The following is a 72,089-nucleotide window of genomic DNA, read 5'->3' on the forward strand; positions in this document are numbered from 1 at the left end:
TTTTTTTCAGAAAAAAACACAGTCCATCTTTAACATATACCTTTTAAACTTGGCCTGTTAGATTACAGATCGCTTCAAACTATGATATCGTTTGTTTCATCACTCTCATGATGTTTTTGCTTAGAAAAGAAATGCCAAGTTTTGGTCAAACCAGATACTTTTAATGTGATTTATGGCTCTGAATATTATATCTGTGGATGCAGCTATGGTCTTGGAAATAGAACAACAATAAAGCAGTGAAAGGATAAAAGTGAGGAGAAAGAAACACAAAGAGACAGAGAAGGAAAACAGAGAAGATCATCAGGGTCTCATCACTCTCAACTGCAAAGACTGACATGTGTGAGCTATTAGACTCTGGTTTCCTTGACAGGAAAAGTGTTGCTCAAGTGGTTTGGAGGGAGGGCTCACCACCACCACCACCACCACCACCACCACACCAACTGCAGCAGAGCAGGCCGCACACATTGCCCAGACATCCTCCATAACAGAAGGGGAAGTTGGCCGATTCTCCCCCAAGGCCACGATCGATGCTTCAGCCCCTCAGATTTTAGAATCTCCAAAATCAGTCACCAAAGGAATGTTTCCCGATTGATAGCCTGAAGCAAAACACTTAACGCAGCCCGATCCTGTGCTGCAAATCATCCACAGAATATGACTTAGTCCTGGGATCACAGGGTCACCATGAGGTATTTTTTTTCTTTTATTAAGGGATATAAATCACAAGGTGGAAAACAGGGATGAGAAGGAATAGCAACTGTTCTGTTTAAAATACAGATTTTGTCCAACAAAATGAATGTCACGAAAAACTCTGTGACCCTTTATGTTCCTGGCGTTGCCTTTCCACTGCACGAGGAAGTGATTGGAAAGAGAAATGAGTTTAATAAAAATTTGTTTGCTAATTCATTCCCTGCTGTCACTGAGGAATCACAAGACACTTGGGATTTATAATAATCACAGAAGCGACAGGGTTATGCTTATGTCACTTCTTTGTTAACCCAGAAAATGTATTCAAGGACACTTTCATGGCGTGTAAACCAAGGTTCAGACACCCTGCTAAAATGAGAATACTCACATTTTCAATGACATTTCATGTTAATTTGCAGTGACGCAGTAATGATATTACATTTTCCAGTAAAGAGTAGTGTAACTAATTACTAATAATAATAATAATAATAATAAGGTTAAAAAAGGTAAAAAGAAAGTTAAAAAATGCAACAAAAAAAAAAAATAGGTTAAAAAGAGTAAAAAAAGAAAAAAAGAAAAGAAAAGGTTAAAAAAAGAACGTTACTTAGCGGCAGAAAAAACAATACCGAAGATAAATGTGTTAGCAGGCAAAAACTACACAGTGGTAAAATAATAATAAAAAAACAACAGATTGCAGTGGAGAGCCCCATATACTGAGGCGAAAAAAGGGAAATGCAGTACTCAGCATGAGTGGGTTGAAAGTTATGGAGATAGAGACGGAGATGGAACAACTTTGTTTGACATTTTAAGTTGCACAAAGAATGTAAGTCAAGGCTAGTATCAACATAGATAGCGAGTTAATGCTTAGCTACATTAGCTTAACAACTAAGTATCTTTAACAAAAGCATTCATGTTTTTTGTATATTTAATAAATCATCACTCTGTTGTTAAAATGGCATTACATTTGGTGATGAGTGCTTGAAGTTTAGGACTCAAGGGATTTGAGTGCAAAGACTTCCCACCTCTGACTGGTTGTCCTGTTCCTTAAAAAAGGACAAATATACAACTTCAATTGATTGTAACAAACAAAACATTTACTGGAAACAAGCCTTCTCATGTTTAGGGGGAACTAATAGAGCCCATTTTCATTCAGATAACTTGTGGTGAGAGTTCAAGGGACCGCTTTTTAAATGTCCATGCCTGTTGTTGCCAAACTTAATTAGAGCTCATTCCCAACATGCTTTGCTAACATCGTCAGTATCAATGGCTGTCTTTGCCCTAGCTTTAAAAACTTTTTTTGTTGTTTCAGACAACAGCAGCATATTTAATGTTCAGACATAAAAAATAGTATCCTATACCTGAGCAGGACTTAAATAATTCCAGGTCAATTGTTTTGAGGAATGCCCAGCTGACTCTTTTATACGTTACTTTGTTTAAATTTTAAGACATTATCTCCATTTTTGACAGCACAAGCCTTGCCCCCACTTATGTCAGATTACCTTAAGCTGTAAAGTGTGTGTCAGCATCAAACCTGACAAGCACACATATTTTTCTTACATGAACCTCGGCAGCAGTCTTGAGTAGCAGCCCTGTCAAAAATAAATCCTCTCACTGTCCTCTGCTGTTTTAATGCCTTGAGGACAGCGATCTTCAAACCTCTTGTTGGGGTAAGCGCTCTGAGCAGAAACTATTTTCCAGTGTAAACACCACCTCCCAAAACCCTGGCTGCGAGGCAAGAAGATAAGCAGCAGTAATGATAAAATGTCCTAAAGCTCTTTGTTCTTGCTGGGAATGCAAGCGCACAGGTCACAGCATGGAATTTACAGAAGGCTCGCTCTTAATGAGAAAAAAAGACTTGTTGTAAATCCTTTGGCAAACTTAGTCATGAAACAGATTAGGGTGTTAATCAGCCATTATCACTATAAAGACAGATTATTAAGCTCCAACAAAAATCACCAAAGGCTCTTATGGCGTTAATGACAGTTGGAACAAACCGGTTATTGTTTCATATTTAGCAAGCCGCAGCTTTTAAGTGTAAAATGAGGGGGTATATTTTGAATGTACACTTCAAAAGCACAGCACAGCGTGCAGGACACGCTCACTCAACACTTTTTAAATTAAACTTCAGATAAAGTGACTATTAAGCACCATTACCCAAAGGTACTGGGTAATTACCACTTTCACTTCCCCCTTCAGGCCTCCTACAACTTGTCCCACTCGTGGCCCCTTGCTCTGCTTTGAAGAGAAAAAAAGAGATGACATACAGCTGGATCCACAGCTGTACGTCCCCTCCCCTTCAGTTTCTATAGCGGGGCTGCAGTGCGTGGTTTCCCCCAGAGCCTTCCGTCCCTGACCCCAGTAGGGAGCTTATGCACTGCTGGTAGGATTGGGCATGAAGGGGGATTTAACAGCCACAGGCCTGGAAGGCACAGAGGTGTTTCATATAAAATCGTCCCACATGGCCGTTATAACATCTCCCCCCCTGTGAGTGCTGGGAACTCAGGGGAGCTGTCAGCCTGGCAGGGAGGCCCGAAAAGTGCGTGCTGACAAAATTCACTCCTCCACAATAGCTCCCAATGTTTGCTCAGACTGGAAGCTATATCGCATGGCTTATACGAACAACAGGGGGGAGGGTGATTGAGATTTTACAAAGAAGCCTACTGTACTGTATTTAGTGGACCCGGTGCCATGCAGCTCCTACACGTGCTCTATACAGACATGAGCACACTTCCTCCATGCGTCAATAACAAACCATCCAGCTAAATGAGAGCCTGGTACTTTCCCCCAAGATCTATTGACATTTTCCACGATTAAAGCCCCTAAGTCTCTGTAATGTAATCACATTACTGCCCAAAGGTCTGTACTTGATTGCACTGAACATTTTCCCAAACATACTAATGTCAGCTGGCTATTTTTCCTTTCCTGAGCTTCTCAGAATTGCGTCTGCTTTACACAGAAATGCTTTGCCCACTAAGTGCTGGACCTTTAAGAGAAGTCCTCCGGTATTTCAAATGATCAAATTACCTTTTCTCTCTGAGCTCATACATACTAAAGGTAAAGTGGTGATCCACTATATATTGAATCATTCCCATCAGTCTAGATGTGTGCAAACGTCTCTTGTGAAGCAGTGGACTCCATCTATACTCACTCAAAGCGAAAAGGAGGGTTTAAACTTTGTCCAGTCACTTAAAGGACAACTTCGGTATTTTTCAACCTGGGCCCTATTTCCCCATGTGTATGTGTGCGTATGATTCATAGGTACAACTCGTTTTAAAATTGGTTCAGTATTGAGGGAGGCGGATGCAGCCGGCAGCCGCGACATATATATGAGGGCAAATGCGTCCTGTATAACTTTGCGCATTAAAAGTGCTTTTTTCGCCACTGACCGGTTCAGATCGCCAGTGCTATCTCTGTAAATAGCATACTAAGCGTTTCAAACATTGTTTATATAACATTACCTCCACTGTGTCTGTAGCTCTCTCTACTCGTGGGACAGCTGTTTTCTTGAGGAAAGAGGTGTTTCGGGATTGGATGTCTTCTCTTCTTCGGCTGGCAGTAGTCATCTTGGGAGAAGTGAGCACTGCAGACCCAATGGTCTGCAAGGCGCAGTGTCTGGACAGGAGTGTTAGCATCCATTTGTAGCACAACTAGCCACAACTTCAGCATCTCACCATCCGACAAAGGCAGTCTATGAAAGCTGTACGTGGTGTTGCGCGACATCCTGCTCTTGCAATTCGGATAAGCACAAACACGAACCATTGTTTTCAATCGATGCAGTAAAACTCTCAACTGTACTCCGGGACAACCAGCTCCACTCTGAGCACGCTCTGCATGGCTCTGTTTTCTTCCGGAAACAAGCAAAGCTCTTGCGAGATGACGTCACAGCCCAGAGCAAGTGAAGGGTCAGGGAAACGTTTACTATGCTATTTACAGAGATAGCACTGGCGATCTGAACCGGTCAGTGGTGAAAAAAAGCACTTTTAATGCGCAAACTTATACGGGACGTATTTGCCCCCATATCTACCTCGCGGCTGCCGGCTGCATCCACCTCCCTCAATACTGAACCAGTTTTAAAACGAGTTGTACCTATGAATCATATGCACAGTTGTCCTTTAAGGTGATGAATTCCTCCACTGTGATAATTCTTTCAGTGGTCTCAGACATGTGTTATCCATACCCTGCTGTCAGCACCTGTCTGCCCTTCTTTTTCACCAAATCCAGCCTGCCGTGATGGCATACGGAAACACCTTCTTCGCTCTGACGTCTACTGTTATTTCACATGGAGCCCGAAATGTGTTCGGAAAAAAAAAAAAAAAAAAGCTAGGAAGAAATGGAGGCAGCGTCACAAAGGCCTCATTGTTTGAGCAGTGTAATTGTCTTCTCAAATATTGCCACGGTGAATCTCAGAGACGGATGGCTCACCTGTTCTTTCCATTCAGGCGCTCTTCTTGGATCTTCCCGGAGACACCGCATCCTACAGCAGCTCCGCTGGGTGGGTTAAGGACATGGAAAGAGAAAATCCAGGAAGGTCACTCAGTTTTTTAACCATTCCACACTTCGCCATTTAAAACTTTTAGATGCTGTCTTCAGTATGAATCCAGATTTTTGCATTCGTCAGTCAAACATGAACGGATCCTCGAGCTGTGAGAAAAAATAACTTTATTGAAGATGCTTCAATACATTTGAATAAAAAATACTGAGAATACACTCATACATTGTCATGAATGCCAAAAAACACACACACACACACGCACACAAATTCCACTAAGTGAAGTTATGGTTTTCCAATAAGGAATTGAATTCTATGGAAACAAAACTCTTCAAAATCAACCTTTGCTGATCCCAATTTTTTAAAAAGACAGGTTCGCATTTTTTCAAGGCTGTCTTAAAACAACACTCACATGCGTAAAAATGTTCAAGCAGGTTTCTTCCTTCTTCTTTTTTAGTACAAAATCACTCCTTGAGTTTCCACTGACAGTACTCTGACTGTATGTTGTATAGAAGGTTGTAACTTAAAGATACAAACTTGAATCTGAATTTTTTAAAACCAAACTTTAGTCTCCCTGCAGTTAATCCTTGAGTGAACAAGAGAGACACAATCTTGCGATGGTATCATTCACTCTGGCTGTGATGCAGCAATCCGCACTTAAAACAAATGGGGACCAGGGGTGTAAAGTGGGGGTTACCTCCTTGATTTCCTTACTCTCAACTCAACTTACATCTCAACTACATACCTTTAAAGTTTCATGAGCCCAGAGCACAAAGTGGAGGAGGGCAATGGCCCCTTCTCTGCTTCTCAGTCCCGTACTTCTACCTTCATTGCTCCGACCACATCAATCTTCAAACTCGACCGTCATTTTGATGTCAACTACACACCTGAAACGTTTTGTGACTGCATCTTGCAGCACTGTGACGCTATCGCTTTGACTAAATCTTTCCACAGAAAGACACACAGACAGCCAGACAGACATATAAACACCTGGCAAAATATTTTAAACAGCTTCTGTGGTAGTTTCTGCTACAGTTGGTGTCACCATGACCACATTTTACCATAAAGACACACACACAGACTCATGAGGTGAAAACAATACCAGTCATTGCGACGTTGTCCCAGCTGGTAATTAATGCAGTCTCATTTGGCAGAGGATCTGAAGTGCACAAAATGCTTTGTTAAAAAGGATCCACAGCTATTGTGCAGATGGGAGTCGGTTTCATAAGGACTAAAGCTCAGCCTGTGAAAACAGCTGTATGAGGTGTTTTGTGGCTCTGCAGGAGCTTCAGCAAAAAAAAATCTTCATTTTAAAAGAAAGCTTGTGTTACAATTTACTATGATTTGAATAATAACTCAACATATTTTTACAGGTTTAAAGCCTTTGAGCCCTTCGTTACTATTTTACCTTTACCAGAATTTTTTTTTATGGGTATAATTACTATACTATATATGAAATATTCTGCTATTGAGACAGTGACAGTAAAGCAATCTGATTCTCCTGATTATGAAAGTGCTTCACAAATTATTACTGTCTTTAGATTATTTTGGAGACAATGTGGCAAACCACAGGACCAGGGTAGTTTTCTAAATAATATCCATATTGGACTTTTAATCTAAAGCAGCATAGGACAATGACATTTTGACTGTTAATCCCAGAGGAAATGAAATTGGGACACACTTCCTTTGGAATGCTACAACTGAAGTGGTTTTTATTTTTTTATTTTAGTTGTACATTTTTCTTATCAAACTTGTTAAAACTTTCCATAACTCCCATTAGCGATGTGCTCTTGACGTTCCCACAGAGCGCCTGACACGAGACAGGGAAAAATGATTAAAAGTGTGCGAAGCAAATGAGGACTTCAGCTCCAAGACTGGAGGGCCTTCCAGCTATCTTTAAAAGAGTAACAACAATCACAGTTATAATTTGGTAGAGATGGAAGCTGTTTGACGCTGGGCTCCAGTCTTAATCTGTAATGCTGTTTAAATGTTTGGTTTATTCTTTTTAGAAGAAACCCAAGTTCAATAGCCTTTGGTACAGAAAAATAAACCAAAAAGAATGGCTGCTGATCACTGCCTCATCAGTTTCCTTCAAAGCATTAAGCATGTGGAGTACATTGCAATTGCATGGTATGTGTCCTCACTGTCAAAGTCCTTTGCACACCAAGTCCGTATTTTTTATCTGACATTGTCTTGCACTTAAAAAAAAAAAACGACCTCATGTTATGTCAATCACATTTATACACTAAGTCCGAAACTGGAGATCAGAGCCCTGTAATGGGTAAAAATATGTGTATATAAATTCATGGGTATGAGCATGGGTAAAAATAACATATTGACATTTGGTCATGGACTTTCCACGTCCAGATACAACGCAAGTGTGTTGGTTGTTGATGTTCTGGGATGCCGTGTCAACTTCAGCCTGTTAATTGTCTTCTTTCAAAAAACAGTTCCATACAGTCTCTTCCAAAATAAATGCACTACATTGGTACAACACCATGACTTGACGTTTTTTTCCTTCAACTAACACAAGGTTGGGTTTAGGAAAAAAGACCTGGGTTTGGCTTTATAATCTTACAGGACACGAACTCCACTGTCCTGGGTAAAAGTTGGTGTTTGTTGGACCTATGCACCACCCCTCTCACCCGCCCCACTCGGACTTTCAGCGCCTTAACTTTTGATCTTATCCAACCACGTCTCCCCCGATGCAGCTGGGCGCTGCGTATCATGTCACCGTTAAAGGGTGGCTTTATTCGTTATTAGCCCCTTTTACACTGCCAGACTTTCGGTGAATGTTGGGCCATTTTGCCGGCAAGCTGCGAGCGTTTAGACACACAGCGCCGGTATCAGCGAGTTGGTCCGAGGTGCCCAATTTAGTACCCTTTTAGTTTAAACAGACCGAGGGGGCCCTCCGCAACGGGAGGGGCTGTTGATGACTTGTGGGAGGAGCTGTTGATGACGCTGCACGTGCGAGCCACTGGCGGTGGATAAACAGGANGCATTTTGCCGCACTCCCCGATTTTGTTTTTATACTGCCAATGCTGGAAGAAGACTGATTGGGCTTTCCTGCAAATTTGCACAACTCCTGTTTAAAAAGATCTTGTGTCTGATGCTGCAAGAGACCGGGCTGTGCAGGCGGGTGCGTCTTTGATTTAGACATAGTGATGGTAAATGGGTCAGTTCTGGTACTGAGCTTTACGTGCATGGGCAATTGCTTTTGCCTTTTCAAAAGTGGAGTTCTCTCCAGAGAGAACCAGAGGAAATGTGTCTTTCCATTTTTTCTCGTCTCAGGAACTTTGGAAGGTAGTGAAAGACAGATACATTATTGGTGATGGGCTTTTCATCTGATTTCAGGTCAATAATAATAAAAAAGAATGTCAGTTTTCCTTTAATGTTGCTATAAGGGTCAGATTACCTCAGCAGAGTTCTGGTGGGTGTGATGGCTGAGGAACACCTGTAATGTTACAGGTGTAAACCCTGACGAGGATCTTTAATAATGTCAGTATTGACCTACAGATTGCTTCCAAAGTTTTCTTGATAATCCTTGAAATTTGGCTCCTTTTGATTAAATCTTCTTCAAAATTAAAAAGTTCCTTTTGAGCTTAGGCACTTAGATTTAAAATGTGGAACACTGGAACCACTCAAACTGGTTTTCTGCTGTCTATATTTGTAACCTGTACTCTACAGACTGCCAAGGAATGTACCAGTATCAACATGTTTAAATTCCACTAAAGATTCCACCTAAATGGTCCATTCACAAACAAATCCAGCCTGTCCTGGCCTGATGTGAGCCTCCACTCCGGCGCTGGAGCTAATGCAGCGGCATGCTGTGTCACCGTTACTCTGCACCCTGGACTCAGGTGGCCTTACACCTTGTTTGGTAACTGTATCTACTTGGCGGCTGGTATTGCGTCTTGTGGTGTCCTGTGAGCCACGGTGCCATAAAGGAGCTTGTTTCCCAGTAGCACTCTGACTGAGTGGGACAATGGAGAAGCCTGGGAACTGAAACACAGTAGGCAGCCACTAGTGGAAACCCTAGAGCTGCGATTTGCTCCCGAGTCACTGCCTTGTGTTTGTCATTATAGTACCCTATAATGTAGATGAGCGTTCCCACTTAGAGTACTGTATGATCTAGCTGTGTCTGTGGAGGGTAGAAGCAGGACACAGCGTTTTCTCAATGGTTTGCCTGGACACGACCGACTGACTGACAAACTGACTGACAATATGCAGCTTCATGGAGGTGCAAGCCAGAGTTTAGATATGTAAAAGTGTTTATTCTTTTGCCAGAAAGAGATAAAGCATAGTTTTATTTTCGCAGATTTAACAGAGAGGGTTTTTATTTTTTTAGTTGTCAGTTCAAAGGCGCTTCAACTGGAGCATGCCTGTTTCCATGTGTGTTCATTTATACAGGTCTCCCCTCATCGAAAACAACTCAAGGGAATCAACCCCACACAACAGATAGTCTGAGCTCACCATGCAGCCTAACAATGAGTTCATAGTGTTTCAAGATTTGTCATTTTAAAGTACAATTCTGCCTTTTTTTTTTTTTTTACAACTAAGGCCCTTTTGTTTTAGTTCTATTATGTTAACTGTTTTTTTTTTTTTTACAACTAAGGCCCTTTTGTTTTAGTTCTATTATGTTAACTGGTCTGGGGAATGAGGGGAGGAATGAACAAGATAACAGTCCCAAAGTACATCTGTCTTTTTGTCTGTATCAAGACTTTAGGTGTTTGTTGATGCTGCTTAGCGATGCTAGCCGGTTACGATACGATACGATACAATGTGATACAATATGATAAAATACGATGTGATACGATACAGTACAATACGATACGATACAATGCGATGAGATATGATACAATACGATACGATGCAATGCCATACGGTATTGATGTGCAATACAGTAGGCTAGCATGTTTAGCATGTTGCTAGCTTGTTTGCAACATGTTTGATCATGTTTTTTGCCCAATCCAAGCTTTGTCATAGAGATGTCACTGTGTTCCCAGATCTCAGCAACCGATTGAAGTGATGGCTAAACTATTAAATAAGTTGTAATAAATCAGAGTTACCCTTTAATAATATCTTCAGTAGAAATAATACCTGGTCTTTATTGATAAAGACCTAATTTATTCCAGCCTATTCTCATTCCCAGTTTGTCAAATACGGATGCATGGTCAGGCCCATGGTGTGTGACATCGATACCTCTCTTTAGCGTCTTTATGAGACACACAGGGTTTTCAGTTAACTCGTAAACCCATCCTTGACAATATTTGACGCTGAGAGCAACTGACAAAGTTTGCGAAGGGCGAAAGGGAGCAGAATGGATGGAGCTCAGTCCTTAATGACTTGGCTTGGGAACCACAGGGTCGCAGGCTCTTGAGCAAGGCACTGAACCCCCAACTGCTCGGAGCACCTGTCCAAGGCAGCACCTTCGCTCTGACATCTCTCCATTTAATGCATGCACAGGTCCTGTTTGTACATGTGTGTGCATTACGGGCCAGTGTGCAGATGATAACAGAGTGGAAAAAGTGAACTTCCCCTCAGGGATTAATAAAGTATATCTTCTTCTCCTGCTTCTTAAAGACTTTCACCCAGGAAACTGCAGTGTGTGTCCCGTGTGATGCCAAAAGTCAGTGTTGTTTTAAGGTTTTGTCATTTATGTACGGTTGCCACACACGTCAAGTAACCAAACTGTGGGGTGCCCTGTGCGTCAGTGTCAGATGCCGAGGGGTGTGACAAAGTGTTGGTATTTGACAACCTATGAATGCCAAACGATTGTTTATTCTTTCAACTTTGCAAACCAGCTATGAGCTAAAATAATTTTTTTTTTTTTTTTTGTAAATATTTGCCTGGATGACAGGGCCTACCCGGTGCTCCGGTCCTCATCATGCAGCTGCTGCACAGAGAGGAATCCCTGGTATGATACAGTGGCACTCGTGTTTGGCTGTGCAGCTCTCTATCTCTCCAAGCTGTCTGTCATCTGTGATATTACTGATTTTGGCATGAGAAAAAACAGTTGCTCATAGCGCTGTGAACCAGACTTTCCTCAAGTGTAAATCACTCTGACTCGTCTGAGGATAACAAACATACACACACACACACACGCATGTATACGCATGAAAAAGACATAAAGGAGCTGGGTGATTGAGGATCTGGGGCTGAGACCGGGGTATTTCCTGAGGCTGTGATGGAGGAGTGGCCTGGCATGTCACTGCTTGGCAGCTCCCTGTCCGTTTGTCTCAGTCCATCTGCTAAACCATCATCAGCACTTCTCTTTTCTATGGCCCATGACACCTTTCCAAAATGACAGAGACTAGATCTCTGGGGAGATTAAGCCCAAATGCCTCATGCATTAGCATTTCTCTTCTTTGTTAATTCTCAGTGTCAGTCTTGGCTTTCTTTCCTTCCCATCACCACCACCTCTCTGTCTCTTTTTCTCTCTCACTGTCTGTCTTTCGGCTCCATCTGAACGAGTGCCACACTCCCACACAGTGAATGCTGTGAGCCACACATACCCTGTGACCCCGCCCGGCCACTGTGCTATAAAAAGCCAGTTAGTTTTCATCCAAACCCATGGAAATCAGTAGCAGCGCCAGCCGCCACCCTTACTTAACCCTCCAGTCTACTTCCTGCCAAAGACCTGCCATTTGTGCCACTGTGCGAGCTCTACAGAGTACAGAGTGTTGTGAAACTTCAACTTGTGAAGCATCTATTATGATTTTATGCAGTGTTGTTTTTAGCCAAGGCTGTACTCTAGATAGCTGTGCAAACAGTCTATGTAGTCATTTTTTTCTTGCAAAGTAAACAGGCCGCAGTCTTCATCGAGCCATGGTTACTTCTGTTGTTTAAAGGAATCCATTATGTAAAAACAGATCAGATTGTGTACTGTACCTTTCTCTTTTTGTTCTTTGGTATGTGTACAGTCCATCAGCTCTGGACAGCTTGATGTCACGTTGAGTATTTGCAGGATTTTTTTTTCCAGTGGTGTAGGAAGCACTCATATTTGTTTCATGGGTAAAAGTAGCATTACCACTCAGTAAAAATACTAAGCTTCAAAAGTAAAAGTAGCTACTCAGTGGAAGAAAGGTCCCTTTCAGAGTGTTGTATCATTATATAATATTAGAATAGTATTGCGTAATTGTGGAAAAAATAGATTTTGGAAAATACGCTTGTTCCATGTGGCACTACAACAAAAAATAAATGTTTAATTTCTGCAAACCACAGAGATGTAACATTTGTATTTTTTTATGTAGTGAATAGGTTGAAACTTAAAGACGCAAGAATGTGGCCACAGCGGTTACTGCACTCAAATTCAAAATACTGCCGCGAGTCCGGCTTCTCTGCTGCTAACGCTGCTGCCGGGATACAGCGGAGGAGGAGCTGGCTGCTAATGCTATGTACCGGGCCACTGCTAATGCTGCTTGCTGTGCTGCTAACGTTTGTTTCTCAAAAAAATCAGTCGGGTCAATGACCCACCTGCACATGGGCTACAATGTATGATCGAAAATGAATAACAGTTGAAAGTATTCGAAATGTCCATCCCCATCTAGCTGTGATGCTAGTTAGCCAACTTTGGCTAAAGCTTACCTGTCGAGGAGAAGAGTAGCCACTTTGACATCCGATTTCATATTCTTTTCCGCTTTCAACCGTCTCCACCGTTCAAAAGCATCTCCTATATAGACCCTCACTTTGCCTCAAGTTTTGTCTTGGCGTTTTTGGGAATCAAAACGAGGTCGTTTGGGTTTAGTCACACCATCAGCCATTGTAGCTCAGTCATAATTGGCAACCCGGATGCTGAGACTCTACTGACTGTGTGACTGGTAGACGGCGGTGGGTGGCGCAACAGGCCAAAACACAAATTCAAAACATAAACATGATTTGCGGACCTTAAAAAATGTTTTTTAAATGCGAATATTCTGGCTGTACTATTGTTGTCAGTGAGATCAGTATGTTATATTAACATTATTCCTTAGTCTCTGTGACATATTAGGATGATTTTACGACTATTTGCTTTAGATTTCTTACATATAGCTCCTTTAAGGTTTCACCAATATTGTGGTTAACGTATGGTAATGTTAAGACGCGAAAAACACTTGGTTATGGTTAGAAAAAGATCATGCTTTGGCTTGAAATACCAACTTTATAGGCACTTTCCTGGCTGGAAATGCCACCAATATCTCGCTAAAAGACGACCAATTTTGTTGTTTGTTGGTCTTGAACAGTGGTCTGGAGCTTGGCAGCCATCTCACCAAGGTGTTATACCATCCACCATCCCCTCCACTTCCTCATGACAAAGTCAGCTCATGCACATGTAAGCAGAACTATGTCACTTTGGAACCATTCTTATGGGGCACCCAGTAGCTCAGTGGGTAGAGTGGTTACCCCATCTACAAAGGCAATGTTCTTGCTGCAGCAGCTGCAAGCTTGATTCCAGCTCATGGCCCTTTGCTGCCTGTCGTCCACGCCTTGCCAGCGTCTTGATGCATCGGTATCTGACGCTGAAATCCCTGACAAAGTGGCGGTATTTGGCAAGTTTGAAGTGAGAATGGGCTGTAATACCAGGTCTTTCAAAGGGCCAAAGTCGCAGCTGTCCCAGCCAGAGTTCTGCACTAGAGGCTGACATTTTTTCGGGAATCCCACGGGTCACATGATTCCCGTGGGATTCCCATGGGATGGGAATCAGTTTCATTATTCGTCACGTGATTGAGACGGGATGGGAAAAAAAGTCAACGGGAGCGGGCGGGACTGGGAATCATAATAACAATAGTCAAGTTTTTATATACAAATATGCAGTTCCACAATGAATAAATGCTATTTCCTTATTTTTAATATAAAGCTGGTCGATTTCTTGTCTTGTTTTGTTCATTTTTATTCTCTCCTGGCTGGCGGCAACCAACCAGCAACCAGCCACCTGACCAGGGCATGACATATATGGATGCTGACGCACGGTGCAGCCAGCCGCCAAAATGGAGTCGGAGGAGTTAGGGAAGGCAGCTTTACAAGTGAAAGTGCAGGAAAATGATCCGCGCATCACCCTGACAGAGCTTTCGGGCAAGTTTGGAGTACTAAAGTACTAAAGACTCGAGAGTGACGGCGTTAAATCTTTATATGCTGCTTGTAAGACGTGTAAAATTCACATGGGAGCAGGATGGGACAGGAGTCATTCTTGTGGGATTGGGACGGGATGGGATTATTTTTGTGGGAGTGGGATGGGACAGGACTGAAAATCCACTCCCGTGTCACCCTCTATTCTGCACTAGGTCGGTTACCCATGGGTACAAGCTGTGTAACAGGTAAAAGCATGTATATATATATATGTTCAAATTCACAGGTACGGGAACAGGTAAAAATGAACTACATGCAGGTGAGAACAAAAATATATTTTTTATCTTTCAGAATAAAACACATGAAAAGATGTGTGGCATATGTGTAATATTTTAACATCCTAATCACTCTTATCAAGCCACAATTCTTTTTACTTCTAAAGTCAAAAACACAAGTTGAACCTTTGACCCCGTCGTCACATTCGTCACCAAAGTAGTGGACTCCAGTGTTGAAACTCTGCAACCTGAGGATGAGGTGGCAGTTCAAGACAGCCGAGGAGGATCCTGTAGAGGTTTTATGGTGGTGGAAGGAGCATGCTAAAATGTTTCCTAACCTGGCAGTGAGCGCGCAGAATGATTTCGCCAGTCCACTATCGAGCGCAGCCAGTGAAAGAGACTTTTCCTCCGCTGGATTTGTAATTCAAGAACGGAGAACCCGGCTTAATGTGAGTGACTGTAGTCTGCGTGTGTTTAATCACGGGTCAGCCATAATGACAGGTAACGGGTCGGTTCTGACAGTGAGCTTCACAGGTAAGGTCGGGTGTAGGTTTTCAAAAATGGATCCATGCAGGACTCTGCATTATTACTGCACAATGCTACAACCACAACTAGTGGTTCTGAGAGTCGACTACTCTGTGAAACCGCCACTTTCCACCACTGCTTTTTTCTTAAGCTTTTCACGGAGTTTAATAATCACAGGAGAAAGACATACTAATTTTTCCACCACCAGGAGTTTCAATCATCCAGAATATACTGCAGCCATAAAACAGTTAGTGTTGTGTCTAAAATTATTTTGAAGACGAATGTACAAAGTCAGAGACTGAAGTAGATGAGACATGAGGAGACACAGGAGGAAAACCAGAGAGGTAAAATAGACATCATCGCAAAATAACTCCTGGAATTCAGCGATGATATATGAAACAGTGTCAGAGCTGGCGCTTACTTTCATATGCACGACTGCAGGAGGACAGTTTTTGTTGGCTGCTCCTCCTGAGAGAAAACCCAAGAGCTCTGGATGTTTCTGCACTGCAGAGGCCTGGTTTGCCCTCTAGGGGACACACGCTTGAGGCTAAACTACAGCATTATGACCCAGCTCTCCATGGGGAAAAGGAGGCAACATAAAACCAGATGGATTTGGTGAAATTAAGTTATTTATTGCTTGAATTGGCCGTAAGTAATTTAGATTTACAAGTTACAAGAAAGGGAGGCAAACTACAAAGGAAGAGGCACTGAGGAAGCTGCTTGAATCAAATAAATAAATTCAACTAACTCAGTTTAATCAGCTTATCTGACCTCCCTGACTCTTACCTGTCCAAACCCTTATAGGATATGGACAGATCTAGAGACACGGCAACAACTTGGCTGAGAATGTACAGCTTCTCTGCTGAAATTGCATGTTCTAAGTTGGAGAGCTGGACCGGGTACCTCTCCAGTCAGGTTCTTAAGGACAGCAGCCAGAAAGTAAGATGGGCGTGGTCTCGGCATCTGGACCAATCTCACGCAGACATGCAAACGGATTAGTCACAAGGGGTGGGCGCCGGCCAAGGCCGTAACACAGCAGCTAATTAAAGTTTGCGAGGCGAAAATAAATGTTGCTCATATGTCACTGCTGGGGAAATCAGATTTGGGCTGTGATGTGGGCAGTCTGTGAGAGGGTCAAGCTTTGAACAGGAGGGAAGATGGATGGAGTGGTGGAGGCGGCGGGCGTGGAGGTCGTGAAATGGAGCGGTGAACCAAAAGCCTGAGTCAAGAGTGTTTATCCTCCCTTTCCTTTCATTAGGGACATTGGTTGGCCATAACTGAAGCATAGGTATACAGTAATTCACATAGAATAATACACATTTGGCCATAATCAGCCGACTCCTAAAATATTTTATTCGTGTGTGTGTGCGTAACAAAAAAAACTCTCCTCTCTGACTGACAGGATCTACTTTTTCTTGTAACTTTAGTACAAACTGTGATTCTATCAATGAGTGATCCACATAGAGTTAAAAGTGGCTCTTCATTCAGCTGATGAGACAATCTGTCTTTTCTTAAGGCCAAACACATGGAGGAATGTTCTCCTCTTCCTCTCTGCTGGCATGTGAACATCTCATCCAACTTCGCTAAGTATCACTTTTGAGTGTAATGACAGCGTTTCTGAGCAAACTGTGTGCATTTTATATCGCAGTGGAAAGACTCCATACTGTGAGATGCAGCGTCTAGAACACGAGATGTAGTCTTGCTTTGTGCCAGAGAAAATGTAGGGTCACGCTTTCTGCATTTAGTTACTTTCTTTGTTAATGTGTGGACAGGTTTATTCAGAAAGGACTACATTTATGGAGGGATTCGTGCTAAAGACTCCAGTAAATGTCAGAAGAATTTTCTTTTACATGTAAAGGGATGTGTCGAGACATTAAAGGAAAAACGAGTTGTTTTTTTTGACAGACTGGGTCTTGTTTCCATAGTTTTCACATAGTGGATTGGGACAGTTTTACTGAAGAGCCCGAGGGTGCGACTTCAGGCAATATTTAAGATATTGAAAATATTGTTATTTTTTCTCCTCTCTGGAAATGAGATGAAAAGTTTGCCCTGCAGTCTCAAGTTTGTGTAGTAAGTATGAGGATGGAGGGAGGACATGTTTAGTCTAGCTTAGCATAAAGACTGGAGGCAGGAGAAGCTAATGATGGAGGCGTTTGCAGAAGCATTCGGTGTTGTCAGCAGTCGTGATAGTGGACATTCTTCTAATGATGGCATAGCCCTACGTGGGAGACCAATCAGAAAGGTTGAGAAGAAAGCACTTTTCAGAACCATGAGACTTCTGGTTGTGTTAGGTAGGCCTAATATAAATCCATATTGCTAATCGTTGTGTACAAAGAATCCTGGTCATGGGCAATTATTCATATTGGGCTATAGGGAGGTGACGCCAGGGTGCAAACCGAGTTACCACTCCCATCTTTGGTAGAGTTACGGAGATTTCTTGTCCCGTGCGAATCAGACATTTATATTACAGACATCCTGTGGTGAACTGACATTAGTCCACATCCCTATGTAAAACTAGTCCAGTCTGAATAGTACTAAAGAGGAACATTGCAGTATATTCCAAACTAGCGCATTTCCCATAAATGTAGCCATTGTGACTGTGCGGCTCAGGCTAGCTTTGCACCTCTGTTGTAGAGATTTAGCACACACGCTAAACATTGTGTATGCATACGTCTCCTGCAGCAACATGATTTTTACATGAAGCTTTTCAAGTGAAACTAAACCCAAACAATGACGTTGTGGGCCGTGACACCAAAACAACTAGTAGGCAGCAAAGTTACTTTTGGGATTTCACAAGGTGAACCCAGACAGTGTTGATGCCGATCATGTTTCCTTTCCGAGTAGAACCAGAGCCGCCATTAGTGAAGGAAGCTTTCTCTCGTCTCACATAACATGTCTAAAGCTATCCAGGAAAGCCAGCCAGGTGGCCTCTCTGACCTCATAAGATGATTTCAGTGATTTATTTCTCATGTTTAATTATTGCCAAGAGAAAACAACTGTAGCTCTTTTGTTCTGGTTTAATTATGTCTTCTTGTTTAATCTGACAACTTGCCATAGTTTGAGAGAATTCGAGTGGTGTGATCAGTTCATTTCTGCCTTGTTTCAAGTGGAATCATTCTCCCGTCGGGCTCCACTTGACAGATCTCAGGATTGAAAATGAGATTAGATAAAAAATATGTTGCTGTGATTGTGTTCAGATGAAATGCTGATGAAAACTTGTGTTGGGATCACAGATAAAAAGACGTTATCTGCTTGTTAGTAGGAACTTTCTCACAGGACAGTACAGGATCTTGGTCGGAGGAGGAAGGAATGGGATTTCACCCCGAGGATCTCCTCTGGCATGTGTAGACACACAGAAAGCAGAATTTCACAAGAAGCTGACAACAGCCCGGGAGGAATTGATGAAAGTGTTCGTCTGTTAGATACTTGTTTCCTTGTAAAGTTCTCCAGGACATTATCACCTTTTCTTGAGCTTTTGTTGCACTAAAATTAATCTGACAAACCAAATGGGTTTTGGACCCTGCCACACTTCTCCACTTGGCCCCTTGATGCCTGCATTTATCACACTTTGATGAAATGTTCTGTCAATCCTGCTCTACTGTGACTTACTGATACTGGACCGTGTTTTGTTGTTTACCAAGCTGGAAGGAACATTAATGCACAATCTTCTGGGATTTTAAAAAAAAATCACTCTGTATGAAAATACCTTTTCCACCTGATACCACTTGTACCTCACAATGTCTCCGTGGTGTTTAATAAATAACTACTCACCTCTTTCTACTTTTCAACATCCCCAGATTTACAATCCCTCCTCTGGTGACTTTTGGAGTGTGTTTCATATCCTCTCTGACCCCTCAGCTCTTATTACATTTGCAGTGCGCAGTGGCTAAGTTGTTAAGTGGACACGCAGTCACGCACAGCTCCGGCCGAGGCTGGATGAATCAGAGCTGCAGGGACGGCGGGGTCCGCAAGCCTCGCTGATCATGATTTTGCATATGGCAAAACTGTTTAAATGATCATCCCCGTTCTGTGTTCACTGAAGCAAATGAAAATGATAATATGCATTTGTGCAGCAACATCCTAGACCCGATGAGGAACTAAAACATGGGTGCTCTGAGCCGATGAGCAGCTGGTTATCTCTCTGTATTTCTTTAATATAAGGTACAAAGTAGATTTAAATAGTTGTTAAAAATAGAAATTATGGAAATGAATCTCTATCAGCACATGGGCAGTTCTTTGCATGGTTTTAAACTCTAAATGGATGTTTGTTAGAAATGCTGGGTTCAATATTAATATTTTATGCATGCATCCATATATAGCTTTCTGTTTTTTCATTTCTATAACTGTGAATGAGCCACTAGGGATGTGGGACTGGGTCAGGAAATACCGATGTGGAAGGCAGTGGCTCTCCCTAGGATTCCTCTGGCTGGGAGGCCCTCTCTGACTGGCTGCACTGGAATCTGCAGGAAAGAGGAAACAGGTCGGCTAATGCACCTAGTGATCCCTCTCATCAGACTGCTGCAACCTTTCAAAGGCAGAGAGGGAGACAGAGAGAGAGAGAGAGAGAGAGAGAGAGAGAGAGAGAGAGAGAGAGAGAGAGAGACAGAGAACCAAATACCATTTTTTCCCAGAGAGGAACTAGGGCTCAGCATTCCTGGCATTGCCACTAGCCTCCAAACAATCCATACTCTATCCTGTGTGTGCTGGGACAGTGAATGGCCACAGTGTGTGAGGCTCACAGGCCCAGTTTGCCCGGCGAAGGGAGAGCAGCCAACGTTGCCGATGCACTCAGAGCCCCACACCCGGCCCAGCCTCCGTCCCCAGCCGCTAAGCCAAACACTGACATGTCTGAGACGGCACTGTTGAGCCACCGCACAGGCCCGACCACTGCTGAAAACACACTCCAGAAAATAAACAGCCCGGGGCCCAAGAAGAGCAAATATTTGATCAATCTGAGAAAGGCCAGCAAAAGGATGAATGTGCAGAGGTGGTGGAGGAGAGCGAGGAGAGGAGGGCAGCAGGGATGGCTGGAGATGAAAGGAGCCACCATTGTATGAAACACAGTTTTTAAGGTAAAATGCAACTTAAGGGACTGTGATGGTCCTTAGTGAGAAGTACAAAAATTCAAATGAGGTAGAAGATAAATTAGAGCGAGAGTGATTTTAACTTAATGCAGCTGATAATGAAGCACAAAAACACCAAACTGTGAATATCATTGATGTGTTTGACAGCAAAGAAGGGCGACAGAATGAACAGTTTCAATAAAATAGCTCTAGAGAATGCAAAGAAAAAAATTTAACAAAACACGTGTGAGGTGACGTATTAAGTGAGACTTACACTAAGGACAAGAATTCAGGTTAAAAAAAAAAGTGACCTGGGAGTCCAGTTTTTGTTAGGCTGCCTCATGTAGAGCATAAAGTTTATTCTCAACCTTGGAAATACCTTGGGAAAAAAAGTTCTCTACTCAAAGTCCTCTTACTACATTTTTTCAGATTTTCTGCAGCTTTCAGCAGCATCTTATGGCCTTCATCAACAGATGGAGTTTCCTCAGTTGCCATAGCAATGGCTAAGCGGTCATTCCATCATACTTAGGTCATGTGATGTGGTCATTAGATGTGGATAAATCATGCACTGTATAAAATAATGGACGTAGCCACCATGATGTTACCCATTGCTTTGTGGACTCTCGTTTTGAAGCCTCTGGTTTGACATTTTGGTCGTCGCCATCTTGTATTTTTAAAAACATAAGTAACCATATTTGGATCAGAGGGTGGAGCCAACCCTAACACTAGCTGCTAGCTTGGTTAGCATGGTGCATTTACACCCACGGTTAACTGTGATAATGCTAATGCTAATGCTAATTCTCACAAGCGAAAAACAGGTTTAAACAGATTAAAACAAAATGTGCTTACCGGAAAAAAATCTGAATCCTTAGAGGGTCTTTTAGAACAATCAAATGCTAAACAAGACATTTCGTGAAACTTTAATTTACTGAAAACACGCTGAAATAGTGACAACTACCTAGGCTATACTCTGAATCTATATGTACGTGAAACTGGGGTTACATGGTGGATAAATTACCTTACCAAGTCACTGTGGTAGCAACTTGTCAATCAAAGGCACCCACCTGTCACTCAAAGCTGCAACACCCTTAATTGTGATTATATAACTATAACCTTTAATGAAATGTAAATGGGTGTGTTATAGATATATATATGTATAAAAAATGTACCAGGCTGTAAATGTATTTAGTTCTGCTTTAAAGTTAAGTATGTTAACTTTGGGCTCTGTGAGACTGACTTGCTTTTGGAGCCAGCCTCAAGTGGCCATTAGATGAACTGCAGGTTTTGGCACTTTCATCCTGGCTTCTTTTTCAAGGTTGAAGCTTGAGTGAAAGGTTCCATAAAAGCTATTAAGTAGAAGTTTATTTAAGATGTATTTTCCTTTTTGTCAAACTACTATTTCCAGGATCAAAAATAAACCTTCACATTCAACTGATAAAGGCTGTGAGCGACGGTTGAAACCCCCCAGAAAAAGCTAGTAAGTGAACTTTCAGGGGTTTGTTGTCGTTTTGTTTTTTGTTCAAGTTCCTGTGAATCTTTTCTCTCAGTGCTGCCAGTAATAACACCTCACTTTGGTTGCACTTCCATCTGGACAATCCGGTCTAACTCCAAAGTTGTCAAAATCTGGCACTTGGGTTGTGACTTCCAGCGTCAAACACTGACAAAAAAGCAGTCCTTGAACATCGACATACATGACCGGTCAGTATTATACTTTAACAGTGGCCAGTGACATTATTGAAGGAAAGAAATGTCAATATGCAGTGTTGTATCGATCTAGTATGTTTATTTTGGAAGGGACTCCAGTAAATTTATACTGGAGTACAGACTGCTGTGGACACACCTCTGACAGACAAATTATGTTCCAGTGACATCTAATAACATAAACAGTACAAGGTGTGACAAAATAAGTAAATGATTTGTGTGTGTTTGTATTTGTCACACTTTAAATAGGTCAGTTGTGTTGCATAGAGCGCAGTAATTATGACTCAGCTAATCTGAATGAGTCACTGTGTTGGAGCTGACGCACAGAGATATGTTACACCTACCCGTATTCTCTAACATGCTTCTTTTGTTCGCCAAACACATCCGTCTGCATGCAAAGTAGTTCAAACGCTGACTAACTTATCACTGTGACCCTGGGCTGTTAGATCTTTAGAACGAGCACGATACCTGTAAAGGGGGTCAAACATCCTTTGCGCATACGAATTAAGAAAATTTTCCCACCTTGAAAACAGAACTTGAAGTAGGCACAAGAGACAAGCAGCAGTTTGATCATAAACAATTCCCTTATTCTAATTTTCTTTCTTTCATGTCTGTGTGTGTTTAAGGCGTACGTCACCCCCAAAAGGAACATGTGTATATCACTCACTCAAGAAAAGTTTCTTAAACCTATCTACTCTCTCTTCAAAGCCAGAGTCCGCTGACAAAAACAGTAATTTTACCTCTCTGAACACGGGAGCTGCTGGTCTATAGCTAGCTCCATCAGTAGTTTGTGTAATTGTGTGAATTTAAACTAACCCTTTAAAACACCAAAGTCACACAGCAAAAACTAATTGATCAAGGCAGCAGTAGACCAGTTTTTGTCAATGGAGTCTGGCGTTGGAGAGAGAATCAGTAAGTTTCACTTTCTATTCAGTTCCCCATTAGAAAGTACAATGCGACTGAATAAATGAGACTTGTATATTACTGCACAAGTCCTGTGAGAGTTTGTAAGTGGATGTTTAAATATAGTTTTGCTACTGTTGAACATGAACCCCTATCACGTCAATTCATCAAAAATTTTCTGTTTCTGGATTCCTCGCTCATTGGTGGCCTGCAAGAAAAACTATGTTTCTTCACAATTCAACGTAACACAGGGTGATTAATTGAGAGGGCTATTGAGGGGTGAAGTGCTTATTAAAGAACTGGAGCCAGATTAGCTTAGCATAAAGACTTGAGGCAGGAGAAAACAGCTGACCAAGCTTTCCCCAGAGTTTTAAGATTTGCCTTCCAGCACCTCTAAAAATCAATACATGTCAAATCCTCATTGAATTGTTACCTAATGGAAAGTCACTATACCTATTACTTGCTTTTGGACCTTGTCTTTGTTGATTTTGTTGGACTGTTTTGTCAATATCTCTTCAAAGAAATAGTCTTGAGCAAGCCAGCCGTTAAGAAATACAGGCAGGGGGAAGTGGTTTCCAACACTTAAAACCCGCCCTAGATTCCAAGGGAGCCCCGACCCACACTTTCAATGAAGTGGAAGATGAAATTTCCCAGAACGCCTTGCGAAGTCATCAACTTCAGCAAGTTTTGGAAAACAGTTTGTTACTGTACGATCGGAATGTAGGCTACAAACAACAGATGGTTGGACTAGCTTAAACTCATCAGCAACTCGGTTGAACACAGCGTTAAAATATTTAAACAAATCGACTTACCCGCACAAAATCGATCAGAACTAGAAGACGTCGTAGGCGCCTCCTGTTTTCAGCATTTCTTCTCTTTTGATTCATGAGACGGAGAAGAATAAACATAGCACACGCCACAACACAAGCGCTGGAGACGGCATTGTCAAACCTGAATGACTACTATTATCTTGGGTCGCTACTACGCGTGACGTATGCCTGCACGTCGGCCATGCCGTTTTGCATTAAGTGGTGTCTCATTTTTTAGGGAAAGATCTCTACCCTAATATTTCTCACTTTCCTCATCAAGGGTTATCTCGCGAACGAAGTGGAAGATTTAAGGGGTAGAAATGGGATTGNCTATTATCTTGGGTCGCTACTACGCGTGACGTATGCCTGCACGTCGGCCACGCCGTTTTGCATTAAGTGGTGTCTCATTTCTTAGGGAAAGATCTCTACCCTAATATTTCTCACTTTCCTTCTCATTTCTTAGGGAAAGATCTCTACCCTAATATTTCTCACTTTCCTCATCAAGGGTTATCTCGCGAACGAGGGCACTCGTTACCAAGTGGAAGATTTAAGGGGTAGAAATGGGATTGGGCCTTAGCGTTGGGCTGGGGTCATCTGTACCTTTTGACCGCTCCCCTGATGGCAGGCTTGGTCTTGAGAAATATGTTTATTTGCTTTCTTGCCAAGAGTTAAATGACAAGCTCGACACCAATCTCATGCCTGTAGTCAAGTCTGCACAAACAGCCAGGGGGCGATTAGCTTAGCTTAGCATTTAACAATTACCAAACCTGGCTCTGTCCGTGGTTCAAAAATATAATAACATAACTCATCTAACACTCAGTCACAAAATAATCACATTCTGTCAAACAGCTTAGGTTTAATTCCACAAAAATCTAGAAATGCAAAAATTGCAGTTTCACCATTTGTTTTATGCTGCAACAATCTATTGGTGAACAGCAGCAGCTGGGCACAGCGGCTTTCTGGAGTCAGTATAGGAGTAGTATATTTGACAAAATGTCAAGGTGGTCCTTTACAGGCTGATTTTATTGGATATCCCATTAAATTTTGGTTCTTATGCAGGACAAAATCACCCTTGATTGATCTTTGTTGCTCAATGCACTTCCCAGAAATCACTTGTCAATCAGGATGACACTGCGAGGCTTTGTTTTCAGCCATGGATGTCTAATGTGTGAAAAAAAGCAAATAGAAATACTTCCATGACCTGTTGCTTCCGTATATTTCAGCCCTAGAGAGAGCAGTGATTTCGTCCACATGGAAATGCTTCAGTGTGTTTCTGGGAGCACAGCTGATTGCATAATTGGCTGTTGACCTTACGATCATCACTAACTGGAGTTTATTGTTCCCTCTCTGTTCATTTATGATTTTATTCCTGGCTGTGATCTGTTGTAGGAGTCCACTGTGGCTGTATCAGTGAGGTAAGTGTTTCTGATAAAGTACTTACCCTTCAGTTCATGACACTCATGAAGCTAACAATCGGCTGCAGCTACACAGCTGACCTGCAGATTATCTGACATGTGACCAGAAGGGTTAAGATGTGATTTACCCCTTCCCCCCAGGCAGATCCAGAACCCGCAGAAGTTTTGATGAAAACAGAAGCAGGCCTGTCTTTCCCCCACCTGGGCAGATCGGATGTCATCCCCTCGTGCTTACAGCAACTCAAACTGAAGCCCCTGCCTTGTGGCTTATCCATCACCCTCCTTTCCTCCTCCTCGGCATGGAGCCGTGATGCCATTGCCTGCTGAGCCATATTTCACGAGGAAACATCAACACTGCCAGCGAAATGTTGCTTCTCTTTGCGAGTCTTGATATACACTGTGTGACTCTGGGAAATCCAGTTGAGAGGAAAATGAGCCCTGGGGCTGGCAGGCGGGAGGCATATGCAGTATGTTTAAAATAATACAGTTTTAGACCTGATGTTTTATGGGAGTCGACGCACACATCCTATATCTTCCAAACTCCATCAGGATCCTTTGAAGCAAAAGCTGTAATGTGAAATCTTACTTGCCTGGATGCTTTTCTTTTTGGGTTTCAGAGGGAGCGTATTTCATGTTCAGGAACGCCAAGTCATGAAAGGCAGGGATTTTTTTTTTGAAATCCAAATAATTCCAGATCAAGCAAACATGGCTCTAAACTTTTCCCAATTTTGATCCCTGATTTGCAGACTCATGGTTGTCTTGGGCCAAAGCAAAGCGTCTTTTTGCCCATCCTGGCTGCTGTCTGCATATCACTTGGAATCAGCGGACAACCAGATGTGTTGAGGCTTTTTATTTAGTTATTTATTTTGAAAGAGGAGATGGTTTGTGAGTAATATGGATGTGGGCATCATGGGGAAGCATGGTATACCTCGTCTGTGTGGCTCTGATCATTATATAACACTGTTATATAAGCTGTCTGAACCCAACTGATAAACAAGACCCACTGTAGAGTATTGGCCCAGCTGGGTGCATTGAAGGGTTGGAGTGCCTGGACGGTAATCAATCATTTCGGGAGAATTTACAGCCGTTAATTATTCAAGTGGAGAGCTGATGTGGTTGGCAGTGAAACTGTCTGCTAACTCTGATTTAACTTTCAGAGCCAAAGTGAGCGCCAGGAAGCCATGAGGGATCAGAGCTCCAGTCACTTTGGGCTAAGAAGATCCATATGGCAGGAGCAGGGGGCCAGATTTTTCCAGGTTCCCCTCTCTGTTTTCCCATGGCCCCACATTGGAGGAGCCTCTCACGGCGTTAAAAGAAACAGCCCTTCCTCCACACCCCTTGTTAACAGTCAGTGGCCCCATTTTGGTACAGTTGCCATTAATATTTATGAGAGGAGAGCTCCTCGCAGGGGCCCAAGGGTGACAAACAGTGTGACCTTTCAGAGGGCCAGTGTTTACTGTGGCTGTCAGGAAACCGGTGGGATAAGGGAAGAGAGCACCCCCGCCCATCTTCCTCTAAACCAAATGAAAGCAGGCTGGTGTTTGGCCTGAGCAGATGTTGGTACGATACCATTAGGTTTGAAGCCCTGACATCGGCTCCAGCAGCTGTGTGGAAGCCCTGTGAGCTGAAATCCTCCTCTGTGCCATTTCAAGACGTGACATTTCCATTCAGCAAATCTTTCCCGAAATTGTGTCGTGCGCTCACACGGTGTCTCTTTTTGTTTATAGTCTACACCCTCAGTGGTCTGGGACTCTCTCTTAAAAATACAGTTCATTATTTTCAGTGTGGGAGTGACTCAACAGAATTCGCCGCTCAGCCGTCTGTGTTCCAGCCCTTATTTGTCATGAAAACAGAGACGAGGCCTCTCTTCAGTGTCTGTGATGTTGTCTGTAAATTATAGGTTACTCACTAATTTGTTCAAATAAAGCGGTGAGAGCAGTGGATTCATATGAGAACATTTCTGTTCTGCTTGTTTTGGAAAAATAAATTCAGCTACTGGAGGAATTATACAGTCTGTGTCAGCCCAGGAAAATTATGACTTGCTCGACTTTGTTGATTGATTCATCACTGAGCTGGCCTTCATGGGGAGCTTGGTGAGATTTTATTTCTGTCATTATTTCCGTCCAATTCACCTCAAATTTCAAATTAAAAAAGACTTGCAGTATATTGGTTTCTCTGTAGTTTTATTGAGTGAGAAGAAGAATGATGTTTTATTTCTCTATGAAACTAGAATATAGGTTCTTTCATAGACACAGATATTTCACATTATGTTCTAGTATTGTAAGGTCAAATGGGCCGTATGCTTAAAATGTCTCTCAAGTCGGAAATATACTTGCTTTTAACTATGTGTTAACATGCACATGATGGCTGCCTCGCATTTACGTCTGCATGGAGTATTGGTTGTGCCAAGCTGTTCTTATTCTAAAGTTGTTGAATACCGTCACTTTGTCAGTGAATTCAGCTGACGCCAAAAGCCACCGTCTGAGGCGGTATGATACGTGGCCAGGCCGTGCCAGTAATAATGCAGCCAGTTATAACCTTTTGCAGTGTTACGATACACAGATGGTCAGTGTCAGTTCAAAACATAGCCAGAAAGCACCTGTTGCAGCAGTATGATACGCTGCTGAATGGCATCAGGTTGAACTGCTGCCCCTAACAATGTAATATAAGAAGCATAAAGTCCCTACAGGGTGGACGGGAGTGGTGGTGGATGGGTCCAACAAACCATGGACTTTCTCTTGGGAGCCCAGTGTTTGAATCAAATCATAATGTTTTTTTTATTAACCTAACCATTTGCTTTTGTAAGCATCCTGGAATGTCAGCAGCAGTAGCAGGAGGATACCTAACATGTAATACATAGACGTGATAGGCCACTGACCGAAATGGGAATTGTACAAATTTGCAGGAAAGCCCAATCAGTCTTTTTTCAGCATTGGCAGTATAAAAACAAAATCAGGGAGTGCAGCAAAATGCTGCTTACCTACTTTTGTTTATACAGAATGCGAATTTTTCGGGGCAATGGGGGGCGTGAGCAAGTAACAAAACGTGTAGCTCAGCGTGTGACGTAAACAGTGACACGGAGGGAAGCCGCGGCTGGTCAGGCGGCGATTCTCTCGTAGGTCGGCCCATCCTTCACCGTCCCCGTCATCTGACAGTTAATGGCCTCTTTGTTTGCGAAGGCAAGGAGGGCGCGCAATTCCTTGTCTCCCCAGTTGCTCATCTTTACAGTGTCTGTCAGGTTTGTGTTTCCCTTTTGCTACTAGCTGCTCGCTAATTCCTGCTATCAGCTGTTTTGTGGCTCGCACGTGCGGCGCCATCAACGGCTCCTCCCACAAGTCATCAACAGCTCCTCCCGTTGCGGAAGGCCGCCTCGGTCTTTTTAAACTTGAAGGGTTCTGCCAATATGTCTACCCTACGAGGTGGAAAATTGGGCACCTCGGATCAACTCGCCAATCCGGCTCTGTGTGTCTAAACGCTCGCAGCTTGCCGGCAAAACGGCCCAACATTCGTGGAAAATCTGGCAGTGTAAAAGGGGCTTATGTCTGGAACCTCCCCTTCGACCATACCGCTCTTAGGTTCATTGGAACACACAAGATTCTCCACCATGGCAAAAACATTGCCTCAACTGGTTAGTTTTTAGCCACCTAAAAAATCAGTAGTGGTTTAAGCGTGGCCTATATTTAAAATATTTTCATCTGTCATCAGACAGACCTTTTAAACAGAGAAGAGAAAATAGTTCTTTACTTGGCAAAACAGGGAAGTTGCTGGTCGATGGTTGCTGCGGAAGCAGTGAAACTGTTACAAATATAGTGTGCACCTAAACTGATATTGATTCTTTATGTAGCTAAAACATGTTTTGCTGCAGTCCCATCTACAGCAGGACATTGCTCAGCTTCTGGCAGACACGAGAGCAACACAGTACAAAAAAAAAAGTTCAGCAGACACATCCGTAAGGTCGGACCACTGTGTTTAACTAAATATCTTTAAGTATTACAACTATGGCTGAAAATGACAACAGAAATAAACAAGTTTGCCTTTCTCACATTTCTGCAATTGAAATCAACAGCAAATTGTCTCCCAGGAAGTGATAGTTGTTAGTTGTGTGATGTCAGCCTGAATCGCCCAGCCCGATTGTTGACTTTTGAAACATCATGGAGAGAAGAAATTTAATTTGCTAATGAAGCTGTGATTGATTGAAAGCTCTATAACAGCTGTTAATGGACCCTGCTGCTGCTGTTTCCAAGGCCAAGAATAAACTGTCAACCCTTTTGACTACTCAAAGTCTAGAATGAGTCACATGACACGCTTTGCTAATAGGAACATCAAGCCCAAGTGAGCAGAAAGGCAGTGAATACATATGCTAAACAGATTTTTGTAGGTATTAGATTTTTACACTTTCACATAAATGTCATGAATTTTCACTCTTTTGAACAGAATTTCCCCAATAAACCTGTTTTGAACTCATTTTGCAGCACAGAAAAGGTGGATGCATAGTTTTTATGGCCCGCTGTATGGTACAGGCCGTCTCTTTGCATTTCACAACAACAAATAAACTTTACCATGGTGACACCGCTCTGAATATCCTCAGATCCTACAAATAGAAATGCTGCGAGTTCCTGGGAATCGTTTGGTAACGACATGATGATGGATGGAGCGATGCCACCCAGTCCTGTAAAACAGCTTTATGAGAAAAACTTCAGCACCACTTCCTTCATTCTTCAGCTGTAAAGACTGAAATTAGTATCAATCTGATTCAATCGCTCTTGAATAAAAGAATTTTATTTGTTTTTATTATATCTCAATTGTGGATTTTTTGTACATGCGGTACTTTTATAGAACTTAATTTGGATGGTGGCAGCTGAAACTGGGAACGCATAGTTTCTTTGATATAATACAATATATGTCTTTTGATTTGTTGTCGTCCCCTTTAATTTCCCCTAAACTCCACCTCCCAGGATAAATATTCCCTTTAAAGTTCACTGCATTCATCTTTGTCTGAGAGGATTCAGCCGCCCATGTAGCATCTCATCTGAGGATGAATTTGTTTTGCTATTACAGTCTCCAGAGGCACCCAGACAGGGAGCTGAGAGTCTCCAGAGGTGAACAGTCTGTTACACTGGAGACCACTCTTAACTCCACGCTGATCCTGACCCTTCCCGTCATCCCCCAGGTGGTATGTGTCCCCGCTAAAGAAGACATTCCCATAATCTAATCAGCCAGCGTGCAAACCTACCGCATCCCTGAACAGCACGTACGCTGCGATCGTCAGACAGAGATTACTCTTCACAGCAGACTGACACAGAACGGAGGGAAAAAGTGATAACGGGCCCTTTTGGGCTCCAGTGTCTGTGGTGGGAGTCAAACCCAGAAGGGCCCACCCACATAGACTGTGGAGGACAGGGGTGAGAAGGCCAAGCTGCTGAGAGCTGGTGTGCGCTGTGGAACAGTATGAACCACAGTGCTTACCACAGTGTCAGATTTATCTGAGGTATTTGTCCAGGAAAAACAAAACTGTGGCAACCTTGCTTTAAAACTAAGGTGCATGACTTAGAAAACCCTCAGCTGCTCTTGGAGGAACCGTGTTGGTGTAGAACAAAATGAACCGTTATGGCATAAAGCCTACATCAAGGTTTTTGCAGTACAACCACAAACTTTCAAAATATCAGAATTTTTCCACGATAAATTAACTTTTTTGTTATATTTATGTAAGAAAAAGACTAAGGGTCTCCAGCCACATGAGCTGCTCAGCTAAACTGCACTGTGGCTCAGGAGGTAGAGCGGCCGTTGTGGTCCATTCTCTGGCCCTTGCAGTCTACATGTTGAAGTGTCCTTGGGCAAGATTCTGAACCCTTAATTGCTCCTGATGGCTGTGCCATTAGTGTGTGTTAATCTGATGAGCAAGTGGCACCTTTGCATCCGTGCTCCTGCTCCTAGACAATTTCAATTACGGGATCAATGTAGGCCTATCGCTCAATGTAACAGGTTAGGTTAGTAACAGGTTGTAACAACGTTAGCTGACAAACATGTATGGGCATGATTTCAGTTTTCAGGTAACATTGTTACAACCTGTTACTAACCTAACCTGTTACATTGAGCGATAGGCCTACACTAGAAGGACGCAGTCGAAAACAGCTAGATTATCATACCCTGTGTGTGACTAATTACGTGCCTTACCCTTATTGATCCAGTAGTTTAAATTGTGTAGGAGCAGGAGCACGGATGCAAAATACATCCATGAGCAGGAGTCACCATGAGGCCCGTTTCCACTGAAGAAGTTCCCGGTACTATTTGGGGGGCAGGAACTACTACAGGAACGTCCTCTTGCTCGGCTCTCTCAACCGCCGTGTCTCCACTGAGAGAGCGGAGTACGAGGAAGGTTCCTGTAAAGTTACGGGCTCTGGATGTGACATAATCGTTGCACGACCATTTTGACCGGGGCGACGTAGGGACGTTGTTAGCTGTTAGCCGATAGCGGTGTCTGTAATAACTCAGTAAATGGCCCGTGAAAAAAACATTTTTTCCAGCGGATGTCTTAGTTACAACATGATTGAGCTAACTGGAGTAGTTTCATGTCGTATCCGACAACGGGAGGCTTTTAACAGATGCTGTTGTGAGCTGTCCCTGTCAGCTGCAGCCACTACTGATGCTTTCCAGACATCGTGATTTCCCATAACTGAATAAATACCACACATAGCAACACAAAACTGCTTTGCTAGCTCAATCATGTTGTAACTAAGATATCCGCTGGAAAGAATATTTTTTTCACGGGCCATTTAGTGAGTTTTTTTTACATGGCGGCGGAAGCTATATGAACGAGCTAACCCTCGTCTGCTGAGTTTTAAAAATGCCGGCTATTTTGTAGCTTTCTGTTCACGTCACATCCCTCCTTGAGTATATCCAATCAGCACCAAGTAAACCCCAAGCCCCAGCCAGGAGTCTTTCGGGGCCGTTCTGAGTACCTACCCCGAGGCAGGGACTTGTTTAGCCCCTGTAAAAGTTCCGGAACTCTGTCCTTAGGGGGTGGTTCCTGCGGTGGAGACACGCACCAACGGCCCCGGCCCCGTAAAATTACCCCGAAGTTCCTGCGGTGGAAACGGGCCTATGGATGCAGGGGTCACTTGGAAGTGCCAGGTGGGAGCTTCTCGCAAGATTTTGAAGTATCTCGTCTCCTCGTTCAGGAAAAAATTACCACGAAAAACAGAAAAAAATTACCACGAAAAACAGAAAAAAATACCACGAAAAAACAGAAAAAATTACCACGAAAAACAGAAAAAATTACCACGAAAAAACAAGCCCGAAGATAGTGGCGAAAAATTACGGCCCGACTTGGCCCACGAACCGGGTTGAGTTCGGGCTAGGGCAGAGAATCTAAGCTCTAGTAGGAGGCTCGGTCATCTGAGTGTAGCTGAGCTGTAAGTAAACAATCTGAACTCAGATCAGTTTTCTCTGACAAAGATGAAAGTTAGGTCTTAATTACCAAATCTGTGAGAGGACACGAGTTTAAACCTCCAGACTAACATGCTGCACATGAAGAAAGAATTCAGAAATTAATGAAGTTATTTCTCTGCTTCTTAACAGTCAGACGGATAAATCAGAGTTTACTGCGCACAAATCCTAGTTGAAGTTTTTGAGAGCATAAATAGAGAGATGTCGAGCTTTTCAAATGATGATCAGTAAGCGTGTGCTCGTAAATCAACCCTTAAACCTGTCAGAAACTGCTGGAGAAATGCAGGTTTCCAAATGGTTTGGTATGTTGATTCTTATTTTTAATGCATGAATTAGCATCACTAGATTAGTTTAAAGATTAAGAAAATGAATAAATAATAATTACTAAAAGTTGAATATCATGAATGTTCGTTGGCTAAATAAGCATTTTCGTCTCAAGACTGAGGCTAAGGGGAGACTTGTGGGTACCCATAGATCCCATTTTCATTCAGATATCTTGAGGTAAGAGTTCAAGGGACCTCTTTGAAAGTCACCATACCAGTTGCTCCTAAAATTTTGCCTAACTTTGGAGCGTTATTTAGCTCATTTCCTAACAAGCTATGTCGACATGGCTAGTAATGGATGCTTCATCTAGTTTCACAAGATACCTTTACCTTCATTTTTAAGCTATGTAGCCATAGCTTAAAAAAATGAGTGCTCCACAGCCTCTTAAAGACAGTAACTGTATCAGGGTAGCCATGCCATTCTCCTCCCCTTCCACCATCTGCTTGCTAGTCTTTGAAAAGAGCACTGTTGCTGAATCCTGGGTTCAGTGCCACCTAAGATGATTGTGATTGGTTTAGAGAAATACAAACAACCCATGACTTTTCCCCCCCTATAGCAGCATGATAACGGTGCCTCCACACCTTTCTCTAGCTCTGACACAGTGCTGCGGAGATGAGTCAGATTAGTCGTCTAAGCGTCTACACGTTAACAACTTGCTGTAGTTTTTGTTCATATTACACAGAGATGTTCCTCACAGCTCTCCGGTTGACTCTTGAGGTCTGGCCACCAGACACAGAAATCACTGGGTTGTTGAAGGAACAACAAGCTCTATCTCAGTTGTGACTTCAGTGCGTGATGTCTCCAGGGGTGTCCTGTGTTTCCTCGAGTGTTTCTGTAGCAGTTTGGAGACAAGACTGACAGCTAGCCCAGAGAGAGAAATTTCCCTTGTCACATTTACACCCCCCCCCCCCCCCCCCAATTACTCTGACAGACACTCTCCTTCCAAATGAACTTAAATAAAGAAATCAGTGAGCGCTTCACTCAAACTCGTAGCTTTGGAAGTGCTCTGTTAGAGGCAATAGCGAGCAGGTGTGTCCCAGCTACATGCCATTTCATGCTCTACTAAATCTCAAGAAGTTTTCCCCCATGCAAAAGTAATTAGAATGAAATGTCGTTGCGGGAGAAATGTTGGTCTAAGTGAGGATGAAGTACTGAACTGTTTTGATCATCCAGGAAGTGAAGTGCTGGAATGCATCATTACATTTGCTGAAAAGCCAGCAGTCCCATTTCACCACCTGGTCCTCAGCTGCCCCCTCAGAGCGCAACTCATCCAAGACAAGCAACAGCCACCACCCCCCCCCCCTCCCACCTCCTGTTCTGAATGAGGCCAAGGAAACCCCTTGTTGGATGCACAAGTGGAAGGAAATGGCTAATGTATAGGCTGTGGCTCAGGGGAATCCGTTTCAGTGGGGGTGGGGGGGTGAACAGAGCTTGAACAAGTAAGTGTTTGTGTTGGGCCAGTCAGTGTCTGGCTGACGGAGCACAGACAACACACTGAGGAGTTTGTGATTGAGACAGATAGTAAAAAGATAGACGGAGGGAGATCTTTAGAAACTGAGACAGTGAGATACAGAGAATGGAGATAGAGAATGCATTCATGACGCACATCCCCACATTAATTTGAGTCAACTGGAGCATATTAGAACAGCGTGTCCTTATCTTACCTCTCAGAACTTTTTTAGTAAGTGTAAAGAAAGACCACCAATGTACCACATTTTTCCATTTTTGACGTTTTTTTAATGATTTTAAAAACAAATACCCTGACCCTGGATATAGAAATGCAAAGTAACCTGGGTGAAAAAGTTCCAAAAACAATTCTTACAGAGCAAATACTATAAAGACAGTTGGTCAGTTTCAGGCACTTGGAACCACATACAGTCTCAGTTTGTCATGCTACACAAGAAAGTATTTCTTTGGTCCTTTTATCTCCCAATAAGGTCAGCTGAAACCACAGACAGAACAAAAAAACAGCTTTCTGGTTTCGTACAAACTATTTACATTTCATTAAAGACCCAATGCAAGCCTCCATCAGACAAGAAACAGACCTGGCAAAGTTCCACTGTCACGTATCAACCCTTCATATTTTTTTTTCCATATTGGTTATGAAATGACAACAGAATAAAAAGGTATAATTATAATGGCTCGAATGAGATTTTTTTTTTTCTTTTTACAGCAGTATTAATCAATATAACTTAGTGGAATGGTTTTGATATAATTTGGCAAAAAAAAGATTAATTCTTTTTTGTCCACGGTGGGCCCCAAACCAACAAAAGCCACATGCTACAGAAGTACCAAGCACTTCAATGAACGCTCAGCTTACATCAATGTAAAGTTAAAACCAAAAGCTCTCCACGTGTCCTAAAAGTCATCGCTCAACTGCAAGGCAGCCACGTTTGATAAGAGTTACTGCATGTATGCATGGGCGGCTGAACTTGTGCCACATAATAATTGCTGAAGTTGACGTCTCTGACATAGGGAGCGGGCTGGTAGTAGCAGGTGATGTTGGCCAGAGCAGGGATAGCGTTCTGTTCGGCCATTACGCGCAACGCCAGGGCGGAAATAAGTGCCAGCGTCTGTCTGCGCTCGTGGCCCATCAGGCACACAGTGCTCTCGTCCACCACTCGCCTCAGCGTCACCAGGCACTCGTAGCGCTTGTGCTCCATGCCCACAAAGTGGTTCTGCAGATACGCCTCCAGTTTCCTCTGCTGCACAGTTATGTCGGGGAAATCGATGAAGAAGCGCGAGCACATGTAGCGCTGCATTTGTTTCATTTCAGTCTCAGAGGACGGCCGGAAGCCGCGCACCAGCAGGTGGCAGTACTTGAGCAGCCCGCCGCCCCGGATCTCTTCTGGGCTGCGGGTGGCAATAGTCCTGGTGCGAAGGTGCTCAAGAGCTTCCTCAAAGTCTCCGTACATGCTCTCCCCCTGCACCGTAGGGTGGAAGGTCTCTGACATGGCCGTCTCCGAGCAGCGGTCAAACAGCAGCAGCGAGTCCAGAGTGATCTGAAAGGAGTCAACACTGAACTCAAATTGCCTTCTCAGAGAATCCACAAACTTCAGCTCCACGTTCTTGCCGGTGTTGTTGGACAGCGAGATGAGACTCCAGCGGTCCGTGTCATTGCAAACTTTCACCAGTTTCTGCACGTACGCTTCCTTCAGGGCGAGGGCTGTGATCCGCTCCCTGCACACCCCTTCAGGCAAAAAGTCCACCAGGCAGTCCAGCACCACATCCTTCACCAGCCGGAAGGTTTTGTCATCAGTCTGACTTAAGCCGAAGATCAGGTCCAGGTCTTTGTAGCCGAGGCCATTGTCCTCGTGAAGCACGTGGCTGGCTGCTGAGCCATTCAGCTTGACGTCGCAAACCACCACGCCACGCTCCTCCAGTCGAGCCCTGACCACCTAGAAAAGATACAGAAAGGGAGAAAAAGCTGAGTGATGGGTGTGGAGAAAAGAAAATATAAGTATGTACACGTTAAAAAGGAGAAAATTAAGTGTAAAACACCAAATTAAAAGTAAAAGGAAAACCATAAAATTAAAAGTCTCCAAAAAAAAAAAAAAAATTAGTAAATGTAGATATTTAGTCACACGTCTTTTCTTCTTGAATTTAGAGGCTTCATGTGTTCACTGCGAGAACACTGCAGGATTTAAGAATTGCAGGTAAATACAGAAGCTACATGCAGAGTCAGGGAAAGCCGGTGGCAGATTCCTGCAGCAGGCAGGTTTTTAATATCTGGCTTAAAGACACTTTGACATCAAAGCGGCTGCATACAGGCTGTGATCCTTCATTAACCATAGCTGATCCTCTTGCCTGAGGGTAACACACATCACACTGCACAGTAGCCTGCAATGGTAGAGTTGCACACCTGATTTCGCACGCTTATCTCTTCACTGATGAACTAAAAGCAACATCAGCACAACATAGATAAGCTGTGGAAAATGACGAGTCGGTGCTTGTCTGCTGTAAGAGGCTCTAAGAGGAAAAATAACAGTGCTGCCGTGAACTTTTAAACTTGTGTCCTATGACCACACTGAGAAAACGCGATCCCATAGCTGTCACATAAACACTCGCTGGCAAAGGTTTCTCTGGTTATTGGAGCACATACCATGCTGCACTGCTCTGATGCATGGGAAAACTTCTGAGCTACAGACAGCTGAGATGTTTATGCTTCCTGTCTGTTGCATCACTCAAATGACACTAAGAGGAGAAAAACATCCAAACGAGGCCAGTTCTGAAGAAATCCAAATCACAGCTGCCTGGTAGAAGCTCTGCTGCTGTCCTGTCAGTCGATGCAGACAGTTATCTATACAGCCAGGCACTCCTATCAAAACTTATTTTAGACCCTAAGATTTTAAAATGCAGGTTGTAAACTTAATCCAATAAATCACTTTTAATAATGCACTTGGCAGTTACAAAAAGCATGTTCTCATTTGTTTAAGTTTGTTCATTTGTAACCTCTGCATACAGAGAACACGGAAACAAAATGTCGTTTCTCATGGCCCAAGGTGCTAACACAAGATACACATCATAGTGACGAACATTATATACACAGGGGAAAAAAAGAGAACAATTACAAACAAAAAGAGCAGAATGAAACAGGGAGATTGTCTGCCAATTTAGGGCTATGACTATAAATGTAATAAATATTAAATGTAAATAATTCTGTACACATAAAAACTACGAGAATGCCGAGAGTGAGTGAGTGTCTCCATTTTATTTTAAAGACACTAAAGTGAAGGGAACTCAACCCTTTGGAAAATACTTCTATTCAATTTCATTCCAAAAAATGTGAAGACAAGACAGACTTTATGTCTGTAGCATGTTTATCCTAGTTAAATGAGGGGGAAACAGCTAGCCTAGCGCTTTCCAAGGGGAAACAAATACCTACAAGCATCTCCAAAGCTAACATTAACACTATCTGGTTGAATCAAGCAGAAATGTGGATTTAGAGTTACGTATATGCTGCAAAGAAAACAACACCTGTGCTCATCGCCTGCTAGTACATTAGCTGGAGATACTGCACAGAAATAGTTCTTAAATATGGCACACAACTCCACCTAAAATCACTAACTGGCATTTCAGCATTTCTGCTTGTGTATGGTGTTATGTTCTCTCTCTCTCTCTGTGAGCCTGGTCTCCCTCCTCCCGATGCCTGCTGCGCACCTGAGTGCAATCTGCACTCAGGTAGAGAGAGGAGGAGGAGGTGATAAGAGGGACAGGGAGTGTAGAGAAAGGAAGGCATTGGCACATGGCACAGGTAGTGGGGAGTCTTTTTCTTCCTCCATTGTTCTCTCCTCTCCCCAAGCAGGTTCTTTTCCCCTATGCTCGTTTAGGTGCTGGGGTTTTGTTGTTTTAGTTTGTTGTGTTAGTTCGGGCTGGAGATTGCTTGTAGTCATGTTATTCGTGTCTTGTTTTCTTTAGGTTTAATTCATGTTTTAGGTAGTTTAGGGGGAGACGCTGGGAGCGACGGCCCACTGCGTGATTGGCCCAGCGTCTTCCCTCCTTTTGCCCGGGGTCTCCAGTCCCTTTGTTTTCCTTTAGTTTGTTTGTGCCTTTGTTTAATGTTCTGGGGGTACACAATAAAGCCAGTGGGTAAACTGTTACCTTTGGTGTGGCGTCCTCTTTTTATATGTTGCAGCCGCCTGCTCCTACTGAGCCGGGTTTTGTTTCTGTTTGTATGGAGGCCGTAACATATGGATTAAACAAATGAGATACAATGTGTAATAAGAAGATAAAAATATCTACAACACCTAAATTTAACATAAACAGCCATGCTACCTGCTTCCCCTGAGAAAAGTCATGTTCATGTTAAGATTGGACAACAAACCAAGCCCCTGAGAAGGAAAAATTACAACAACCAGGTCATTCACATGATGCCATTGGGCCCAAAAAGACTTTTTCCCATAGATTTACATTGTGAACGAGATGTCTATTAATCAGTATACAAATTTATTTGAGCGAAATGACTCATTTCGCTATCAGGATTTGATCCATTTGAAGCGATAATGTTTGGAAAGTCTGGTGGAGCCGCACAATTAAATAATTCAATTCACGTTCAAGTTAGCGGAGCACTTCACAGGATGTTACCCGGTGGAAGTTAGCCGCTTCCACACTGTGGAAGATCTGGGTAATTTCATACCACGGAAATAGAGCTTTTTTGGCTTCATGCACCACTGAGCAACTTTTATAGGAATATACGTGGCCCCGCCTCCAACACTGCATCCAGGTCTCTTTATACATCCATGCAACAAACCCAATTCCAGTCCTGTACGCAAGTTTATTTTTCCTAGGATGGGGACAACATGACCCGCCTTAATCTGTTTTTGGCTGGCTTACCCGGACATTCGTACCCTAACCTCAACCAGTCTCACCCCTCTTTCCTAAACCTAAGCAATCCAGTCAACAAAGGCAACGAGTACTAGCCAATCAGATGAGGAGCAGGGCGGGTCATGCCTTTGCCATCCTGGAGAAAAAGAAAAAGTGCGCCCAAACTTTTAAAATAATTCTTTAAAACTCAAGGTTTTGTTGGAGAAGCAACATATTATGTTCGATTTCTCAAAACACTTCAAGAATATTAAACAAAGCAAAGACACCATATGACTCCACATTCCAGTGTGAAAAGGTCAGACGCTTTGCAGAGTGAAATTACACAGGGCACTGGACAACACTGCACAGAAGTGGATGTTTTCTTTAACTATCCAGCAAGGGAAACCCACAGCAGTATTTGCTCTGACCTCACACTTAAACAGTTGGTCCCAGTTAACAGCACGCCATAATCTGCCTGTCTGGGGGTCCTGAAAAGGAGCGTATGAGGAAACACAGCTCTGGCAACCCCTCCATCTCCGTCCTTCAGCACTCATAAAACGAGCCAGTACATTTCCCACATGACGCACCAGCACCTGGTGAGCCGAGCGAAGGGAGACACTTCCGTCGACGTTCGAGCTAAAAAGCCTCGTAAAAAGAGCCGCAAATACGCCCAGCTGTCTGGTGTTGACAACGCCTTGGCGACACATAGCATAATCTCTCCACTCTCAATAGTTTCCCTGAGTATTTCATTTAAGCTGCAGCCTGAATGTGTTTTTATTATGGCAGTTTGAAATGACCCAGCCATTTACCAGCCCGTAGTCCCCTGGACACCAATGAGAGCTCTGGGCAGTGAGTCAGATGAACCAGCTGCCAAGGATATGGCGACAGCGAATGAGGAGTTACGAGTCCCTGACCTTCACATTGACTCCAAAACTAAACAGCCAGTCAGTCGTACAGTAGCTTGGCAGGCAGCTGGGGATGATGATGGTTTTTCCTGTGATTTGAAACGCTTCCTTGAATTTCCTATGCACGGGTGGTTATTTCACCTGTAGGCTCAGACCAGAGTGAGGCTGAAACGTGATACTATTACTCCTATGAGATGGATGGTTTCAATGACGGTTCGGCTTCAAGGGTTCACAGATATTTTAATGCCTTTAGATTAGCTGTATTAGATTTTGACGTCAGCCATGTAAGATAAAACAGGTCGCAGGAGCCTTCTAAATGAGGCAACTCACACTATATCATACGTTACACAGTACAGCGTTGAATTCAGCATTGAAACTGTATCTTTTGTATTCATTATTTTTTTTAAATGGACTTCTTATTATAGCAATTTAGCTCTACAAATGTGTGTCAGTTACTGTAGGTTGTATCCTCCCTACAAATGTGTGTCAGTTACTGTAGGTTGTATCCTCCAAAAATCAACCAGCAAACACGGTGTGCACCAAAATTCATACATATCCCATAAAATGATGAGCCAGTAATTTGTGCATAACCAATATCAGAAGAACTGTTGTATGAGTATCCGTTGAATAAACCCATCACACTATCTTTTTTCAATCGTTGTGATTTTATTTATTCAGTAACCAGTTAATTTTTTTATTGTATTTACCAACAAGAAAGTCTAAATAATATTTCAAACAAAGGATTCATTTCAACATTGGCAAGAAAACATTTAATCTCCTGAATTCTGATGAATTTTTGCAGCAATTTGTGGCTTTTTCTGCATCAGTTTACGGTGTAAATATCTCTAATTTTGTCAAAATTAAAGTCCTCTGCTACTTTCACGATTTTATTGGTGGGACAAATGCATGGTATAAATACTGAGGGGGACGTGTCCCCTGTATCCCCCCTGGTATCTACACCTCAAAGGAGGATACTGAGTCATTTATTGCTACATTCACTTCGGTTGGTATAGATTCAATTGTATTTAAAGTATATAGATCAGTGGTTCCCAAAAAGGGTTGTGGGTCCATTCTGAATGGACCGCAAGTGACTCATGAACGTGTCAAGTTTGTAAAAAACACACTTTATTTTGAAGGGCAGTGAATTTCCAGTACAGAGATATTATTTTTAAGTGTTGTTTCCTGCTGTAGAGTGAGTGACTAGTGGACAGCTACTCAACAGAGACAGCAAACCAGCTTGATGACATGTCCAAACGCAAAAGTGAATATTTTGAACTGTGCAGACATTGAACTGATGATTGAAGACAAATCTGGACTCCGAGGCTGGACTGGTTGGGAACCACTGATATAGTTTATAAATACCCACTGACTGCAGTAATGAGTAAACTCACCCTAGGTTGCTAAAACCATAGAAATCTGAGAGAAGGGCCGCCCAGTAGCTTACACTTACAGGGGCAGTGTCCTTGCTGCAAGTGGCCGCAGGTTCGTACCTGCCTCTCTGTCTCCCCCCTTCATGCTTCAAACTGTCCTGTCATTAAAGGCAAAAAATGTCCCCCCTAAAAAATCTTAAGAAAAACCTGTCAACTTCATCAATGGAAAAAACAACCAAAGAGATGCTATCAGCACCGCCCACACTGTTTGATCTGTGAGGCGCACAGAGACGTGCAAAATGATGAGTTGAAAGACGAAAACTGAAAGCAAGCTGCCAAACAAAAATCATTACCAAACTGTCCAAACTGAATGATACCGCTTCCAGGGAGCACTGGGAGCATGTGGTGTCTTCATGTTGCTCACTCTCAACAATAGCCTAGTGAGGAGTTGGTTTACAGTCTGGCAAGGGCCACAGTGGAGTCAGTCCACTGGTCTTCACTTACCACAGTGATACATTGTCAAGCCTGACCCACAAGCCCAGTGTTATTACAGGCAGTCATCCACTGCTCCCATTCTGCTTCAAATTCAGGCTACTCTCTACCGTCCCGGGAAGTGAAGTACTACTTCCAGTAGTTAGAACAATTTAGTTTAAATGGGATAGCCTGCAGAGCTGGAATAAGAGACAACCATCTTGGTTGCCAACAAAAACACACTGGGCTCCATAGCTCCACCCCCACATACAAACCCACTCAACAAATGACACAACCTATGACACACACATCAGGTATCTGTGTTTATCATCATGTGGTGTGATGGTATGTACATACAGTAGGGCCTCTGTAGATTTAGCCTGCTGTACCAAATATTCTGACTGTGGGCTGATGACTGTCGACGTTAAATGGAGACTACAGAGGTGTCAGTAACAGTAAAAGTCTTCCTTCGCTGCTCCCATGGCGCGCTCACAACCAGACCACAAACAGATGTTATTCAAATGTGGCCCTCAGACAAACCCACTATTGAGCGGGGCTCCTCTAGCTCTCTGGGAGTGTGATGCCTTGGTCACCTTACCCGGTGTGTGACGACAGGAGCTGTCTCAGGTAGACAACTCCGTCTGGTGCGTAGGCTAAAAATAAATGACATTAAAGGAGCAGACTGGCGGTTTCGCATGTTTAAGCCCATTTACCGTGAATCAGGAATACTTCACATTACTGTCAACCATTTTCCAAAACATATCATAGTGGTTTAGATCACTGAGTGTGTTTTTCCTTCCTTCCAGGCAGCCCTTGGTTTCCCTTCATGGCCATATGGTATGAAAATCAACTTGCAGACACTTGAAACCAGCTTGACATATTCCATGACAGCAAACATTATGGCTGCTTTTACGTTTGTCAAAATAATTGTATTGCTGTGAGTTGACACAGTGCAGACTTTTCACACCCGTCTATACTCACAGGCGCAGTGTGCGAACAAAATCCACAACTGGTACATAGTATTTGCCAGGCGTGAATAGCAGTGCAGGAGTGCAGGTAGTGTCAGAGATTTCACACACGTTTAACGTATGGTCACACATGAGCGAATGCAGTCAACTGACCATCGCCTGCCGAAGCGAAAATGTGGGCAGTGCTGGTTGTGAAAGCTGGATTTCTAGCTGATGTTAGCAAGCCTGCTGATAATTTTCTTACATTCCATGCCCGTCTCCAAACTCACCGCCAGCCAGTCAGCATCTCACACGTGGGGCAGTTTGTTGCTCTCTCTAAGCAGCCGATATCGTATGATTTTGGCTCTGAAAAATCACAATCAATGTCTCCTTCAAACATACTTCTCTGCCATTGGTTGAGGCTGCAACATAACAGGTCAAAGATCACGAAAGTTGAACTCCGATGCAAGGATGCGAATTTGCTTTGCCACCGAAAGCTAATGCTTTATATGTGCAAAGGGACATGAATTAAAGTGAACGGAGGTGAATATGCAACGATGTTAATGTTACTCATGTGATCACACCGATAAAACGATGTCGAGTAAATTTCAGGCACCAGTGCACAATGCAGGCACACTGGCAGACCGACTCTGCCCTGGACTACACACCTGGTGTGTTCTCTCCCTCTCTCTACAAGGCTGCAAGCCCCCTCTCCTGTTGCAGCATCTCTTGCTAGCATATTCAGACAGATAATGTGAATTTAATGTAAGCATGATGGACCACTTTTGGAGCCCCTAAGGACTGGCGCAATGGCCGTAGTAGGCACTAGGCCAGGGGTAGGCAACCTGCAGCTCTGGGGCCGCATGCGGCTCTTTATTCTCTCCAGTGGCTCCCTGTGGCTTTGACAAGAAGACAAAAAATCAAATGGAAATTAACAATGGTTATTTTTAACATTTTCATTTTCATTTATCAGTGTGTTAGGCTTAAAGTGATTCTGACATTCTCTTATTGTAAAAATACACTGAATTAAAAAGAAAAGTTTTAACATTTTGGCAACTAGAATACACATCAGTCGTCTTCAGCCTGGCGCCTTTTCCACTACATTTTGTCAAATCTCAGTAGCGGTGGTTACAGAAGTCTTGAGTTTCCCTAGCTTGGCTTGTTATGGATTCCAAATCCAAAAATCATAATTGAACTGTGTGGCAAGAGATTTGTTTGCTTTTACTGCCAACTATTGCAAAGTTAAAGTTCAGATAATCAGAAATATCCCACTGCAGTGCCACCTGGTGGTAAGAAATATTAATGAATGCTCATTTAGACGTATTTGTAATGTTGACAGGCTAATTTAGATTTTATAGGCTGTTACCTTCATTATGAGGCTTGATATGTTTTGCCGCTCCGGATAGATTTTTTTTAAATTATTTGAAGTCAAAAATGGCTCTTTCGCTGGTACAGGTTGCCGATCCCTGCACAGTTCTGGTTTGGTCGAATTAAACCCTTAATTCACTGGGTTATATGTATTAAAAAATAAATTAAAAAAAACGGGCCTACAGCTATGGTAACGTCACATTATGTATCACCAAACATAGAATTCATGGGAACAAACAAAACAGGATAACAGTTATGCTAATATTTAAAAAATCATTGATTGCTTATTTAAAAACTTCGCTGCACATTTGGTCATTAGCCTACTGCAACACCTCACCTCAGTGAGTTTGCGACGATCATACGAAGTTTACATGGAAGTTAAGCCACTACAACGGTTGCAATTTCAACAGTACGCATAAAAATGGCCGCCGCTCTATTCTCATTCTATTTCTTTAAGGTTGCCACTCAGATAGCATATTTCATACATCGGGGAAAATGACTAGATAGATCCCCCACCCCACCCAAAAGTGTATAAAAGAGAGAGTCCCCCCCAAATTTTGAAAAATGAATTTCAGGCACTGATTTGTAATAAACGCGCTACAACATCAGAGAACAGTAGTGATGGTCCTCTGCCATGTTTTATCATTAGCCCAGGCACCTGAGCTGTCTACCTGAGACATATTATTTTAATCACTAGGTTTGAATAAACAGAATACACACACTTAGATCCCAGATTGTACTTTTTTTCCCAACTTTTCAAACATATCTTCTGTTGTTTTCATAGGATGCTTTTGCACAGCTAATTTGAATTTCACCAACAAAAACTAAGATTCTCGAGGCTGTATTCAAAAACAAACTCTGGATTACTAAAATGTGTATTTTTGTACTTAAACTAATGCCACATCCAACATGCAAACATGTTAGCTCTCAAACAGGACCGACACTGGAAACAGAGAGAAAGCTGTACTCTGGCTCAGGGCCCTGTTATCTGCAGGAGTGTGTGATGAAGGAAAGACATTAGTGGGAATGCTGAGTGTAGATGCAGGGTCCTGTGATTATAGAGGGCCTTAAAATGTTTTTTTATGTGAGGGTCTTTCTTCCACCACAGGATCACCACAGAAAATATGAGTCACTCAAGTGAAATATGAACCTGGATTACAGACTGAGACATTTCAGTAATGTGCAGGGAAACTGCAACTTAGGCAATTCCCCATACGTTTAATTCCCAGTGAATACACTGCAGCTCAGTCATTATCTCTCACTCAGCTTCACAAGAGCTGTGAAAAAACTAATGTCAGGAGCAGAAGCATTAGTGAGCTAGTGGAAAACTGCAGTCACAGTGTTAGATCATCCCGACTCTTATGTCTGTGTTAAACATGAGAGAGATCAAATGTGTTTTTAAGAGTAATCAGCTCAAATCCTTACCATGCACTTACACATGTGTAAAAGCAGTAGCAGTATAGCAGTCAGGGGTGATTGTGCTGGGTTTGGGTTATTTATATCCACACTGTTCGAGCAACAAGTGGATGTACTTTATTTTTCTGACATCCACTGAAACGCATCCACTTTAGCAGGTATGTCTTCTATGTCACTAATTCCCCTCAGGTCAGAGACAAGACTTCAAAGAATTTTCAGTCAGTCCAGAAAAATCAGTCAACAGAGCTACAACACATGTAAACAGTGTCAGCTGATTGTTAATCTGTTGAATGTTATCAGAAACACACCTTTACACTGTTTCATTCAGCTTGTCATTTTGTGCAGTGCTGGGCTGTCAGTGTGTATTTGTCTTTGCGTGTGTGTGCATGTGTGTGTGTGTTGGGGGTAAGGAGTTAGACACAGATCTCCAACCTGGTCACCTCTCATAACACTGTAAAGACTTTTATTAACATTATTGACAACTTTTTTAAACTGAAATGACGCTCATGATTTGCAGGTATAGAAACCCCACAGTGTATTAAAATGTATCCCACCCAGTTAGTTAAATTACGCACGAAGTAAAAACTCCACAGTAAAGTTACATTATTTCTTGCAAAGAAAAAAACAGTGGAGATCAAATAGTTCATCCAAGTTTTCACTCCCCTATACTCCAGACTTTACAGATGATCAAAAGACAGTTGGATAGACCGTGGTCTCACCTGGACGATCTGCCGGGGCTGCACGGACAGCGTGGGGAAGTTTCCGCGGCCGTGGATCGGGACGCTCTCTCCCAGGATGGAGTCCAAACGCCGCACCTGATCCCAAGACAGCACGCTGACCCGCCGATTCCGCTCCGAGGCATCACCGGAGGACATGACGACCGGACTGAACGGGATGTCCGCAGAGTGAGGAGTCTATAACGAGAACAGCAGCGCGGCGCAATCCTCTCCAGAAGAGCCGGTGATGTTCGGGTAACTGTGGATGAAGTGGGAAGACGCACACAGCGGGTCTCTCCTCTTCGGGGTTTCACAAACCTCCAAAATGCAACAAAGTGGTGGGAAAGTTTAGGGGAATATCGGGCATCTCCAAAACAGAAAGTTCCAGTCCCTCTCTGCCTCTGTGCGCCTCTCTGTGTGTCTGCGCTGACTCTCTCTTCAGATTAGAGCCGCCTCTGCGCTCACACCGGTTTTTACCGAGCTGGGATTAACAGGAGCCTCCCCATTGGCTGGGCGGAGATTTATGAATGCTCCAACATACAGAAGACAGAAGACTACAATCTGCCTACACACACACACACACACACACACACACACACACACACACCTAGGCTATTTCCCATGCGCCAGATGACAGGTTCGATGACAGTAGGAAATATGGTAATTACTAGTTAAATCAAACGCTAAGGCTCTAAAATTGTGTCCTGGCTTTTGTTGTTTTCAGTTTGTTGTATACACGGAGAAAACTGCAAAGAAAGTATGTTTTTAAAAAAACATTTGTTTAGGCTACAAGTAGTCCATGCACTAGGCCACAGGTTGGCAACCTTTACTGTTAAAAGAGCCATTTTGGCCTAAAAAAAGTTTATACTTCCTGCAAATATAATCCAATCAATCATATTTCCACATGCATTTTGTATCTGCTCTGTGGGCCAGTCCCAATACCCCCCTTAGCCCTACCCCTTGGCCCTACCCCCACATTTGCGCATTCCCACTAGGGGTAGGGGTGTCCCAATTCCTTTTTGCGTGTAGGGGTAAGGGGGCATAACGAGGGGTAGTGGGTATGAAACTAGCCCTTCGGAGCGAGGGATTTCAGATGCTGACTTGCCAGCGAGGGGTAGAGGTCGCCGTGGCTACCACCGAGCAAGAGACGGGGGAAAAAGTTCATACATAGCTAACGTTAGCGTCGTCAGGTTGCTTGTTAGCTAGCTAGCTCGCACTATCTGGCGTCTGTCATCTGTCCTGTTCTGCAAAATTGTCGGATTTTTCACATTACGATAACACGCCAGCTAGTATAACTATGCTGCCTCGTAATGTTAGCTGGTTAGCTAGCTATCTAGCTAGCAGAAGAACGAAACATGATGAATGCGGCAAACGGCATCAGTAGGATGAATGAGACTCCATTGTAGATGCCGGTTGGAAATGTAGATGGCTTGCAGCTTCCTGTTTACAATAGTTACGTATGCGTGAATGTAACCAACGTGGTGACGTAGTGAGTGGTGTCCCAATTCCTAGGGAAAGATTTCAACCCCTACCCCTCGTTGCTTAATTTCGAGGGCCAAGGGGTAGTGGGCAAGGGCTAGGGGTAGGGCGAAGGGGGGGTATTGGGATTGGGCCTGTGTTAAGACCTTATTTCCTTATTTTGAAAGCAGAGGTAGTCACATGTCTGTCCTGGGCCAAGAAATACCCTCCAATGAATGATTAGAGAAAAGTAAAATTAGTAAATTTAGGAAATTACTGCAAGGTGTTAAATCATAAGATCAAATCAGGAGTAAACATAATTGTTTTCTTCATTTCTGCAGTCAATCTTGAGGCTACTTTAATTAAAAAGTCTGCAGAACTAAAACAGTGTAAAAAGCATATGGCTGTCAACTCTTCCAAGACTGTTTAGGGCCCCCAGTATGCAGAAATATTCAAATACAATACTATGAAAAAAGGCAATTTTCCTTTTTCCCTCTGCAATACTTAATGTAAATCTGGAGCATTATTTGGCCCCCTTTCCGACAAGATAGCATAACATGGTTAGTAGCAATGGACGCCTTAGTTCAGGGGTGTCCAGACTTTTTTGAATGGGGGCCAGATCAAACAACGTGAAAATACCCAGGGGTCAACTGTTTCTCCCATCAATGAGTTAAAAAAAAGTGAGACAAATGCAACAATTTTTATCCTTTAATGAACTATTGCTGCGTGATGCCTGTCTACAAACTGTATGACAGTCCTATCATTGTGAGGTGAAGGGTGAAAATGCAACGTGATCTTGCTCCATTAACCATTACTGTGCAAAGGGCCACATGTGGTATATTTTGAAAGTCAAGCCGAGGGCCAGTTAAAATTGGTCTGCGGGTCACAATTAGCCCCCGGGCCAGACTTTGGGCACGCCTGCCTTAGGTCCTTAGGTCCGATACAGCAGGTATTTGTTTGTTTAACATTACTCTGCCTCATTTCTCACCTTCAGCTGCACCTGTCATACCAGATACGATCACCTCTTTGTTCCTTTTATTTTCTTCTTCTCTTTGTGCCTGGCTTTACCTTTAGGAGCTCTTGATATTTGGTGAGGCATTCTGACTCTGCCAATCAGGCAGCAGTCCGCCTCACATGTTTACATTAGCAGCACTTGTGAGCTCTGCACATGGAGCACCTGGATCAAACCATGTCATGGTACCTGCAGGGGCTGGGAGAATCAGATAGCACGTTGAAACGTGTTTTAATGATAAAAATACATTTATGTATAATGTAAATACAAATAACTTGTATTGTCAGGGTACTTGCTGTAGCTCTGGTTGAGGGTGAGAGGCTGTCAGCAAATAGTTTGTTGGGTGCAGGGAAACAGATCTGTGTGGGTACATGAGACCACCACTTGGTCCAGGATCTTTGCCTCAATGATGGCTGTTTCCAGGCATATTTCAGGATGACTCTGGGGCAGTTTGACAACCTGCTGTCTATCGTCGGACCATGTGGCTCTGGATATCCAGCAACTGTCACCACCAGTTTCTCCTCCATTGTTTACCAATTGTTAACTTGTTGTCGTGACCACCACAGAAGGACCTCCTCCCAAATCATTCAATTGGACAATGGGAAAAAAGATGACCAAAAATTAGATGACCTGGGGCATTTTTCCGCACTGTGTTGAAGTTTTTTCAACTCAAGGCGTTCAGAGCAATCCGGCAAAATCACCAGGTGCCTGGTGAGCAAAAAGCTTCATTCTCATTAAAAAAAAAATTACAAAAAGCCGTCCCCAGCTGCTAAAACACTTTCTGTGTGATCGGGACCATCGACCAGCCAGTGCCCCAACACTACATCTGTTTACTTTCAAGTAACAAAGCCTTCCAGCAGTCAGCAAAGGAGAAATTCAGGTGACATTGTTATAGAGTGACAAAGTCTATTTGGTGGTCAACAAAACACTGGACTTTAACACAGGAGACCACTGTTAGTTTCCTGTTCCTTACCAGTCATCATTTACCTAAATCCTAAGTCATATTTGTGGCTAAAACCAAAAACCATAACCTTAGTGTTATCACATCTTAAAAGGGGTTTTTCAACAATTCAACATATGTGTTACAATATGGAAGACACACACAATTACATTAAGTTGTTGTGCCAATAGGAGCCTCACATGTGAAAAATTTGTGTCCTTATACAGTACAGGGCACGGATAGATGAAGTATGTTGTTTCATAAGTTGGAGAACTTATTGAAATTGTTTGATGGATGAAGTTAAAGGTTCAAAGTATGTTTCTGATCTTTAGGGCGCATCACAGGAATAAATGTAAAAACAGTTCAATAAAACTTAATTTGGATAAAGGTAAATAAACTCATTCATTTTCAAGGGACTTTAAATGACCCTAAAAACTTACATGGCAATCTGTCCAACAAACCAAAAATGCCAGCCGAATGCTGGCACTAGTCGACAAGTCAGATGCTCACCAAAGTCATTAGGATCCATTCTCTGGGGATCATGAATGTACAAAGTGTCATGGCAATACGTCCAACAGACAGACTGAATGCCACGAGTGGTTTTGACCAAGTAATCAGCCGTCTGTCATCATTCCTGTCGCCAGAAATGAGTCTGACATCTGTTTTGATATAACATCAAACCTCACTGATTTGGAAAGTTTTTTGCATGTGATTGGTAAAGTACAAAATCTTTCCATCCAACCATCTAGAGAATTATGTATTAGGTGTTTTTCCATAAAGGGATCAATCGCCTCCATCTACTTAATCTAAATTACAATACAAAATCGCAGGAGAAATGGAAAGAGCCTTTGAAGGCCTGATTAGTTTTAGGCAAATCAGTTTTTTGCTGTAGTGTTCATCTGTAGAGGAAAATGAAGCAATGATACTGTAACGTACAACAAAAGGTCAAAATGGAGACTCACTCATTCCTGGATGTTGTGGTATACCTGTTTTACAGAGATGTCACAACATCCAAGATCATTTTTGACCTCTGTGGAATGAGACTGAATCATATGTCAGGCCGATCACATGACGCCTCATCGGAATCAATCAATCAGTCATTATTTGGCACATGAAATCACACACGTCCAGTGAAATGCAATCCCTTCAGCTCTTTCAACTTGTGCATTGAAATTCAGCCCTTTTTCCCTTTGTTTACATTGTAGGCTGCTGCTTTGTAACTTTCTGTGTTACTGGTTGAAGACGAATTTGTGTTCATTATAAAGTCAGTGGAAGAAATGTAAAAGCAACCCTTAACAGCAGGATAACAATATGCAAAACATGTTTTGCATATTGTATGTCACTCAGCAGTGACTCATGTGTCACCCCTGACTGACAGTGTGCTAAAAATAACCCAATGTAACAGAGGACTAGAGGGCATTTCCTGTGTTACACACTTCTCAAAAGGAGTTTAACATTCCAACCGCAGAGACTGAACACAAAGCATGTGACGTATTATGGCAATTTCTTTTTATGAGTTACCCAGCGTGTAAAGATACATATCACATCATAACAGCATTGTTGTGGAACTGTATCGGTATTAGTCTATTGTGAAGCCCTGGAGATGCCATGGAGAGAAAAATAAACAAATGGAGGCCATGTTTTATTAAAATGAGTACTTGGGATGCAATTACGTGGTTTCACTCTACTAATGCGTGGCCTGGAGATTGTTTGTCATTCCCTCATTTTGGTTAATGTGTGCGCTTAAGATATAAGTCGTTCCCTCGCTTTGGTTCATTTGTGAGCTCGAGATATAAGTTGTTCCCTTGTTTTGGTTCAATTCTGTGCTTGAAATATAAGTCGTTCCCTTGTTTTGGTTCATTTCTGCACTCAAGATATAAGTCGTTCCCTCGTTTTGGTTCATTTGTGCACTTGAGATATGAGTTGTTCCCTCGTTTTGGTTCAATTCTGTGCTTGAAATATAAGTCGTTCCCTTGTTTTGGTTCATTTCTGCGCTCGAGATATAAGTCGTTCCCTTGTTTTGGTTCATTTGTGCGCTCGAGATATAAGTCGTTCCCTTGTTTTGGTCAATGCATGCACTCAAGATATGTCGTTCCCTCATTTTGGTTAATTTGTGCGCTTGAGATATGAGTCGTTCCCTCGTTTTGGTTCAATTCTGTGCTTGAAATATAAGTCGTTCCCTTGTTTTGGTTCATTTCTGTGCTCAAGATATAAGTCGTTCCCTTGTTTTGGTTCATTTGTGCGCTCGAGATATAAGTCGTTCCCTTGATTTGGTTCATTTCTGCGCTGAAGATATAAGTCGTTCCCTCGTTTTTGTTCATTTCTGCGCTGAAGATATAAGTCGTTCCCTCGTTTTTGTTCATTTCTGTGCTCGAGATATAAGTCGTTCCCTTGTTTTGGTTCATTTGTGCACTCAAGATAAGTGTAGCGTTACAGAGAGCCAGCACGACACACTAGCCTGTCTACGGGGGTGAAGTTAGTTTAATATTTGATATTTGATATTTTTTGCAGCTATTATCTTAAATAAATCTGTATCAAAGCATTGATTTTTGGATATGCTGGAAAGCTAATTTAGTCAGCTCAAAATAATCGAAATGATGAGGCAGTTAAGAGCGCAACAGATTGAATGTCTGTCGAAAACATGTGTGACTATAGGCATAGTTAGGGACCGTCCTAAAAGTGCAATCCAACCCATTTCCATATTCAATACGTTTTTTTTTGTTTTCAAGGTAGAAATCTCAAACCACTGCCATTATAGTGACAGCCCATCAACATCTCACATTGTTTGATGTTGTGATGTCAGTAGTAGTAGCTCATTCATGAATATATTGACTGGGAAACCACCTCTGATGTGTCTTTGACATTGCCTCACAACTTTCACAGCTGTTGTGAGATGAGACTGTAAAATTGTCCTTTGCAAATCCTTTAGCATCATTATCAATGACCTATTGCTCTGACTGACCTATACTCACCCCTTGCTCTGTAAATAGGTAACAAACGAAGTGGCTCAGACCGTCGTTGTTTCTTGTGCACAGGAGACGGGAAAGGCTGGGAATAAAGAGGAAGGCAGTAGGAGAGACAGGAACAGTAAATCTCAGCGCATGCTGAGGTGCTGAAATTCACAGTGCATTATCAAGAACTAGAGATGGCCAAGAAACAGCCACAGAGGAGAAGGCCAGAGGAACAAAAAGTAAAAAGGATATGATCAGGCTAGGGCACGGAGCCATCTTAACAGTAGTAAGACTTTTCAACTGTGGAGAGACCTCTGAGAGTTAAAAGGCACAGGGAGGTTGCAACATCACTTGTTGTGTTGCTGTTCATTCTGTGTGAACGTTTGCAAAGGACTTTATAGCCACAACAACCTGGAAAAATTTGCTGGCACAGTGGAGTTTTTTGGATTGATGCAGGTAATGTTACCTTCCTTGTTAGGTGAGCTACAAACACACATCTCTGTTTCATCCGACCAGCTCCAGAGACCCCAGCACCGACAGCCACACCACAAAACTGAGCCAAAAGTTAGGAAAATAGGTGTGGTGCCATCCTTGATAAGAAAAAGATTAGTGCCATTGTAAGAAACAGGATCATCACTATATTGTTACATGATATGTGTAGTATAGTATATGAAACCAGAGGTAATGGCTGTGAGAGCAACCTGTTGAACAATGACAGGTGTGCACATTCAGAGGGGGATTAATGTATTGAATTCTGTTGTGTAAATTCTGCACTTCAACAGCTTAACAACAGCAACAATAGAGTCAGCATGCCTACAGAGGCAGGCACGTCACTCTTATGTAACTCCATAGGGTCTGGTCTGCCTCGTCTTTTCCACATGCGACTACGGTGACTTTCCTCCCTGGAAGGAAAGAATGTGTTAACGTCTCGAGCACACAGACACACACACACACACACACTGGACTAGTAGGATAATGGTGTTGACAGGTTAAACAGTGACATTTCAAGCTAGCCTTTTGTTAAATGTGATGAATGCAAATTGCAACAGATCTACTTATCTTGTCAGTCTGACTCCAGCTAATAGCACCTTGACATTCAGTTAGATTTCCCACGTAACATTTATATTAGCAGTTCCATTTCCACTGCCCTGCCAATCATAATTCAGCCCTATTGACCAAATAACCATCATAAGGAGTCCATTACCAGAATAAGACAGAACAAATTAAGCCATAGTTTCCCTCTTATTCAGAGAGTGCATACCAACCAGTGCATGACTTGCCTTCATGATATAATGAAGCGTTGAAGAGACGACTTTTCACTGAGAGTCACAGCCATTCCTGAGTCACTCTGTGTCACTCAACTGACCCTCTGCCATTTACATTCACTCCCTCTCTTACGTAACAGCCTGTGTGTTTATGTCAGCATAGAAACTGTAGGACAGCCCTACAGATATGATCAGCTTCGTAAACAATACATTTACTCCTGCTGCTGTTCCGGGAAAGTGAGCTGCATGTAGATTTGTGACCTGTTACCCCGTACTTTGTGGCTATACAGCAGCACTAAATCGGCCTCATGTCATAACACTGACGGAGATGATTACAAGGAGGGCTGTTGTCCTTCAAGCATGATGGGAAACATTACAGCCTGGAAACATATATGCTCTCTGTCTCCTTATATGTCCTTAGGCAGGATTATACTTCTATCATCAATAAGATGACGCAAGATAAATAGAAATATGATCATATATATCATACTGTGTGTGACGTGAATATGGTGTCACTTGTAATGACGAATCCACACAGCTCTGGCCTGATCCTGCAGCTGATAGAGCTTGATAATGTTCAGTGTGTGTTTTAGGTCATTGTTTTGGTTTTCCTTTATAGTTTTGGTTCAATTTTACTGTGACAAAGATGTCAGACGGACACGCAAAGTCAGCAACTAACTGGTGAGTCGAGCAGCACAACTAAAGACCCAGATATTTTTTCAGGAGTTGGTGGAGACCAAAAACTGAGTTAAAGAGAGGGAATATTGAACTCGTATTTGCCAGGTGGCTCCAAATAAATGCTAATGTTGCTCCGTGCTAACAAGTTCACAATATCAGTTAATAAAGACTTTATTAGAACTGCATTTAAATGGCGTCTTAACCCACGGTTTCACGTGAGGACATGTCATTGTTGCTCCTGTGTGGCCACAAAGTCACTGCAGGTTTAAAGAACTCAGAAATCCCCATGTGTAGCCCCTTTTACCCTGCCAGATTTTCCGTGAATGTTGGGCTGTTTTGCCGGCAAGCTGCGAGCGTTTAAACACACAGAGCCGGATTGGTGAGTTGATCCAAGGTGCCCAATTTTCCGCCTCGTAGGGTAGACATATTGGCAGAACCCTTTTAGTTTAAACAGACCGAGGCGGCCTTCCGCAACAGCTGATAGCAGGAATTAGCGAGCAGCTAGTAGCAAGAGGGAAACGCAAACCTGACAGACACTGTAAAGATGAGCAACTGGGGAGACAAGGAATTGCGCGCCCTCCTTGTCCTCGCAAATGAAGAGGCCATTAACCGTCAGATGACAGGGACGGTGAAGGACGGGCCAACTTACGAGAGAATCGCCGAAGGACTGAGCAGCTGCGGCTTCCCTCCCACGTCACTGTTTACGTCACACGCTGAGCTACATGTTTTGTTACTTGCTCACGCCCCCCATTGCCCCGAAAAAGACACATTCTGTATAAACAAAAGTAGGTAGGAGGCATTTTGCTGCACTCCCCGATTTTGTTTTTATACTGTCAATGCTGAAAGAAGACTGATTGGGCTTTCCTGCAAATTTGCACAATTCCTATCTAAAGAGGGCTAGTGACATCCCCGCATCTCTAATTTCAGAGCATCCTTAAACACACCATCAAGGTTGGTTGTAGCCATCTTGTTCTTTTTTAACCCTAATGATAGCTGCTATGGTTAGCACAGTCATAGTTAACTGTGATAATGCTAATGCTAATTTTTGCCAACAGAAAAAGGCTTAAAACCATTAAAATAAAATGTACTTACCGGAAAAACTGAAAATCCGATTCCTTGGAGGCTCTTTAAGTGTCTACAACAAAACACAAAACAAGACTTTTTCAGGCGGCAAAATCATCACAATTAACCTTCATGACCTGAAACTAAAATAACAGCAGCTATGGCTACAACTATGTTCTGTGAATCTGGGGTTTCGCCATGGTTATGTTACCTAACCAATGTGGTTGCTATGATAGCAACTTGTCAGCGGACGGCACCCACATGTTACACAAAATGGCCACATCCTTAATTTGTATTTTGAGGGAGTATTATATATATATATATAAAAAAAAAAATCACCCTCTGTACAGTTGTCATGAATGGGGAAATTAGCTACAGAGGCCCAAACTGTTTTTGTACCAGGCTGTAAACATGATTATTTCTGCTGTAGAGTAGGTCATTTTAACATGGAGGTCTGTGAGGATTGACTCACCTCTGGAGCCAGCCTCAAGTCAAGGAACTGCAGTTTTCGGCACTTCTGCATTTGATTAATTTTTCAGCCGGTTGCTGCTTGAGGATAGTCCCATATTTTACACCTATAAAACATTCACAAGTAATAAAGGCAGTATTTGTGACTGGTTATCAATATAAGTTACACGTTTCAAGTCACTGCAAGTTAATTTTTATACACCTTAAGGAATGAATGGAAAGCAGTGGCTGCCTGGATGACGTGTAATCAAACTGAAAACATGTGCTTTGCTTCAAAAAACGATTAGCAGTAATCTGGAGTATATGCAATTTGTGGTTAATGGACTAAAACATACAAAACCAGCAGTGTATTTCTGTAACATGAACCAACTGTAACACCTCAGAACTGCTACAAGTCATTCTTTTTTTAAATACTTTTTAATTTACGGCTACTACTTTACTAAAAGGTACCGAACTTTAAAAAGAAAAACAAAAAGTCAGAATAGTCCTTCAGTTAGTGATGTGAAATGAGAGGGGGGATATGCAACACTGAATCTGGAGGAAGCTTAATGAGGAAACCGAATGGCTACCATGCCCCATTACTGTGTTAAATCATGTGTTTTTATAGGCTGTTTAACATGTCTGAAATCATACCACAACCAAGTACGATGTTCTTCCATTATTTCAAAGTGAGTAAGAAATTCTTTGTATGTGACAAAAGGGAAAATCTCTCCATTAGCCAGTCTGACAGCAATGTTACAACCAAATAGATACCTCATTTTGTCCTGGGTAGGTTTCTGTGTCATTTAATCTATTATGATCTCATAGAAGAACCACATGAACTAGTAAATGTCTTCATCATTACAAGGAAAAGCTTCCAAGTGCTGCCTCACTGTGACCAAGTCCACAAGCCATTATTGTCACAGCAGCTGAACATTGAAAATCTAGTCTGTAGGATTAGTTAGCTGTAGGCTCATTGTCAGTCTGACACCTAATGTTGCTGTTGCCCCAACTGAGAGACAGAAACTAACTGCTAGTCACATTCCAGTAAGCAGAAGCATGCCATATACATCTGGTTCCAGGAAACTGCTCCATGTTACTGTAACAAACAATAGCCCTGGTGCCTTTTCCTTGCGCAACTGTACTGAACACCTGTTTCATTTGATTGGAACAATGGCAGCCTCTATGAGTTTGTCTATGAGGTTTTGCACAGGTTTTATCCCAAAGCTCAAATGTGTTCCTTGTTTTCTTTACACCCTTTTGTGGCAAACTTGCTTGGCAGCGGTGGCCTTATAAAAATCCGGACACAAGAGAGACAAAGAGTCCATTTCTGGAGCCAATTTCTGATCTCTGGCAGCATTTTTCTTTTTCTTTATTTCTATTCCCATTGTTTCATTCTGCTTGTTCCCTGTCTGTCACCACATGGCAAAATCAAGAAGGCCTCGTATGTAAACAGCAGAATAGGTTTATGGTTTATTCCTTTATCATGTCATGAATGTATACATCAGACATTGTTGTGCCAAACCACATGCACCACTAACCTTGAATTAGCTTTTCTCTGAATGTATTACCTGATTATATTCTGTGGGTCTTGTTTATGTCTGTTACCTTTCAGACCACACAATCATGAATAACCAAGCCATTAACTTTCTTGTCTTTTATGCACACAGGACATCCCGTGGAAAAACATCACTAAATCGATTAACTCAGCATTTTCAACCTTTTTCTGCTTTAGTTACTGCTCTTTAACCAAACGTTTTACTTCTCCAGGACTAACTAGCATATTTACTAATTGGCTACATCCACAAAAGAAATTGATAAAGATGGTTATGTGATGAAGTGGCCGTCACCCGCAGAATTTTGGCCGGTTATTAGTCAGTGCCCTCCAAAACATTGGTGTTTTCCTTAACCTGAAAACAACAAAAATGATGATCTTCTGCTCTGCCATGTTTAAAGCCACTGTATGGGATCAGAACATTTTTGCAGTACCCCATGGTATTATCAAAACAGCAACAACAAAAGAAAGCAACATCTAAATTATACCTTTTTAACCTGAATTGATTTATTTTACTAGAAACAAAAACCTATGCCACCAAAATCATTTGAAAGGATTAAAATTTCAGTGCACAGTGACTTAGAGGTATGGTTTGGTTTAGCAACTACAACTATGCCTCAGATACGTAAACATGAAATTTGAATGAATGACATGGTTTCACTCTCATGGTGAGATTTGGCGCTTAAAGGTTCAGCGTGTAGGGGGGGATATATTGGCATAAATTGAATATAATATTCATAACTCTGTTTTCATTAGTTTATAATCTCTTGAAAACAAGAATCTCTGTTTTTTCCTTACCTTTGAATAGCCCCTTTTACACTGCCAGATTTTCCGCAAATGTTGGGCCGTTGTGCCAGCAAGCTGCGAGTGTTTAGACACACAGAGCCGGATTGGCGAGTTGATCCGAGGTGCCCAATTTTCCGCCTCGTAGGGTAGACATATTGGTGGAACCCTTTTAGTTTAAATAGAATGAGGCGCCCTACCGCCACGGGAGGGGCTGTTGATGACTTGTGGGAGTAGCTGTTGATGACGCCGCACATGCGAGCCACTGGCGGTGGATAAACATGAAACAGCTGATAGCAGGAATTAGTGAGCAGCTAGTAGCAAGAGGGAAATGCAAACCTGACAGACACTGTAAAGATGAGCAACTGGGGAGACAAGGAATAACATCTGAATAAATTTTCAAGGAGCAGCTTCTGGTGTGCGGACTTTATCTTTTATTTCATTATCACATCATTTAACATAAAGTTACGTACTTAATGTACAGTTATGTAGGTTAGGTTTAGAAAAAGAAACACATTGACGACCTACCTTAAAATGACTCAACTTTCACTTGGTTTCACACAGTCCTGAACACCACTCTCCTGGGGGAAAGTGCTGTGATTGTTTGACCCATCCACCAGTCTCATCAGTGCATTGGTCATGTGATCACAGCCTTCCCAATTACATGGGTTATACATGCGTTGTGGTGCATAACTACGTACTTATAAGTATGAACAGTGCATGAGAGCAGCCTCAATTATTTGTGGTGTTCCCTCAGGTTCTATTCTAGGCCCGTTTAGCCTTTTTCCAGACCTGTGAATAATTGGCCACATTTTAGATTCCTTCAGCAATTCAATTCAGTCTGGTGTTGTGCCCATTGACAGCTGTTTCCCCAACACATTATTACTCCGACCTTGTCACATATTTACGTTTGGTCATGGATTTTCTACGTCCAGATATGACGTGCAAGGTACCCTAGGTGCGTTGCTTGTTGACGATCTGGGATGCCGTGTCAACTTCAGCCTGTTACATGCATTGTCTTCTTTCAAAATACACTTCCGTTTTCAGGTGAAACTTGTCATTTACGTACAGTCTCATACACCACAACACCCTCCCACCCTACTCAGATTTTCACCGCCTTAACTTTAGTTCTTGTCCCACAGCATTTCCCCCTGACGCCGTTAGCTGCCATTGAACTATAACAGCGACCAGCAGCGTATAATGCTGTATAATGTATAAGTGAGACCAGGTTGCTTGTCCCTCTGACCAATCACAGCTAAGAAAGTGGCATTAAGCTTTGGGATGTCCTTTCTGTTGGGTTCAAACCAAATGGCATTAAGCTTTGGGATGTCCTTTCTGTTGGGTTCAAACCAAAGCCATATCACACTTTTTTTTTATCTGTTTAAACATACTGTGTTATGCTTGCTTTAATTTTTCATCACAGCATCTCACTTCATGGCTACGCAGATGATCCACAGCTGTACTTAAACCTTCTGACACGTGTAAATTAGCTTCATTACATAGCTGCCTNCAAAGCCATATCACACTTTTTTTTTTATCTGTTTAAACATACTGTGTTATGCTTGCTTTAATTTTTCATCACAGCATCTCACTCCATGGCTACGCAGATGATCCACAGCTATACTTAAACCTTCTGACACGTGTAAATTAGCTTCATTACATAGCTGCCTATATGACATGAAAAGCTTCAGCCACTCCTCGGCCCCCTCACTCCCAATATAAAGTCAGCCGCAAAAGATCTGGGTGTTATTCTGGATTGTAACTTGAGCCTGTAACAACATGTAAAGACGTTATCAGTTGTGTTTTTATCAACTGAGGAATATCTCCCAAATTAGATCAGTTCTGTCTTCCAGTAACACAGAGAAAATTATACATGCTCTTATATCATTCCGCCTCAATTATTGTAATACCTTATTCACTAGCATAAACAATCCAGCCACAGAGAGGATCCAAATTGTTCAAAATTCAGCAGCTAGACTTTTGACAAAGCAATCTGATTTCAGATAACATACCAACTACAAATATATTGTTGACTTATTAGAATCTCATCACACAAATGTCACATGTTGCATTTAATTTGATATAAACTAACATTTAGAATGCACAAAGTCCAGTATTAAATATATTTTAATTGAAAAAAGGACCAGCACACATTGTATTCCTTACTTGGGCTTCACACCACATGATGAGCAGGGATCAAAACGTGCTTTACGAGGTGTTTTGGCAGTAAAAACTAATGAATGCACCATTAGGGGTAAAGCCATTTTCTCTATGGCATCAAACCAACAGGTCTAGTTAAACCTATCGCAGCTCCAGCTCCACCCCAGTGTTGAGCAGTTGATACTGGAGGCAGATCCGTACACACCTGCCTGGGCCTTTGAAGCAGTAGAAGCACTGCTTCTGGTCCATCTCCAGGGGATATGATGTGGCTTGTGTAGGGATTTCCACCCTATTACAAAAACACCTCCCAGGGTTTGATATTGTATCCACCTGTGGGGTTTGGATTATTGCAACTCCCCAGCCACTGGCTTTGTGGACTTCCTATCAGATTACAGTCCTATTCAGGTGGGATTAGTTTTATAGCGGCATGAAGAGCAATGTAATCATTACCAGAGTATGGAGCAGTTCTAGTGCTGTCAAAATCTTCCCTATCACTCAGTACACCCAGGCTAGTAAAAGCCCAGGTTCTTTATCTGGTACAGCTTTCAATGTGGTGGGTGACGACACATTGTAATATTCAAACTGGCAATTAACATTAAAATGTAGTTTTAAGAGTTACTTTTCTAATGGTTCCTTCTGCCCATAGGAAATCATCGACACAATGGGTGAAGAGGATTCCTTTCATCCTCTCTGGGTGTATCATTGTAAGCACTGGCGTCATCCTCCAGTGTTGAGGGAAGCAAGCTGTCAAAACATATTCGAGACTGCTTCATTCTAACATTGCCCGAGGGTAGAGATGAACTTTTAATAATGTAAGTAAAGACTTGACAGCAAGGTTCTGACTTGGCAACAATACTGAATATGTTTCAACTAGACTCACAAGTCAGTCTTTAGACGCTTTGCTTAACTAAAGACTGATGTCTTTCTCCCTGATTTTGTGTTTAGAGGGGCGGATACAATTTCAGAGTTTAAAAAAACTCCCTACGTTGCAGAACCAATAGTAAATCTGCAGGGCGGTCCTTCGGTGGCTCGCTGAACTCTTGTGCTCGTAAACATAGTCGGACTGCGTTAAAAGTTTTAAACAAAGTCGCTGTAAGTCCTTCATTTCCACAATCTTGTGGACTGAGCACACATTTGATAAAACGGAGTTAAATCTCTCGGCATCCATTTTCAAGCTCTCTGTGTGTTTGTTTCCTTGCTGACGAGAAAAGGGGGAGCGCACATTTCTGGGAGGGCGTGTCCTTTTAAAAAATGCAAGAGGCGTTGCTTTGTTGCCGGCCGTTTTCTCCGGTGTGTTAAACACACTTTAGAAAGGAGTGTCCCCAGACTATCAGAAGGTGCAATCTCTGATTGTCTGGTGGCGAGACTATGTTTCAACAGACCACACTACTGATGCTAGTGCAAAACCAAACTATAATAGACATGAACCAATTGGTCTGATTTTCTGTATCTGAATTATTGGTGGAAGTGGAACAAGTTTTTCGCAACATAATCACCACATAAAATGGTTGCGGCTAACATGTTAGCAAACAAGTGCAGGCAGCGTCAGAAATCAACAAAGGCAAAGGGCAAAAATGCCCCAGGAAATTTCTTGATGCCCCTAAAAGCTTGATCAAGGCGCACAAATTGCCCCCGAAAAGTTTACAAGTTTCGGTCAATAACCTAATCACCTCCACCAAGGAGGTTATGTTTTCGCTAGCGTTGGTCTGTTTGTTTGTCTGTTGGTTTGTTTGTCTGTAAAATAACTCAAAAAGTTATGAACGGATTTTGATGAAACTTTTAGGAAAGGTGGACAATGGGACAAGGAACAGATGATAAAATTTTGGTGGTGATCGGTTGAGGCAAAGTGGATAAAATAATAAATAAAGTCTATGGTCTAACAGCCTCAGCAGCAATTAAGACGGTGAAAATAACGCCATCTGGTGGCCGGAAAGCACGTCTTGTTCTACTTGCTAAATAGTGCTGTAATTCTAAAGTTAAAATTAATGTTCTGTGTTGGTACAAAATAAAAACGAAATAAATACACCACAGTGTCTCCTGGCATAGACGCCAGACAATCCTGCACCTGCAGTGAGGTTGGTTGCTGCTATAGACCGGTGACGTCACCTCATTAAAAAAGGTCCAACAGTTACTGAAGACAGCATCCAAAATACTCGACTGTCACTAACACCACCCTCAGCGAATAAAACTGCAAAGAAAGTTGCCGCCTCTATAATTGGAAACTGGAAAATGGGCTGGTTTAGTGTTTTCTGTAAAGTATGCAGGGCTCACCCACCCAAACATAGCGTTTGATAGCTCAGAGCTCATCATGATTTTGTTGAAGAGAGCAGACAGGTAAGAATTAATTCAGCTCACCATCACCAAACAAGTTAAGTATGTTACATAACATTAATGCCAACACTAGAGACTTTAAAATGTCTTTGCTCTGGTGCGTTATCTGAGTGTCAGCAAGTTGGCAGAAAATGTTAGCCAGGTAATGTTAATGTTACAGCTGACATGGGGATTTTGCCAACTGGTGGCTTGATGGAATGAGCCACTGTGATGTTACCCATTTGTTTGGGGGCTCCCATTTTGAAGCCTCGAGTTTGGCATTTTGGCCGTTGCAATCTTGAATTTTAAAGCCAAAATGACCATAATTGGACGAGAGGGTGGAGCTGTGAGGGAGCTAGGGGTGGATCTGACTCAAAGATCGTAATTTAACCCCTGGTGCAGCCATATGACCCATTGTGAATATAAGACAAGCTCCAGGAGCTGCCACACACCAGATGTGTAGAGTGGCTGAATCACAACTTGTGTCAGTTCCACATTCTTTAATTCGATGAAAATCTCAAGGATCCCTCTAAACAGCCCTCTCTAGTTTGTTATGAATGCGAAACAGCACTTTTCTAAATGAGCTGAAGGTCTTCGTTCTGTTCTCGACTGAAAAAGACAAGCTTTCAACATTTTTTTTTAGAGTCATGCATCATTCACTAAGTTTCTCTAAGTGGTTCCTTTGAATAGGACACAGTGCTGATTCAGAGTCCTTCACCATCCAGGCCGCGGACAAACAACCACCAAAGTGCTATCGTCCCATTAGTGAAAAGGTGTTGAAGGGCATCTTAGCTTTTTATAAGCAGCTGCATTCAGAAGTTGGTCACTGCATGTGAGATCCTCTGGTATGGGTGGAAGACATATCACAAACACCACATGAAAAGGGCCTCCAGTTGGAAATATCTAAGGTCATAATTACCTTAGTTAGAGCAGCCAGACGAACAAACCAAAATAAGTTATCTTTAGAATTCAGACGAAGACGCCGCTGAATCTCACCACTTACATATCTGTACAGAAAATATATAATAAAGCTACAGCCAGGGGGAGACCCTTCTTAAACAAAGTGTAAAAATGACAAGTTTACAGAAGGTAATGTGCAGAACTATTTCTTGGCCTGGGCCTTTTACATCAAAATCAAGATACCGTCTTTCAGTATTGTCTCAATTTTGCCTAAATCTAACCAATATCGTTTCACAGCATTAAGCATGTGTTACCATGTGTTTCAGCTGTGTTAGAAGGATGAGCTAAAGGTTACCCCGTGTGTCACTATGAGATGCTGAAGGGCAATCACAACCACTATGGCTTTATGGCCACCATTTTCACAAGTTTGGTCCCTTCCCTTCTGCTACATGGCCGAGATGGGGACCATTGAGGGTGAGAAGTGTCCAACTTTTTGACGTACACGAGTACACCATCCTGGGAAAGCAAAGACTAAGACGTGCTGTGAATAATCTGGCTGTGAGATCTCTCTATGGTAGATGCAAGACACAAGGTGGACCTACTGACCCTGACCTTGTACATGCTCCAGTTTGACCACAAACAGGTTAAAGATGTAGTGTATACACTGAAGTATGTCAGACTCAGCTGCGCCCTTTGCTTTTATCCGTGGGAGATTCCAAACCTTTGGTCAGAGTCGAGCCCTGATGATCCAGCCACATGGTTTAAAGGCCGCCAATAAGACCCCCAGTTCAGGAGCAGAGCGTTATTCTCCACAGCCCTCCGCTAATGTTTTCCATCAGCTATACGGCACATACACAGGCTTACCTGAGGTTCAGGCCCCCTACCTGGCTCCATCTCTCCTCAAGGAGAGAACAAAGGCCCTGTGATCCTCATTACACGCCACGGTGAAGATTGAGCACAGATGTGAGGCCGTTTACGCTCAGCCCAAAACCCTCTTTTACAGGCACATAAATTCATCAGAGTCCATTCGTTTGATGTTAGTAGAGCGCACTATACGTCACGGGATTGACAAAGTATAGGTCTTTGAAGTCTTGCAGTTATAATCCAGGTATTTTGAAAGGTTATTGGATGAAATCATTGCTACCACACCTAGATCATATCTCCTACAAGTCCGTGCAGAGAAAAATGTCCTTGCTGTTCAACACGCTTGGCTTGTTTTAAATAATATTACCAAGTAGGAAATGTTGCATCTTAACACTCATACTTTACGGCTGAAGTTTCCATCAGTGCAACTAAAACGTACCCCACATGGGCAATGATTGTAATCAACTGTGGAAAATTCATTAGTGCTGAAAATACAGTAGATGTGATAAATGTGTTTAATCAGGGAATCTGGGGCGAGTATTAATCGTTGTGATTATATAGTTCATTGTGTAATACGCTGCAACAATACACCTTTGTGTGGTTTTACATACGGAAAGTGACTTAATGGCGTAGTGGGGTCTTTCAGGGGTGGTCTTCCTTCATTAGAGCTCCATACAGATTTAGTACGCTCTCGCAAAGTTGTGGGCAGATGATATGGGCCACGGCACCACACTGTGCTCACAGGAGCATAGCATGGAAAAAAGTGTGATAAATGTGTAATAAGACTTCCCCAAGTGGCTGTAGCTTGGGGTTCTTCTTACACTTACCACTTTGTATTAAAATCCCCTGCTTATATTAATAATAGCATGATGATATAGAACAATTAAACAGCTGACACCATTTGAAATAAATGAATATCCTTGGACACAGGGAGGGTCAGGCAGAGGATCAAAGTCTGATAAGTATGAGATGTGGAAAATATTTGTGCATGACAAACAAAATGGCGTGCAAGTAAATCTCTATGATAAGCGCAAATTAATACACCGGAGCTGGAAGACCCACCTGCTGGTCAGCTACAGCAGCACCAGAGAGAGAGTTACGCATAAGAACAGGACTGTGTGTCAGCGTTGCTCTGCAGCTGTGGGGAATGTGAACAGAAACATCCAGCATATACTAACATCACCCAGATGTGCTGATCACTGAGACAAGGAAAAAACAAGCTGGAGGCCAGCTGTTTATCTCTGCTGCTTTCAGGCTGCCTTAGGACGCAAAAGCAGAATGGGATACGTTGTAGGTGTATGAATGGAAACACACTGGACACAATAACGCACACTATCACTGGCAGCCTTCTATAAGGTAGCATATAATGAATGACATCCCCATATTAAGTCCCAAGAAATTCATTTCATTCATGTTTTAGGCCTTTTTGTTTTTCTTTTTTTTTTTGACAAAAAAAATGATTAAAATCATGAATAATTATCTGGTTTGAAAAATAATGTAACTTTTATTTCTTGGCCATATATTGCCCAGTACCCTAAAATAAAGATAAAGTCAAGCCCCCAGGAACAGTGTGCAACTGTGAGTTGATTTTGGCATAGTGGGTACAGTCGGCATTGTGACCAATACTTTCCCAGAAAAAAAAAACGTTTGTCTTTTCTTTTCTTTCTTTTTTTTAGTAAATCATTACAAATGAAATTGCTTTTTCTGGGCATCACAACATCCCAAAATGGCTCTTTGTATGATTACAATTTCATTCAGTCAGTCTAATACAATTTGAAAAGTCATATTAGTCCATTTTCCCAGCACTTTTTTTCCCAAGGTGGGAGGTGCAAGTGCACAATCTGTGCAGCAAAATACAGGACGCATGGATTTTTTTTCTTCAAGAAAAAACTTAAATGTTTGCTTGCACTACCCGGCTGGTGGAAACAACAGCCAGCCTCTAAACGTTACCTTACCTACCTTTTCAAATCAACCATGTAACCCCGAAGCTATGGGTAATTTATTTAATCCATTAACCATGCATATTCATATTTTCATTATGATTTGTCCTTGACTCTCAACACTTTGTTTTTTAATGACGTTACATTGTGCGTTGTTTCAGCGGTGCTCACCCCTTCAGCTCAGGAGCACAAATTAGCCTACTAATTAATGTGCAAACATTTTCCAGGCATGACGTCTATCAGGCTTGTTTTGGCCTACGTCTGTGATTTATGGAACATGGCACAAAGCCATGTACACATAGATGTGAGAGAGCGGTGACCCACTTTTGGTAATTTCATGTCGCAGGTGTATCCAGGATGGAAACAGGACTAATCTATTAGCATGTTTTATCAGTGGGTGTGTTAGAGGCTTTTGACAACAACAATCGTGGCCACGGCTGTGGGATGTTGTAATTACAGGTTGGTGTTGGTTGTGCAAGGAATAAACAAGGTGACCGGATATCAGGCTCCCGTTAAACATGCTTTGACACTGCCCATTGCGCCAATAGACATTGCATTGTCCCTGTGACCAGAGAGGGAGTCAGTGTCAGTGTAACGTAAATCTTGTCATGCAAATCATGTCCACGAGGGTATCTAGTTCCTAAAATGTTGAGGCAGAGGGTACTTTATGTAGCTCTGGTTGAGGGTGAGGGGCTGTCAGCAAACTATTTGTTGGGCACAGGGAAACGGAGATCTGTGTGGGTACATGAGACCCTTAAAAAGAGGGTGGATCACGGGGAGTACCACCAGTTGGTCCAGGAGCTTCTCCTCCATGATGGCTGTTTCCAGGCATATTTTAGGATGACCCGGGGGCAGTTTGACAACCTGCTGTCTATTGCTGGGCCGTATAGCTCTGGGTATCCAGCAACCACTACCACGAGTTTGTCCTCCATTGTTTCCCAACTGTAAACTTGTTGTTATGCCCATTACAGAAGGCCGACTTCTCAAATCTAATAGGACAATGGGGAAAAAGATGACAAAGAAAGAGCTAACATGGGGCCCTTTCCCACTCTGAGTTGAAGGTTTTCCAACTTTCAAAGTTCAGTGCATTCAAGCAGCTAGCGGAAGCCTCATTAAAGTACATATGCAAATACACCCAGAACGCCAGGCACCGAGAGCGCAGAAACGTGAGGCTTCATTCTCATTTAAAACAATTACAAAAAGGTTCCTCCAGCTGCTGAAAAGTTTTCTGTGTGACCAGGGCCTTAGACTACTTATTCAGTCTCTCTTTCAAACTCGGTCAATGTTTGAGCTGCTCTGGTACAGACAAACAGTATTTTTTAGGGCATTTACCTGGGTTTTCTATTTCCACCATTGCTGATATGTAAATACGAGCATTTTCTGCACAGTCAGTTGACCCTGGTGTGAATGCCAATTGTAACCTTTCCTGTTACACACAAAAGCCAGATGTTAGCAGGTGTTGGTGGGTTTTTTGTGCAGTGGTAAAAGGGCTTTAGAGTGGTACATAGAAAAGTAATTACCTGGCTGAAGGGTGCTGTCTGGTGCACCAAGATTCAGCCAAGTTTTGGTAAAACAAAGGACATCACAGTTCCTGATATCCTGTTGGAAACTGATGCAGGCAAGGAGGTCATCCAGATTATTATCCAATGTCTGTATAATGGCCAGCACAAGTAAGATCCATATGACCAATGTGCAGCAGGTGTTTAATTCCAAGCTTGCCTATATAGAGATGGATGCAGAGAACAGAAAAATTGAAACAACTGAAATAAATATGTCTCTAATTATATCTTATCAAACTATCCTGTGAAAATAAAAATAATGAAATGACATTCCAGTAATAAATTAAATAATAATTATTTCGCAAATGATAGTTTAATTCCCTTTTTTGCTAAATGTATTCATGTCATCTTATTTGACATTTCTTTTATATTGAACACTGTGGGGCCCAAAGTGGAATGCCTGTTTTTGACATTAAAATCAAAGTTCAAGAGTTAAGTATAATAACTCTAGCTAAGGTTTGGGTTAAGGTTGGGTAACTAAAACAACTATATTTATGGCCCAGGCGAGGCTATGGTTATGCTTAGGCAACTAAAACAAGTTTGGCTAAGGTTAGGGAGAGGCTTTGGTTATGGTGAAACAACAAAACCTTTAGGTAGAAATTAAAACTTAAAACACTCACAGTGTGTTCTCGGTAAAAGTCATGAATTAAAGGCCAATGTATCTGCCCATCCACCACCTCAACCACAACACCCATACTGTACTTTCTGTCCTGCTATTTCAGTGCTGGACTGCTTCCTGTGTTTTGACCCAACTCCTACACATTGTCCCTCTATGGGGAAACTTGATTTCTCTCATCGTGTGTGAGAATGAATTTGCAGTTTGTGTTTTGGTTAATTCGGGGGGGGGTTTCGTTATTTCTGCTATTATTAATATTATTATGCACTGTGGCCAGTTCTCCCTACTTTTCTTCAGCCCTCATGGCTTAAAACAATTCCCTGCCGTATGTCAACTGTGTTCCTGAGCCACTCTCTCTTAATAGTATTGTGAACGCTGTGGGAAATCCAACGCTTTCCTCTTGCAGTTGCTTTATTTTGACTTGAATGGAGTCAAATGTGGAGAGCCCTTTGATTATATTTTCCCACTGGATTATTTTTACTTGAACAACACGGCTCATTGACAGAATTGCAGTCCTTTGCTCTATTTTCGGCCTCTTATTTTCTGCTTCTTGGTTGGGCTTGCACGGCAGGCCCGACCAAAGCTCAGGTCCATTTGTAGCCGGCAACTTTCCCAACAACCTCCCAAGGTCAGAAAACAAGCTCAGCAGTATGTCCTCCTTCTTCACAGTGCATCCAAAAACACCTCTTTTAGTTTCCAGCAGTTGACAGGACATTTTGTTGATCATGTAGGCTGTTCTTCATATGTTGTGGTGACCTCGATACTCTTCAGTGACTCAGTGAAATGTTGTGCTTTATATACATTGTGTATTTATATCAGTGTCTGAAAATTCCCTCCAAATCAGGAAAAGGCAACAGAATACAGATAACTCTTTTTGCATTTTACCATCGGTAACAGAGGCAGTCTTGTAGACAGCAGAGGTCCGTGCAGCCATTATATACATCCCAACGTGGTACTGCTCTGTTTTGTCCATATCCGTCACCTTTTTTAGAAAACATGTACAAATACAGACAAAATGAATGCAGAGTCTCGGTATCTAACATTTAGCAAAAATTAGCCCTTAGGCCCTAACCTGAGTGAATGTAAGGAAACATCAAGCAGCAACTTCTGGAGCTGAAAAACAAAGCCAACGTGGAAGTGCAATTCCTCGAATGACCACTTGTGGCTGGCTCCGACAGCTAATCTCCATGGTTAAAATACGCAAATTTACAGCAGAAATAAACATGTCAACACCCCGGTACACAAAAAAATTTGGTTTCTATTGCTAATATCCCCGTTCATGACAACTGTATCGGGGTGAATTTTTATATGATGAACCAGTTTACATTTTATTAAGGCTTAAAGTAATCCATAAACACTATTGCTACAGTCTACGAGTCAAATCCATCCTTCGTTCCTCCACAGCTCCACTCTCTTGTCCAAATATGGTCACTTCTGGCACCGAAATGGTGAACTTGTGGCTTCAAAATGAGAGTCCACAAACCAATGGGGGACAGCACAGTGGCTACAGCCATTATTTTATACAGTCCATGGAAAATATTCAAATCAGTCCTCATCATCCAGAAGGGGAATTTCATTTGGTCAGAGGTGCATACACAAGTGAATACTGTACATCGGAAGTGTCAAAAGAACATAAAATACACTAATGGAAACATTAAAGACAATTTCTAGAGACAAGGAACAATGGTGCCAGAGAAAAGCTTTGCTAGCCTCACAGTGCTGAGTCCAAGGAGCAACCGCCGGGGCTGAAAACGTGCCAAAAATTGCAGTTCCTCAACTGGCCAATTGAGGCTGGCTCCAAAATCGAGTCAATCCTCATACGCATGTTAAAACTTTACAGCAGAAATGTTTACAGCCCCATACCAAAAAAAAAAAAAAAAAAAAAGGTTTTGGTCTCTAAAGCTAATTTCAACATTTATGACAACTGTACAGGGGATAATAACTCACCTGTTAAAATGTAATTAAGGCTTAAAATTACATATTATTAAGAGCATGGCCACTTTGAGTGACAGGTGAATCCCGCCTGTTGACAAGTTGCTACCACATCCACAATGATGGTTAGGTAACAAACCATAGTGAGTATAGCTGTAGCTGTTTTTTTCAGTTGATATAAGTTAATTGTAATGTTTTGTTTGGAATTTGATTGTATTAAAAGACCTTTTAAAGTAGTCGGATATTCCGTTACTCCGTTAAGTACATTGTGTTTTAATAGTTTTGCAAAAATGAGCATTAGCATTAGTATGATCACAGTTAACCATAGCTGCAGATGCATTGTGCTAAGCTAGCAGCTAGCCTTAGGGGTATCTTCACCCTCTCGTGCAAATATGGTCACACCTTGCTCCAAAATCCCATAATGACGATGGCCAAAATGCCAAAATCGAGGCTTCAAAATGGGAGTCCACAAACCAATGGGTGACGTCACAGTGGCTAATCCATTATTTTATACAGTCTGAATCTCCAGTGTGTTCTCACTTCCTAGCTATCCTCCATAAATCCTGCTCTATAAATATAATTCTCCCTGGTCTATTCACACACACACACACACACACACACACACTGAGCACAAAAAAGAATAAAATGTATAAAACGTATACCGTTAACAATGTTTTGGCTTGGTGCACGGATCGCTGCACATATGAGTATATTTTTCCATGGCTATAGCATAAGATATGTGCCACATGATTTATTTGTGTAAAAAAAATGCTGTATTATTTTAGAGAGGCGAACTTGGCGCAAGATGAGACACGATCCATCATCCACCACCCAAACCTCACGCTGTATGAACATCTTGCTACCTCCTGCATTGTCACTGTGTGAAGATGTATAAATCACACTCTTGCATGATAGTTGCATGTGAACATTATCTGTGCAAGACATTCTTCAGTTCATGTGGTGGCCAGTGATTGGCAGTTGCCCTTTCTCCCAACATGTCAGCAGTTAAAGCAGCAGCATTGCTATTAAATCAGTGACATCAGTATTAAAACATCACATTCTGTTAAGGCCTGAGAATTACAGCTGCCTCACTTAGAAACATAAATAGTGGTCGTAATATAAGTACTGATGTTTTACTATAAACATATATTATTTTCAGCTTCAGAGCTTCAGCTTTTTTTTTTCATGGTTCTGGGAATCCGTAAAAGCAATCTCTTCCATCTCGCCTGCAACGCAAAATCAGTTATTTGCTGCACAAGTCAAGCGGCTGCATGTGATTTCTCACTGCAGTGAAGAAAGCACCTTTTCACCTGCACCTTTTATTCAGCAGGGTGTCACGCTGGCGGACCCCACACAGCGTTAGAAGCTGAACTGAACAGTTTGTGGTGAGGAGGGTGAGGTAGTGCCAGCCCACACTGTAAAAACTGCCCACAGTTTATACTAATTGTACCACAAAAAACCTGACATGGTGATTCTGTCGCA

At 42.4% G+C, this 72,089-nt stretch overlaps 1 protein-coding gene across 1 annotated transcript; it reads right to left on the reverse strand.

Annotated features, from left to right (window-relative positions):
- Positions 1-34,402: 34,402 nt before the first annotated feature.
- On the reverse strand, positions 34,403-46,628 carry tent5bb (terminal nucleotidyltransferase 5Bb). Its single transcript, XM_050034642.1, has 2 exons — positions 46,179-46,628; positions 34,403-36,077 (listed from the first exon to the last, which is right to left on the reverse strand). Exons 1-2 carry the CDS (start codon positions 46,332-46,334, stop codon positions 35,052-35,054), a joined length of 1,182 nt encoding a protein of 393 aa, XP_049890599.1. The 5' UTR covers positions 46,335-46,628; the 3' UTR covers positions 34,403-35,051.
- Positions 46,629-72,089: the final 25,461 nt, after the last annotated feature.

The sequence above is a fragment of the Epinephelus moara genome, chromosome 22 (assembly GCF_006386435.1).
Source record: "Epinephelus moara isolate mb chromosome 22, YSFRI_EMoa_1.0, whole genome shotgun sequence".
Lineage (NCBI taxonomy): Eukaryota > Metazoa > Chordata > Actinopteri > Perciformes > Serranidae > Epinephelus > Epinephelus moara.

What these genes read in the sequence shown, in the direction of transcription:
- tent5bb (XM_050034642.1), bottom strand. Translation starts at nt 46,334, where the DNA reads ATGTCCTCCGGTGATGCCTCGGAGCGGAATCGGCGGGTCAGCGTGCTG. An exon ending in AGCCCCGGCAGATCGTCCAG is followed by an intron (nt 36,078 to 46,178) that starts GTGAGACCACGG and finishes TATCTTTTCTAG; the next exon opens with GTGGTCAGGGCTCGACTGGA.